This window comes from Lampetra planeri, chromosome 9, assembly GCF_965212315.1.
Source record: "Lampetra planeri chromosome 9, kcLamPlan1.2.h2, whole genome shotgun sequence".
NCBI classification, from domain to species: domain Eukaryota; kingdom Metazoa; phylum Chordata; class Hyperoartia; order Petromyzontiformes; family Petromyzontidae; genus Lampetra; species Lampetra planeri.
The window spans coordinates 13,977,495-14,049,583 of record NC_136115.1 but is presented as its reverse complement, the minus strand read 5'-3'; the positions used below and the strand labels follow the sequence as shown (position 1 = coordinate 14,049,583).

The 72,089-nt window shown below is 48.7% G+C and overlaps 1 protein-coding gene across 8 annotated transcripts; it reads right to left on the bottom strand.

The window, feature by feature from the left end:
- Window positions 1–14,047: 14,047 nt before the first annotated feature.
- On the bottom strand, window positions 14,048–69,375 carry LOC144720725 (uncharacterized). 8 transcript variants are annotated; one of them, XM_078597715.1, is made up of 12 exons: window positions 68,860–69,375; window positions 57,456–57,524; window positions 46,368–46,521; window positions 44,266–46,080; window positions 42,251–42,462; window positions 40,443–40,545; window positions 34,516–34,591; window positions 32,991–33,390; window positions 31,195–31,275; window positions 20,916–20,999; window positions 19,792–19,908; window positions 14,048–18,151 (listed from the first exon to the last, which is right to left on the bottom strand). In XM_078597715.1, the coding sequence occupies exons 4-12, from the start codon at window positions 45,983–45,985 to the stop codon at window positions 17,138–17,140; spliced, it is 3,807 nt and encodes a 1,268-aa protein (XP_078453841.1). In that variant the 5' UTR covers window positions 45,986–46,080; window positions 46,368–46,521; window positions 57,456–57,524; window positions 68,860–69,375; the 3' UTR covers window positions 14,048–17,137. The 8 variants fall into 8 exon arrangements, with proteins under 8 accessions (XP_078453841.1, XP_078453842.1, XP_078453844.1 ...); XM_078597716.1 differs by having other exon boundaries at window positions 68,703–69,368; XM_078597718.1 differs by having other exon boundaries at window positions 68,823–69,368.
- Between the last annotated feature and the right edge of the window lie 2,714 nt (window positions 69,376–72,089).

The following is a 72,089-nucleotide window of genomic DNA, read 5'->3' as shown; positions in this document are numbered from 1 at the left end:
GAGCACGTGACCGGGAATCGAACTCGGGACGTAGTGCAGCGCCCTAACCACGACATCACTGCTCCACCGACACTTAATGTATGATTATAAAATTCCGCTGGTTATACCCAGAGAGGTCTCACCGAGTCTCAAGACTCTTTAACAAGAAGGCCTTGCCAAGTTTTCACAGTAGAGGGGTGATGCTGCTCTATTTGTATCTGCATTGGGTAAGAATCGGGTAATTTGTTAGCATTGGGATAATGTGTACTTCTTGGTTCTTTCGGTAAAGTCACATAAAAATAAAATAAATACAATAATAGAATACGACGTTTCGATTGCAACACAAGCAATCATCATCAGGTACGAATGAATGAGAAGAAGAAAACAAAACCTAGTAAACTTAGAAATATAATGCAATACAACACAGAGAGTCGGCTAACATAACAGTCAACACCCTAACTGGTTGATTACGTTCTTCCAAAGAGTGATACATTTGAGAGAGACAAAACACAGACACGGAGACACACAGACAGACACATAAGCAGAAAGACAACACAGAGACACACAGAGAGAGAGACACACACATAGGCACACAGAGAAACAACGGCTCTGTGTCGAGGCCTTAAATAGAGAAAAAGGGGGGCAGAGTGAGGGGGGGGGGGGTAGAGGAATTAGCATGTCATTGAGAGATTTGGAGCTTTCGTGACTGCAGGAAATACTAGAGAGACAATACAGAGACACGGAGAGAAAAAATTAATTTCGTCAAATTTGGAGTCACGGCACCGTCGGCCAGCGGTGTACGTGGAGCAGCAGGGTGGCTGCAGAGTGTGCGGGGCACACGGGGCAGCAGGGTGGCTGCAGAGAGAGAGAGAGCGGAGGACTCGAACGGCGTGCGGAGGGCACGCGACGGAAGAGGTGCGGGTCCGACCGGGGACATCGCGGGGTGCGAGACAAGAACCCAATAAAGGACACACGGAGACCAACATCGCCTAAGAGTCCTTTATTACAGATGTTTCCGAGGATCCTCTCATTTCCTTGGCACGACGAGCGGGCTTCGGCGGGGCAGGGATGCGTCCGACGAGAGTGCCTCTCCGTCCCTAATGCGCGGGCAGATTGCGTGCTTGCATTAATGGTTTTGCTTTTAGCCGCTCTCCCGCCTCTTATATCGAAATCTCGTTTCTCTCTTTCTCTATCTCTGCTACTGCTGTTGTTGTCTGGCTGCTGCTGCTGCTGCCACCTCGCCCGCGAGAAGGGATGGCAACCGTGGCAACCGCGGGGGTTAAGGGGCCGTCCATAAATGACGTCACGCGATTTCGGACAATTTTTTACCCCCTTGTCACACGGCGTCACAAAAGTCAGACCCCCCCCCTCAAATATGACGTCACAAAGCTCTGCCCCCCCCCCCAAATAAAACATGCTTCAAATCGCTTTAAACTATTGTCATTGTAGTGTGTATTTAATGTGGCGCTGCATTCTGTTGTAGGAAAAACCATTTATTAAAAAGTATATTTAATTAAGTAGAACGTGTTGTCTATATTTATTTAAAGTTGCGCATTTTGATGTGACGTCACATTTCTCAAACCCCCCCTCTCGTCACACATCGTAACAAATGTCTGACTCCCCCCCCCCCGGTAGGTGCGTTACGTCATTTATGGGAGGCCCCTAATGCAAGCTGTGTCACGGCGAGATGGCGCACAATCCCACCAACAAGGGTTGTGACCCTCATCGACGCACGCACACGACGACGTGAGGCGAAATTTAAAAAAATGGCCAAAAAAACACGCGCGCGCAACGCCGTCGAATGAATAGGATACCAAATGCAAAGGTCGTCTCTTTTGTTGCATTAATTATTATATTGTGGGAAGAAATATTTGGCGGGAAATCCCCGTCCCGCCCGGCTGACAAAATAATTATCAGATGCCAAAGGAAATCAGATGCCAAAGGTCAAAGCCGGTGTCTTCGTCGTACCACAGATAAAAAAAGATCCTGGAGTGCAATGAATTCCCCAAGAAGCTCACTAGTAAGGAGAAAGTGGCTTGGAACAGCTTTGTCGCAGTGGTTCGTGGCTTCCTGGGCAATCACAAGGTCGAAAACTATGTGGAGCTGGTTGAGACGGCAAAATGGGCTGTAGGATGTCCCTCAAAGTCCATATCCTTGATGCTCATCTTGATAAATTCAAGGAGAACATGGGAGCGTACTCGGAGGAACAAGGCGAGCACTTCCAGCAGGATATACTGGACTTTGAACGCCGCTACCAAGGACAGTATAACGAGAATATGATGGGAGATGACATTTGGGGGCTGATTCGTGAAAGTGATATACAGTATAATCGTAAATTTACTCACTTCTAAATCTTTTGGAGTAATTTTTGTATTACTTTAGTATAAATAAATGTTAATTTTGATTCATATGTTGTTGTTTTCTGACTTCATGTGAACGAAAAGACACAAATTCGCCCGTTTTCTAATTGAAAATAAATAAATTTCAAAAGATCACTGTTCTGGTCACAAAAGCAAAGTTTGTGGGGAATAATATCCATTTTCTATACTTTTTAGGCATAAGCAATAACGAAATGACACTTACTACCCAGGAACAAAAATTATGTTACATAGTGTAATAAGGCCATCTTACACTTGCTGTTAGGATAGCCCTGGCTATTGTTTATTTATTACCACCCCTGTCTAAACAGCGGACATTCTTGCACACAATGGAATAAAGTGATCCTTTCACGTAACCTTACATAGGGTAAATATGCATTAAACATTGTTATCGCATTCCAATGCTGTAAAATATTGCACGTATATAGATCCATAGACTAATGTTTTGGGAGAACGCTTCCTAAGAACCTAATTAATATTCTGTGTGTAGCCTTTACAATGTTGATCATGTGAGAGCTCCTGAAACGCGTTGTTTATACTGGTTTACGTTGTAATAAATTCCTTAACATTGTTCTGCCGTTAAAGTGTTTTTTTTTAGGATTTGTCTGCAAACGAAAGAACATCATCATATATGTAAATATCACATTATTTATACCGCACTGCGTGAACAAATAACACCATGTAATATCCACGTATAATCATTATCGTATGATAACAACGGCCTTAGTGCGAGGATGATGGCACCTCGGATTAGCACGGTGGGCTACGTGCGATGCGAAACAAGTGCAACGTACAAGGATACAAAGCGAGGAGCAGCCACAGAATGGAACTCAAAGGGGACACGGAGTGATGCAGTCGGTTTGCGTGCTGGTTGTAGGTCGCATTGCCAAATCACAGGATCGTGAGAGGTTGACGGCAGATTGCGGAAACCTTCAACCAGCAGTGCATTGCACATAGCTTCTGATGATGATGAATACAAATTCGTGATTTTCATATAAATTGTTATATATATTACATATGCATAATTTAACACTCTTTGTTAATCCACTTAGGGGTAAAGGCTTCCCCACACCATGCCAGGCATGGGGAGTGGTGTGACCATACTTCACCACGCTGGTCCATGCGGGTTGGTGATGAGGGTGCCCAGGACTGGTCGAGGTATCACTCACACCTGACGTTAGCCATGAGCGGGAATCTAACTTGGGTTATTGGGTTCATAGTGCAACTCACGACCCACCAGGCAAATCACTCCCACCACTTACCAATTAATGTTTAGATTTCATAAATGTGTAATGAGATAGTGACATCTATTGGTTGGAAAAGGGAAGCACGGGTACAGGCACCACTATAAACATTATCCAATCCCCAAGGGAGAGGTATCTGGGTCAAAGGTGAAGGGCGAGGCTGGCCGAGAAACTCCGAGAACCGGCTAGAAAGTTCCACGAGAGGGCGTGGCTGGAGGCGGAGCCTAACCGCACCTGCGGCTATATAACCGGAGGAGAACTCGGGGTCGCTGCTCGCCGTCATCTCTCTCCGTCGTTTGGCCACGTGGCAGATCTCCTGCGGAGTTCCACCGCCCTTACCGGCACCCCGTCAGCCAGCGGCGAGGCTGGGAGTGGACGGGCGGAGCCCCGCCGTGTGATCAACCGTGTGTGTAGTCTGTAACAACGTTAATATCCAAAGTGTGTACTCTGAAGAGGGAGAATATAAAGTTGGCCTGTGCTGTGCCCGCATGTGAAATAAAGAAGAGTACCCTCTACACAACGTGTCGCGGAAGTCGCTCATTACAAATGCATGTGTATTGTCACATATGTTTTACGTCGCCTAAGAATGATGCCTTCATCGAACATGCTTAATTAAAACATCGATTACGGATGACAAAACGACACGCTTGGAAACATTCATTTATATCGCCGATCGATGGGCCGAAAATACTTCTCCATCACTGCGTGTATTTATTCCCTCCCGACCCCCACCGCCTCGCTCCCGATCCATCGCGACACGATCTCAAAATCACCAACAGCCTGTAGCGCCGACGCCGAACGCAGCGGCCGACCGGCCAAGGTTGTTCATTGGCAGCTCGGTAAAGGTCAGAGTCTGTGGTGTGTTTATTTTGTGCCCGCGAAACTTATTAAAGAAAATCAAGCCGCAAAAATAAAATAAAAAAACCCCCAGTCGACGGCGTCGGTGTTACCGTGTGGTTCGCGCTATCGTGGGTCTTCATTTAACCAATTACCGCCCAAAATTAATTTCGCTCACAAATTTACCCCGCGCGTCTCGTAAACTGATATTTGAATGGGCCGTTTGTGATCTTCTTGTATTGGGAATAAGAAGGGGATTTATTTTTTCAACACTGCAATTGCGTGCACTCGCGGAGTTACCCTCTGTAAAGGCATCTTTCTGAGCGCGCGCACTTTTCCACATTCGATTTGTCATTTGCGCAGTTAGTTCGACACGTGTCGACACACACACACACACACAACCCTTTCACAACACCCAATATGTCATTCAACTCTGGCATTTTTTCCTGGGCGATTAACATCATTTGCTTCGTGTCATCGTACGCTTGTTCAATCAACACCCATTGTGCCACCAAAGGAAAAAAAGATCCAACGTTGTTTCCCAGTCATTGAGGCATCGGTGCTTCATTTCCCGTTTACACGTCACGCGTTCGCGCAGATACAAATGGCTGCACAACGTACGAACATCAATAGATTCTCAAAAACTACCCTCAAGGCTTTGATCCTCGTGAAATCGTGAGAGCCACGCTTTAACATCACTAGGTCACACTCAATTCGAGCGCTGACCCAGTGATGTAAGAGGGTAGCTACGTGGTCAATTAAGTGGCACCATCGCATCGTGGGTTCAATCGAGCAGGTGCTGTCTAGTGCACACAGGCGGCCATCGTTGTGTTGAGTTGGTGATCATACTCTTTGGTTTTTTCGGTAAAGTCACGTAGGTAAAAAATAAAATGAATGAAAAAACGCAATGAAATCACGACGTTTCGATTGCAACACGAGCAATCATCATCAGGTGTGTCCACCACAGCAAGAAAATTGTCACACCTGATGATGATTGCTTGTGTTGCAATCGAAACGTCGTGATTTAATTTAGTTTTAATTTTATATCTTTTTGTGTTAGCTATGCTTCTGCACCACTGCCAACTATCCTCACTCGCAGGTAATGTCCACAATCCATCAATCACTGACTCTTACACATTTATTTATTTTCAATCAGCTGCTACGGAATTTGTTTTATTTCCAAGCATAAGATTTCACCGAATGTGCTCTTCTTGGCATGGTTTATGACGACCTTTAAAAAAAGAGCACTCCGAACTAAAAAATAACTCCGAGGTTGCGAATGGGCCCAGCCTCTGAGACACCACTGAGTTGTCGACTTATACTGGTAGGAACGAAGTGGACCAGACCACCAATAGATTAATGTGTCCGTCCGTCCGTCCGTCCGCGTTTGTCCGTCCGTCCGTCCGCGTTTGTCCGTCTGTCCGTCCGCGTTTGTCCGTCCGTCCGTCCGTCCGTCCGCGTTTGTCCGTCCGTCCGTCCGTGTATCAACATCGCCCCCTACTGCAAACACTTGGAATGACCCTGTCTGACAAGATGGCCGCCCGCTCCCCCTGCGATATGTGAATTAAACAAGATGGCCGTCGCTTCCGGCGCATCACGGCAAAACATTAAACTTTGCTTCAAAATTACTTTACTGAAACGCAGCACGTTTATTTAAAAAATTACGTTACTGAAACGCTGCACGCTTTTTAACACAGAGACAAGAAACATTTATTAACACAGAGACGAGATACATTTAATCGCCTTATTTGTGCACGAAAAGCACGGCACGAGGCCTAGTGTGGCAGGCTTCGTGAGGCCTAGTGCGGCAGGCTTATTAACACAGAGATGAAACGCAGCACGTTTATTTAAAAAAAATTACTTTACTGAAACGCAGCACGTTTTTTTAACACAGAGACAAGAAACATTTATTAACACAGACGAGATACATTGAATCGCCTTATTTGTGCACGAAAAGCACGGCACGAGGCCTAGTGCGGCAGGCTTCGTGAGGCCTAGTGCGGCAGGCTTATTAACACAGAGATGAAACGCAGCACGTTTATTTAAAAACAATTATTTTACTGAAACGCAGCACGTTTTTTTAACACAGAGACAAGAAACAATTATTAACACAGAGACGAGATACATTTAATCGCCTTATTTGTGCACGAAAAGCACGGCACGAGGCCTAGTGCGGCAGGCTTCGTGAGGCCTAGTGCGGCAGGCTTATTAACACAGAGATGAAACGCAGCACGTTTATTTAAAAACAATTATTTTACTGAAACGCAGCATGTTTTTATAACACAGAGACAAGAAACATTTATTAACACAGAGACGAGATACATTTAATCGCCTTATTTGTGCACGAAAAGCACGGCACGAGGCCTAGTGCGGCAGGCTTCGTGAGGCCTAGTGCGGCAGGCTTATTAACACAGAGATGAAACGCAGCACGTTTATTTAAAAACAATTATTTTACTGAAACGCAGCACGTTTTTATAACACAGAGACAAGAAACATTTATTAACACAGAGACGAGATACATTTAATCGCCTTATTTGTGCACGAAAAGCACGGCACGAGGCCTAGTGCGGCAGGCTTCGTGAGGCCTAGTGCAGCAGGCTTATTAACACAGAGATGAAACGCAGCACGTTTATTGTTGTTGTTGTGCATATTGGCAGTGGTACCTGACTCGGGTGAATCTGCAGCCCGGCAGCGGCAGAGCAGAGGCAGCGAGAGGCCTCGTCGCTGCTGCTATTCACTCGCTTATAGTTCTACCGTGTTCACTACATCTGTCGTGTTCACTACATCTCTGCCGTGTTCACTATCATCTCTACATCTCTGTCGTGTTCACTATCATCTCTACATCTCTGTCGTGTTCACTACATCTCTGTCGTGTTCACTATCATCTCTACATCTCTGTCGTGTTCACTATATCTCTGTCGTGTTCACTATCATCTCTACATCTCTGTCGTGTTCACTACATCTCTGCCGTGTTCACCAGATCTCTGCCGTGTTCACCACATCTCTGTCGTGTTCACCACATCTCTGCCGTGTTCACCACATCTCTGCCGTGTTCACCACATCTCTGCCGTGTTCACTACATCTGCTGTGTTCACTACATCTCTGCCGTGTTCACTATCATCTCTACATCTCTGTCGTGTTCACTATATCTCTGTCGTGTTCACTATTATCTCTACATCTCTGTCGTGTTCACTACATCTCTGCCGTGTTCACCACATCTCTGCCGTGTTCACCACATCTCTGCCGTGTTCACCACATCTCTGTCGTGTTCACTACATCGTATTCACACGCAAGTATTTCTACTTGTGCTGCAATCTTTGATTATTTAGCTGCTGGCTGCATGTTTGGTGGCGATGCTACCGTTATAGCAGCACCAACTGCGGTTGGTTCTGGGTCCATGGAAACGACGCTTTTCACTGCGAGTTTGTAAAGGGTTCCAGCAGCAAATGCGGTCTCTGTTTCAGCAAGCATCTTTTCAACGTGGGCGTCCAGACAACCATTGGGGTCTTCAAAGTCGTGGTTGTTTTCGGTATCCATGTCGTGCGCGCGAATAAAAACTCGAAGTGCCAAACAAACACTGCTCAATGTAGTACTGTTATATGAATATGCCAAACGCCCGTTTATTCAACTCTATGTAGACGACATAAAATGCACCAAGGTCCCGTTTATTCCCTCTATTTTATTTCACCTTTATACTAGTAAATGCATTCGAGTTTCCCCATCTAAGGTCAATTAATCTCAGATGTGATCGTTTGGAAATGAAAGACTACGAGTCTTTAAATCTCACAGCGTTTCTTCTCAAAACAAACACTTTTAATTAACGTTACACTAGAATACAGTAATTTTTTCTTTAACTCCTCTATACCCGGTCGATATCCCTGTACCGGTATTAAGTATTATTCCTACCAGCCCACCCCGCAGGGTCCTGTTTTTCTCAGTCAATTATCCTTTCAACCGGAGCCGCTATGGGGAGGGCATTGTCCACACCACACCAGAGAGATACATCATCGGCGCTGCCAGAAAGCATCAACGGAAAATTGTTTGTGCTCACGGGAAAGAAGGGCCTTCATTTTCACCCCTCTGTCTCTCTTCTTACAACAAAGTGACCCCCCCCCCTTGGGTTGCAGGTAAACTTCCTGTGAAATACATCGGAAAGCTGTAATCGGGTTTTTTAGGTGGTCAACCCACTCTCAGCCACTCTCGTTCATCGCTAAGTGCACTTTATCTACCTAGGTAAGGGGCGCCATGGTGGTGTGATGTTAACTACCTCGCCTGGTATGCAGGAGGTCGGGGGTTCCATCCCGACCCTGACACCTGCTGCTGTATATTTGGAGTGTGCGTGTCTCGCTCACCCGTAGTCACGCGGATTTGTTTCTCCGGGTGCTCTGGGTTCCCCCGCCACATTAAAAAACATACATTGAGATGAAATAATTTTACTGCTATAAATATCCACATAAGGGGCCGTCCAAAAATGACGTCACGCGATTTTGGACGATTTTTGACCACCCCCCCCCTTCGTCACACGGCTTCACGAAAAGTCAGACCCCCCCTCAAATATGACGTCACAGAGCTCTGCCCCCCCCCCAAATAAATAAAACATGCTTCAAATTGCTTTAAACTATTGTCATTGTAGTGCGTATTTAATGTGGCGATGCATTCTGATGTTGTAGGAGAAAACATTTATTAAAAAGTCTATTTACTTAAATAGAACGTGTTGTCTATATTTATTTAAAGTTGCGCATTTTCATGTGACGTCACATTTCTCAAACCCCCCTCTCGTCACACATCGTCACAAATGTCTGACCCCCCCCCCCCTAGGTGCGTGACGTCATTTATTGACGGCCCCTACGCCACTTTGTTGAGCTACCATCTGTGGCCAGGTCGCTTCTGAACAATAAGTTAATACCTCAATGGGCTTTGCCTGGTAGGATGGGGTTAGATTAGTTATATTTGAATGTTTTTGGGTGATTTTTTTTACCTTTCTTGTACTTTCCACTACTATCGCTTTTATTGTTGTCGTTGTAACGTTCTTACCCGCTCCTCCTGGACATCTGTGAAAAAGAGCTGTGTAGTTAATCGCATTCCTCCAGTGTAAATGTTCCGATTCTGATCTGCCCTCTGCATATACACTCCAACGTGTTTTACAGTTGCATCCCTCTAAAAATATATATTCAGTTCTTGGTTCTTTCGGTAAAGTCACGTAGAAGGAAAATAAAAAAAATTGTAATAAAAAAATATAAAACAATAAAATTCTCACGACGTTTCGACTGCAACACAAATCGTGAGAATTGTATTGTTATATATTTTTATTATTTTATTATTTCCCTTCTACGTGACTTTACGAAAGAACCAAGAATATGAATCCTTGCAGTCACGAAAGCTTTAAATCAAAATATCTTCAATTGTTCAGCTACATTTGTGTCCCTGACTTTCATTTTGTTCCGTGTTCACCTTGAGGCCAACTTTACAGGAGTCTTTGTTTAGTTATTAAATATTTGCCTACATTTTTAATTCATTGGTTATTTATGATGACTGCGTCGCATCAGCAGATCTGAGATTATTCATACGGTGTATGCTTGTACAATGTCTTCTCAAGGCACTTACCTCTAATTCCTCAATCTAATGCTAAAACTTGTTGACATATTTCTTCCCCCCTACATATGCTCAACATTTCTACCTTCATGCGTGTCGCCAGATCATATATTCTCATCGTCTGCTGATGTAGATGCAGTGCAACAACTACAATTTCACATGCAGGTGGTCAAGTCCAGATAACCCCGCCAGCAGGCGTCGTGGAGTAGTGTATCATCGCTGTGATGTCTCCTTCGTATTTGTGGATCGGGCCTTGCGTCGTGATACGTTGTACGGTCGGTTCTGGATGACCACAGTGGCACAACATGACTGGAGAGTTTTTAATCTTCCATTTGTGCATCAGGGTATCCGCATCTGCCACGGTCTGTGCAGTGGATGCGGTTTAGGGTGAACCATGAGCTTCGTGGAAGATCAAACCCATGGGTCGTCTGCGTTAGGGTTTTCACAGCGCGGTGTTTGTCTGTGAGTTCTTTTTGAACTACATTCAGCTCGCCAGGCTTCGTTGGAGTTGAATTCGCATTGCGGTTAATCGCATGGGGCCACAAGGGGCTTTCGTGACTTCAAGCGAGGACGAGGGACGTTGTTGTGGTTTTGGTGAATGGAAAGGGGCGACTGTCTTCCTCGATTCGCACGACTTCCCCGAGGGTTGCAAGCGTTGCGGCGGATGGATGATTTAAATAATTTTACTGCTATAAATATCCACATAAGGGGCCGTCCATAAATGACGTCACGCGATTTTGGACGTTTTTTGACCCCCCCCCCCTCGTCACACGGCGACACAAAAAGTCAGACCCCCCCCCTCAAATATGACGTCACAAAGCTCTGCCCCCCCCCCCCCCCAAATATATATATAGAACATGCTTCAAATCGCTTTAAACTATTGTTATTGTAGTGCGTATTTAATGTGGCGCTGCACTCTGATGTTGTAGGAGAAAACATGTATTAAAAAGTCTATTTAATTAAGTAGAACGTGTTGTCTATATTTATTTAAAGTTGCGCATTTTTCTCACCCCCCCCACCCCCAGCCAGAGTGTTGGGGTCGACTTGAGGTTTCATGTTCAAACGAACGTTTGACTTGTCGAAGCTCCGAAACGTGAACGTTAGCTGCGCGAATCTACGTCCAATGTAACTTTTGAAACGTAAAACTCTACGTGATGATTACCGGAGAGACGAAGACTCCCACTCTGCCATGGGGAACACGCTGCAAGTGCAGGCGGGGGCGGAGGCAGGCTCTGATTTTAGAGTGGCCGCTCAGAAAGATAATGGCCATAGCCTTCAACTCCCAGGCGCAGACATAATTTGCGCCTCTAAATGGACTGTTGACAAGGCCACAACAACGGGCATCTATTCAGCTGGCGCGCACTCTCTTTGTTAGCTTCGCGCTCTTGTTTCGCTCGTCGTGCGCACTTCTAAAATAATTTCATGACGTAAAGAACTCCACTGCCAGTGGTGCACAACGCACGCCTACGAGAGACAACGCACGTCCGACACGAGACACGTGCCTTTTGTGAAGCGCCATTTCCCGAAACGTGAATGAACCCAGCAGTTATCAATGCCATGGGGAGCACCCCGCTCTCGCCCCGCAAAGCCTTTCGGGTTGGGCACATTGGGCACAGGCTGTGCCATGGATACCGTGCAGGAGGAAATGTGAACGTGCCTGGGGTAACATCAGCGCCACCGTGAAAACAATGCCTTACGAACACAAAGCGTGCTCGTACACAAGGTGGAACAAATGCCTTACGAAGACAACATGCACCGATACACGTGAACCAAATGTCTCACTAACACGACACTGACTCGAGCAATGGACATGTGAAGTCTTTGTTCACTGTGGCCTGAGCAACCTTAGTTGTGATTTTGGTGCTGGTTGGGGATGGTGGGGGGGTTGTGTGGGGGGAGGGGCATCATACCCATGTGTTTCCTAAGCACGACTCCGTTGACCTCTTACAACGATTGCAACGACAATGACCGTTGAGGTTCATTGCAAAATCGTCAATGAGAATCGTAGGCATCATTTTTGAAATTCAGAAATGTGTTCGAAAACTATTTTACATAATTACCAGCCGTGTCGTCACGGCGAACGAAAGCGAGAAAATAGATTGCCTGTCCACAAGCCAGATTTCCCAGTACTTCACCCGAAGTGGAAGAACATTTTGAGATGAAGCGATGGATTCTAGTTTTGCCTGCACAGCGACAACCGTGTGCTCCGCCCCCCCCCCCCCCAAGACTGTCTTTTTTGCTCCAAATCACGGAGCATTCAAGTTGGTTTTAGCAGATGTACATTTAGCAAAGTGACTGACACGCAGGGCCAGCTTGTGAAATATAAATTGGACTAAACGGCATAGGTGGGACAAAGTCATTGTTATGCAAGTCCAAGTCGAGTCGCAAGTCATCAAATTCATGACTCGAGTCTGACTCGAGTCCAAGTCACATGACTCGAGTCCACATCTCATAGGTGGGACAAAGTCATTGTTATGCAAGTCCAAGTCGAGTCGCAAGTCATCAAATTCATGACTCGAGTCTGACTCGAGTCCAAGTCACATGACTCGAGTCCACACCTCTGCTAAACGGTGTGTATTTATATATATGTGCGTTCTATTTATAATGGCAGTTCTTGACAGCAAAGGAATTGTGGACAAATTGATCGCGTGCTCTGATCCAGGGCCCGCAAAGACAAAGATCCCCGTATAGCCTTAACAGATTGTTGGGGCAAGCGCAGTAAACGTGCACCCATGGAAGCTGATAGATTACACGAGGGGATGGGTGGCCAGCACCACGCCCGGCCGCCTTTGTCTCCCGAGCGGCGATGATTACACACCGCACCAGGTACTCATTTGAGGCTGAGTCGATCTAGGGGAGGCCCCAGGATCGGGGTTGGCCGTGAGCGGGAATCGAACTCGGCTCGCGCCGGGTTCGTAGCGCAGCGCGCTAACCGCTACACCACCGCTCCCCACCTGCTGGTTAGCAGCACCAGGTTTACGAGCATAACACCGACGAGCAGATGCAATGCCATCGCTGTACCAAGGCATGATGCCGTCCATGACATCACACAAAGTCTCCCGACAATGAGTGCCACATGTTTATAGGACCTCCCCAGCCGCCGCCGCCGCCCCGTGAGTCACCATCTTGTTAAAGCCAATGTCCGCAACAATTCTGCACAGCAGCAAACATGACAAATCATTTTCCTCCGCCGTGTCAGAGGAAGCTGCCGTGGCAGGTGCCGTGCCACTATAACTGCACCCGGAGAGCAATTGAGGGACCTCAAATGCTGTTGCAGCATCAGCCTTGTTTAATGCACAGCGCCTGAGTATTGCTACTATTCATGACTTTGATGATGATGAATCTGCAGTCGTTACAAACATTCTACATTTTATATTATACGGACTGTTAACTGGGCTCCTAACGATTCGCCTCCTCTTGTGGTTCGATCAATTGTGACAATTCAAGGTGCCTTACAAACACGACATACACTTAATTCACGTGGAATGTCCCACCAACCACATTGACTGGAAGAATGGACACGTGACCTCTCAGGTGTGCCGTGGCCCTGGTAACCTTGGAGGGGTCTTAACAAAACTATTTTTTATTTAACCAGGTAATGTCCACTGAGCTATATAGCTCTTTTTCAGAAGTGACCTGGCCACAAATGACAGGTGGCCGATCATGTGGAAATTTATAGCAGCCAAATACTCGAAACTAATCTTTCTAAACGTGGAGGGAAAAACCGGAGGACCCGGAGAAAATCCAGTCGCCCACGGGGAGAGAGAGAACACGCAGATATACAGCAGCAGGCGTCAGGGTCGGGATCGAAACCACGACCTCATGTATACCAGGCGTGGTACTTAACATCTCGCCACTGCATCTTGATTGAGGGGCTGTCATAACGAAGGCTGGGACTCGACGCATTAATGCGTTGGGGTTTTTGTTGTCATAGTGAACATGGGGTAATGCATTTCCATTCTGTACTTTCAAACAATTGCCAACACATACAATGAGCAGAACTGTGTACGAGTGAAATTCAGACTTTGAAAATTTTATTTTTTCACAGGTGAAACTTGAACCATTGAACGTTTTTTTATCCGTACCAACAATCAGCAACACCATCGCATAAAATCAGTTACGAGTGTTTTGAACCTTGTATTGAGGGAATCCCGTAAAAAACATAAAACACCCATCACATACTACTGAAAAAGATTAAAATGTGCAGCTACCCACTAGACACAAAGAAGCACTGCTGGCTCATACAAAGAACGGATAACAGAGAATGGTAGTTTAAAAAACCCTACTCGAGCACAACATAGTTTATCTCCTCCCTTTGTCGACTGTAAGAAGTGCAACCGCTCTCCCATATTGCACAGGCGTACCACAAATAACTATCGTCGCTGCACGTGACTGGCCGTAGGGGGTTATCTGCTCCAGTGTGTGTGTGTGCGCGCATATGTGCGTGTGTGGCGAGCGGTAGTGTATCGGTTGGCGCGCTGCGTTACGAACCCGGCGACCGGAGTTCGATTCTCCCGCTCACGGCCAATGCCAGTGACAATTATCTGAACCGGTGCTGGGCCCCCCCCCCTGGGTCGACTCAGCCTTAAATAAGTACCTGGTCCGATGTGGAGTAAACATCGCCACTGGTTAGACAAAGGCGGCCGGGCGCGGTGCTGGCCAACACGCGCGCGTGCACACACGCTCACATCCCGTGGGGAGCGCGTGGGATGCGATTCCGGTGTCTCATCAGCGTGGAAATCACTGGAGAGAAACTCTGCGCACGCGTGCCCGCAACGCAACACGCGCGTGCACACACACACACAACCAGGCACACAGCGCGTGCGCAACGATTAGAAGAACACTGAAGGTTGGTCACCATCGGGCACACTTGGGAGTTGCTTGGCAACCAAGGGACGTCACAGCACCCCGCTTGAAGATGCCTCCCCGCAAACGCTGTGGTGATAACATCAGGAGCTGGAGGGGGGGGGTCAGGACTGCTGTAAGGAACATCCCTTGCGCGTGGTCACTTTACAAAGGGATGCAAAGTTTCCTCGATTATTATTTTTGTACATTGATGTTTTTGTGTGTTTTTTACACGTGCACAATTGTTAGATTTCGGCAACATATTAAAGCTTCCGTTACATTTCACGCGTTGTGACGAGGCCAGAGGATGCCTCGAATGTACGCGATGTTTGCGTTTCGTGCATCGCGGGCTGGATATCCGTGTTCGCGAGCTGCGTTTTATAATTTGTTCTGGAAAAGCATGCGGCCAGACTACACCCACCCCTCCCATTGTAAATAAATCTATTTGTATTCAAAGAGACAAACGAACCACAACACACCTCATAATATGTTCTTGCCCACAGTACTTCCTCAAGTAATTAAATGCACGGTTTTGCTTGTTCACCTATGGCTTCAAATATGAATAAAATATCGCTGCGTAACAAGCGAAAAACTATTCGCTGCGGAGCGATGCGAGACCCAGGCAGGCCGTATATTCACACACGAGCATCGCGATCCACAATGCGCTTACTGTCCCTCGAAAAACGTACCAACAAAAATTACTCTCAAGTGGACCATATTGTTTTACATATTGAAGCCACCTGTCCCGTACAACCAACTGGAATCGGCGTTTATCATTCGTTGTGGCGTTACGTGCCAACACGCACACGCGCGTGCACGCACGGGTCGAAGATTCGAAAGATTCACACTTCGTGATTGCAGCACGGAAGGCGGAAGGCGTCGCATCTCAAATGTCCAGCGACACAACCGCGCGCCGCCATCCCAGACAGACAAGACGGCCGCTCGGGTGCATCCGACCCGAGCGGCTTCGGCCCAAAAGGGCGGAGAAAAGTGGACCTTACACGAGGCAACGTCGCGCGCAATATATACATGATTAAGTGCAAATAAATAGGCGCCGTTGCACTTGCACACGCAAACACGTGGGGACGTCAAACCCACAGGCGGTGCGGAGCGCGCTCAGGCCGTGGAGGTATGGAGGAGTTCACCACAGCAACAGCATTAACATTCTGCATCTCAACCACAAGCGATGGCGGCCGTGCTGTGCGCACGTTTTCGGGTTGCACAGCGCAACGTTCGGCCCGGCACGTGCTCGGTGGGACCTTGTTCAACTCCTCGGTTCTCAACAAGCTCCCCGGCACATGGAGAATAACTTTGAGAACTGATGGAGCTCCCAAGCACGTGGAGTGAAACGTCGGACATCAAGACGAACAATAAGCAGTGCAGCCTGAGAATACCCCATAGAGCGATGAGTGAAAGGTTCCACGGAATCCCCTCCCACCGGAATCGAGTCCTACTCCCAGCTCCTGCCACTGTCCACCCTGAACCCCCACAATGCTGTTTCTCCATCACCGCCTCCTCTATCCCCCCCCCCTCATGTAAATTGCATTGTGCCCACACAACAAGTAGATACCAAACAAAAACAATCGTTTACAGTCATTAAAAACCCAGTGTAAGAGTGTTTACTTATCCTGTACAATACAATGGAATGTGCAATATTTTGAGATGTACCCTTAAAGAAACGTGGATTTTTTTTTTCTCATATATACATTCGACTCACCCGATGCATTTTAAAGTAATTCCTGTCACTCGCCGTTTTTCCTATACAGTCTTCCAGCACTCGCCCCTGTTTGATAACGCTTGGAAAAGCACAAGTGTTTAAAAGGTCTTCTATTCACGCCATCAAAATGTCCTTGGACATTTGTCTCAAGATATAATATGTACAAAGAGTTTGGGTTTTTTTCGTTCGCGTGCATGCGTGCGTACGTGCGTGTATTGGTTTGTTTTTCGGAACCACAAATCTGCTATTTGGAGAATTCAACTTTCAAACCTCTACTGCGGTCCGTGTGTGTGATTTAATGTCGAGAAATTTACACCTTATGTACACCGCATAAAGCAGGCCACCGCTATGCCTATTGTTATTAATGTGGCACTCATAATCTGTGTTATTGTACTTTATGTATTGTGCATTAAAGTAGATCACTGCCCTTCTTTATGTATCGTATCAACAAAAATCAATATCCCCAATAAACAGCTCCACAGAAAAACAACCTTCATTCCCATGAAGGTAAGGAGAGAGAGATTACAAAAAGGCATCTGGGAGAATTAAACACTGACAACAAAACCGGGCTTGTCTTGAGCGATAAGTTGACAGCAATTTCCTTCTCCAGACACCGCAATACCCGAGCCGTTATCTGCAATCTCGCCTTCGGAGCAGACCCATTCCGCTAAGTGCCCTGGGAGCGGTGATGAGAAGCACCTCAAGTCCCCTCCTCCTCCTCCTCCTCTTGGCATGGGGATCGACGTTAGGTGACCCAGTCCTCGCATCTGGTCGCACGGTCGCTCCGTTTGGCTTTGCCATCCGCTCGTCGGTTCGTCCCACCGCGGGCCAAGAAATCTGTCCTCCGAACCGTCAACCAGTTTGCCATTCCCGGTCGAGGCACGCAGGTCTCCCGCCGGTGCGGGGCTATCGAGGCGGTCGTTACCGGCCGCGCCGGCCGCGAAGTCAGCGCGTTCGCCGTCGCCCACCGGGACCCAGGCGGCGTGCCTCCAGAGGTCGACCGACGCGGCGTCGACGCCGTTCTTCGCCTCCACCGTCCTGGCGACGGGAACAATTCCCGCGCGGAAGCCTTCGACCGCCCCACCTCGTGCGGGGTCGCTCGAGCCAACCGGCCGGCTTGTTTCATCCGGAGGCCGTACCGGCGCCGCTTCGCTCTCGCCCTGCGCGGCGGAAGCCGAGGTGGCGCAAGGTCTGCAGCGAGACTGCGGTTCAAAGAACCGCTCTCGCGGGCTGGCGCATGACCTGCACTCGTCCGAGTCCTTTGCTCTCGCCATTTTGCCGTCGCGATCAATAAGGACGCTGCAGGGACCACAGCGGTAAAGGCCGTCGGATGCGTGCTGCTGCTGCTGCAGCGACCGGGACAATTCTGCAGTCGCGACGAGTTCCGTTTTGACGTGCAGGTCCCCGACACGTCCAGAGGATTCGTCATGGGAAGCTTGAAAACGATCGGCAAATTGGAGGTCTGGCCGAGCTGCCTCACTGGGGCCCGCGGATGGCCGTGTGGCTGCCAAAGTGCCCGCTACGCTGGCCACTGTGTCTGTAGTCGGGCGGCGGCACGTCTGAAATAAAAATAAATCAATACAAAACTTTAACACGGACACTTTTTTTTTTTTGAAAAAAACTGTTTTCTTTCATCGTTAAAAACTAAAATAAATAGACACTGTCTTGGAGGACAGAAGTCGATGTGCAAAAAATTAACTAAAATGTACAGCCAAGTTATACTCCACATGATCTCCTATTTTTATTGAGAAAAAAAAGGATAAAAAAATATATCCGTCGGCAAGGCTCTTAAATTAATAGGAGAAAAAAAACGCCTCAGGTTATCTTAGCAAGTTAAACTTAATAAGAATCCAATTTTATGGCATCAGAAAAAACCGGTCCATTACGCATGATTTCACACTTGTTATCATCGACTCCGCAATCCACGCGGGATAAGGGGGGTACAACACAGGGGACAATGGTGGGGGGTGGTGGGTGTCAGGGGGGTGGTGGCAGGGGGGTGGTGGGGGGTGGTGGGGGATTCACACCGCATAAACCCGCGCGGACATCACGGCAAACTAAGTCGAGGAGTGCAACCGCTTTACCTCGTGCGCTCAGACTGCGCTGAAGAAAATGGCTGGAAGGGGGGTGGGTAAATCGGCAGGATTACACGACAGGAGGAGGAGAAACAAGAGGGGAGAAACAATGAAATGAGAAATAAACCAGCGGCAGCGGCAGCAGCGGTGGCGGTAACGCAACACGGATAACAACAACAAAAAACAGGCGAGACGAGAGGTCCGAACGTTCGTCTTTCTTCTTCACAAATCCCATCGACGACGACACTTAATTAGGAGCGCGTGCGAGCCGCCGGTGGCATCTCATCGCCACGCTGACATGCCTGGCAGCTTTGGTGAAGTCAATCAATTGTGGCAGCTAATTTCACCTCTTGGAATCACTCCAGACCCGACCGTGCCATTTCCTTCCCCTCTCAGGTGAACCCACTGGGCCAACTTGTGGCATCGGTTTTTTTTTTCCACCCCCACCAACCCTCCCATCCCCCTCCCCATTTTATGTTAATCGGCGAGTAGAGGGGGGGGGGAAAACAGAGGTGACGGCTGTAAACATTAAGTACAAAAAAGACCACAGAGGGGGGACAAAGAGCGAGATAGGAAGAGGGGGGGGGGGGGAGTGATGCTGCAGAACCACTCACTCTGCTTGTCTGGACGCGGGCCGCGTGCCGTCCGCACAGGCAAAAAGGATTTGCGTGGCCCCGTGGCCTTCTGACGACGGCACGATTTGATCAAGTCAAAGGAAGCAGGGCAGGAGGAGAAAAAGGAGTTACACAGGAGCAGCAACAGAAGAGACTTGCAAACAACAAGGGACGAGATATTTAAAGTTAAGTCACCTTTAAGGCTCCTCTGAGACGGACAGAGGAAAGAAAAAAGGTTTCGCTCGAAGCACCAAGGTCCAAAATAAACCCTTTATCGTGTGGGCCAAGCTATTAAGATTACGGGGGTCGAGGCTTACTTCCAAGATACCACCGCAAAGAATGTTAACACGGGGCACGACAAACGCTAAGGCGAACTTTCTGCCCTCTGAAACTCAACTCTGCACACGCGAGCAGGTGCCCCCTCCACCCTGAAAGATAAACAAGTGTGGCGGTGTTTTTTTCCTTCGGGTTTTTGGGACACGCGGACGGACGAGAGCGGAGGTTACGCACGTTCGCGGGCTGCGTGGGCTCGGTGGTTTGCGTCCCACGCTCGGCGCGAGGGGGCCGTGACTCGAAGGAGGTCCCCTCCGCGACAGACGCCGATCTTCCGTCCCTCCCTCTCTCCTCCTGCCAGGGGCGACAACAGTCGTGGGCGTGGGACACTTGGAGCAAAGCGGCTGGCATTCGTCAAAAGTGGACAGCAATCGCCGGCAATAGGAGCCGTGCTCGTGATTTATTTTTGTTCCATCCTGTGTGTGATGGCATTCGGTGTCACCTTTGATCGATTCACTTGGACCGTCGAACCGCCGCCGCCGCTCGCAAGCTCCACAAGTAATGGATCCTCATCGGCTATTAAGAGGAGTTCTCGTGACTGCCCTGAGCCCGGCTACGACATCATTGCAGTTTGTCTTCCAAGATGTAATTGTGTCTCTTTTTTATTTTTACATATGTATATACATTAATCTTTGCAAATGTGCCTAAAAGTTTTTGAATGTAATTTTTCAAGTATTTTTATATTAAAGTGTGCGTCATTGACATTATAATTCAAACCCTACGCCGCACTGGCTCGTGGGATGATGGGATGGTGTAGTGGTCTGCATGCTAGCCGCTGGGCTAGTTTGCGCCGAGTTATCTGTTTTATTTTTGCCGCCACCCCGTGGTTTCTGTAATTACCCAAGTGCCTCTGCTTTTAGAGCAGACATCAAACACCTGTGATATAACAGGCAAACTCACGCCACATCATCAATGTAGACCTCATAACAAATTGAGAACCACTCACAACTATGGCTATCTCAAGTGTATTTTTTTTCCAGGTTGCACCACTTGCCCGTCGTCTGACGTTTCGCTCCACTTTTCCGGAAGCTTCTTCAGGAAACTCCGTCCCTCTACTTAGGCTCCTGAAGAAGCTCCCGGCTTGTAAAGTGAAACGTCGGAGGTCGGACTGAACAACAAGCGGCTGAACCTGGAAACGTGTCAGACAACTGTATGTGAAACCCGCTCGTGTTATGTAACTTACAGATATTTTTCTTATGAGATCAACTGCGAAAATGTTTGACGATGCATCTCGGAGGATGCCCACCTGCTGAAGTAGGAACATAAGTTTGAGATGAGTCAAATCGATGCGCGGCACTCACCAGCTCCGCCTGCAATCGCTCAATCATCATCTCCTGATCTCGGACTTTGTCTCGGAGTTGTTCCATCTCCTCCAGTAGCAGCACCTACAGACAGCAGCACGTCGCCATGGACAGCATTAAACCATCATCACGCGAACTTCGGCCATCCTCGCAGCAGCGGCTTTTGGCCAGCCATCGAACAAAGATGGGCATTACATTATGCGCTTTCAGATGCACTTCTGCGGTCATCTGGAATGCTCTTCCTTCTGATATTAGCAAGTCACTGGAGCTATGCATTTTAAAAACCAGATTTCAAACTAATTTCTTTAGAAGTGCTGTTTGTGTTTAGTTTGTTGTCCTTCCCTGCACTCCTGATTAGCACGGTTGGCTACGTACGGTGCGAGAGAAGTTCAACATACATACCTACCACCCTGTCTGTACCACTACAACCATCCTGCAACTTTGTTCACATTGGCAATGTTACCGAAACTCACGCAGTGTGTGCAGTATGCTGTGTGTGAATTGGGATAAACACGTTTAGGCAAAATGCTGCCCGTACTGACACGAAACTTGAACAAACGTACGTCCCGGTTGTATGAACTGTGGAGGAATACGAAGGTTTAAAAAGTATGGGTGTCAACTCTTACACGTGGAGCGAAACGTCGGACGTCGTGCCAAAACAACACACGGTACGACCCAAAATAAAACATCGGATAGCTGTTCAGCACGAACGTGAAAACCCACACGGCCATACCGACTCAGACTCCTTTACAAAAACTCTGGGCCCCACGTATTCAACGGATCAACGACCGCACGTTATTCTGAGGTGCACTCTACAAAGCGGGCACCTCGGCATTTCACGAATTATCCGTTTAGTGGGACAGACTTCTGCTCTCTTTCGTAGACGCAGCCCGTTCACTACGAACCAATCGGCACGGCGAATCCGCCAAAACATCGCAGCAGCTCTTCACAATTCCTGACTCCATGCAAAACCCCGCAGGCTAACCATGACGTGCGCATACAGCCTCAGTTAGTGAAGTCAGTCTTTCAAAGGAGACCATCCTATTTAAAAGATTTTTTTTATTTTACCTGATAAGACCCGGAGATTTCCCCGTATAAGTGCCGTTAGTGAGCGCCTATGAAGGCAGGCACGACACACGAGGAGTTGGATGGACAAAACCACGCCCGGCCACCTTTGTCTCCCCAGTGCTGATGTTTACACACAGCAACAGGCACTCATTTAAGGCTAAACCGACCTACGGGAGGCCCAGGACCAAATCAGATATTTGTCACCGATGTTGGCCATGAGAGCGGGAATCGAACTCGGGTCGGCGCTCCCATACGTACACAGGCACGCACGCACTCGCGGGCAACCCAAGTCCCTGACCACTCTGCATGCAGGGCACAATTTCTGATACGCTCCAAACAACCAGCCACAATTACTGCGTACTGTGTAAACAAGCCCCTGACCTGCGCATCAGCAAAACAAAATTGATGTTTCACAGACGGCTGTAGAGGACATGTCGGAGTCACTTAGATAAAATAATTGGCAAAACCAGGAGCCCAAATTTTCCATGAATTGGAGGCAGCTGATCTGCCATGGGCATCCGTTGGCTGCTGTTCAACTCACAAAAATATCCCCCCACCCCCTCGCTGCCCCCCCCAACCCCTCGCTGTCCCCCGAGCCGCCCTAATCCCCCCCCCCAGCCAGCCTCCTCCTGCAAATAGGCTGGAGCCAGAATAATTTTCCAAATGGGTAGCCACCAAGATTCTAGGTTCAACGGCGATATTCAAGATAATTGTCTCAATTTTATTCATGCACGCTTGTTGCGTTTGCGTAAGCATTCGTCAAAATATCAAAAGCCTTCATATTGGCTGAGCAAACCTCCGTGAAAGTCTACATGAGATTTGATTCACCAGATAGAACCCATCCGCGTTGCAAGTAGCAATCGTTAAGAACCATATTCAGCCGTGCGGCTGCACCGCCTGCACACTCGACGACGGCATCGCCACTGCGCGGTCCCGCAAACCACACCAAGCCACCAATCCCCTTCACAGCCGCGCGCAGCACGAAAGCGCAAAGCGCAGCCTCTTTTGTTCGGCCGAGATCAGAACGTTTGGCCGGCGACTCGCAAGGCGCAACCACCCAACGGGTGACGCCCTGTCGAGCGAAGGGGACGGACACAGGGCCGCGACAGGCGGCGGCACCTTTGCCTGCGCCAAGCTCGGAGCGGACGGACATCCCCTTTCGCACGGCGGCCGGGCGCGCGAGGGTTGGCAGGGCAAAGCGGCGACCGTGTCACGAGGGTCCCGCTAATGGGGCAGCCCGTCGCAGAGCGGAGGCGGAGCGAGAATTTATAATTGCGGAACTATCGATTCCTCGCATTGGGGCGGAGGCGCCGGCCAGTCGGCCAGTCGAGCGACCGCCTGCGGCAAGGCGTATTAGCGCTCTGCGCTGCTGCGGTTGGGTTGACCGTCTCAACGGAGCACGATTCTGCTGGCCCACCTCGAGCAACACAGCGGAGCCAGTTCGTGAAGCCGGTTCGTGGAGGATGGTCGAAGTGGGCGGACGGAGGCATGCCAATTGTTTTATGTGCCGCGCCGGGAGATCGAATCGGACCAGCGACTTCCGCATTGCACCATCCAGTGTGGTAACCATTACACCATGGAGCCAATGGAGGTTCATGTAAAAGAGCTGAAGGTAAAAAAGGTAAAAGAAAAGGTAAAAAAAATGGTAAAGGTTCCACTCTGCAATTGCTCGCTCATGTCACCGCTGGCAGAAATGGCGTCCACTAGAGGGAGCTCTAGAGGGTATCTGTGCCTCCTCTTCTACGCTGACCAAGGGGTGCCCACTACCTCACCTGGTATACAGGAGGTCGTGTGTTCGATCCCGAACCCTGGTGCCTGGAATACATTTTGAGTTTGCTTGTCTCTCTCCCCGTGGTTGCATGGATTTTTCTCCCGGTCCTCCGGTTTTTCCCTCCACATTTAGCATCGACATGCGTTTACGAGCATTTGGCTGCCATAAATTTCCACGTGATGATAAGCCACTTTTTCTTGGTTCTTTCGGTAAAGTCACGTAGAAGGGAAGTAATAAAATAATAAAAATAAAACATAATAAAATATTTTACTTCCCTTCTACGTGACTTTACCGAAAGAACCAAGAAGATGAATCCCTGCAGTCACGAAAGCTTTAAATTGAAATATAAGCCACTTTGTTGAGCTAAGTGGCCAGATCACTTCTTCATGCTGCTGCGTGGACAGAGGGGGGGGGGAAGGGGACATTGAAGAAACATGCACGGCCTTGTTTCAACTGCCATGCCGGGAGGGGGAGGGGTGGGAATTGAACCGTCGAGTTGTGGATCGCACGTCCTGTGCGCACTAACCATTACACCGCAAGCTAATGGAGGCGCCGCAAGACGTCGGTCGATCGATGGTGTCCCCTTCGACCGATCTCGCACGCCAGTTAAGCTCGTTTTTGCGAGATAATGGAGGTGACGCGAGATGGCACACGCGCGGCTTCGCGAGGAGATCGTGCTCGCAGCTCGGTCTACATATAAACCCTCATTAGAGTACGGCTGCCCCCAAGCGTGAACATGATGTCCGGTGTTTCGTTCCACTCCGGAGCTTCTTCATCACCGCGGGACAAAAGCTCGCCGGCACAGCCGCGAAAACCTACGCAGTTTGTATTGCAACGCACCTGTGATTGGCTGTTTGAGGGCAATAGATGTGGGGTTGGGGGATCACACAGATCACATTGTGCATGACTGATTCGCAATGCGCTGCGATGCAAGGTGGCGACTAAGTGGGTGAGAAAAGCTAAACGCTAAAAGGTGCACATTCACAACGAGTACACATTTCCTTAGATTTAAAGTGGTGGGAAACCATGGATAAGCAGGAAGGCAACCAGTACCGGCGTCAATAATTGCCCATGCTCTGTGGCCCTAACCGGGTATTTGGCCCACTCCATTCATTACTAATTTTACACGCGTGTGAAAAACGGAGTACCGGAGAAAGGAGAAAAAAAACCCATGCATGCAAAGGTGGGTGGGGGGGGGCAACACTCAATCCCCGTACAATGTGGAACTTCGTTCATACCGTATGTAGCCAACCACGCTAATCGAAGGTGCGGGGGAAGAACAAACAAAACACAGAGAGCAGTTTTAAAGACATCAGTTTTCTATCAGTCAACAGGGCAAGATCGATCGACTTTGTACGTCACCTCCATTAGCTACAAATAGAAACAGATGGAGGTGAATCCACTCACTGTTCTGCCATCTACTGGCGAGCCAGGTTTATGGATCCTCGACACTTAATGGAGAGGGAGTTTCACGACATCAGTGAGCTCCACCAGCGCTCACCACCGCAGCGCTGGATTTACACAGCAGTGAGTAGCCGCGGCCGCCCGGGCTATCGGACTATTTTAAACGTATATTCATGAGTGCCTATTTCTCTGGTAAATATTCAATCAGGAATTAGCCAAACATCACACACAGGACCGGCCTGGAAAAAACCCTCGAAACTCCCAGCGGCGTTTCTTGACGAGCGTAGAATTTCCGTAAATTATTCAATTTACCTATGCTTCAACGGGAAAAGTATGTTTCCCATAATTGCTTCCTTTCCCCCCAGGTCTCCCTTGGAAGAGGCGGCTAGCCTCGACGGGCGCTTGAATGAAGCATCGGAGAGCGACACGGACGTTGACGATGTGAACGCAGGGCAGCGACAGCGCTCAAGAACGACCGCAACCCTCCCTCCAAATCGAATGCCAACAAACAAGAGAGTCGTGCTCGACGCAAACAAACCGCTTCGACGGGAGCGTTGCAACTCGTTTCTATTTTAGGAGTCCGTGCACGAAAGAATAAAGTGTTCGCAGCATCGTTCCATTGTGTCATGATGAATAAGCGCTGTCAGTGCGGCGATAATGTATCGTGTGCCACTAATGCGCCATCTCCGGTTTGTGTCACCGCAAACGCCCATCGGCACAACCGCTCGCACTCTCAACAACAACCGGCAGCAGCAGCCGGCGCCCTGAATTTTAAAAAACGCCAACTGTGAACGTCTTTGCCGATGGGCGTTTTTTTTCTTCTTCTTCCAAAATCGTCTCTAATTTAGACATTTTTGTTGTGTATGCAATAACGTGTTTGTGTAGACTTCATTGGAAGTTCTCTTCCGTAAATTTATTTTCCACGAACAAAGCAGAAGCATTGAGCAGCAGAATATTAACGATGATGGCGACGAGAATGGTGATATTATACTGTAAGCACATGCGTGTGTGTCTGTAACTTCTAAAATAGCACCCTCCCCTCCTGTTTCGTGAACCCTCTTGAACTTGCGAGCGAAAGGAGAGCGCATGGCGGACCCGGCTCCTCACGAGCGGCGGCTAATTATCCAGCGCGAGCGGGCACACGGAGCCAGCAGCCGCCCCCCACCCCCCGTAACAGAATGAGACGTCCGCCCGTAGTCCGTCCCACCACGAGTAATTTAGTTCCCCCCCCAACCAGCGCAAATAAATAAATAAACGTGCGGAAATGACTTCCTGAGATGAAGTGTCAGTCACGTTCCGCGAAAAGGCAGCTGGCGCCTTTCAACACACGGGGAGAGAGGGAACGGATGGAGGGGAGAGAAGCGACCGAAGCCTCTTTCTCTGGGAGGTCCGTGACGCTCCCGAGATTCGTGAGCAGGGGGAGGGGGGAGAGGGGAGGGGGGGTGTGGAGGCGGGGGGGCTCGCACATGTGAGCACAGTAGACGTGAACTTAAGTTTGAAACGGACAGGCAATTTTACAGCCGAATTACATTATTTAATTGCTTGAACCGACCACGGCCTTCAGATGCGTTTAACGTGTTTAACAGACATTACGGAAAGAGAGAAATATAAAAAAATGTTAAACTGGTATGCGAGAAAATGTGAATTATGGAGGGGGGGGAGGGTTTCCACGAATGTAACGACCAAAGTGATCAAACCGGTCATTTTGATTTGCATAAATATCTCTGTTGAAAAGGCCAAGAATGTAGTAAATATAAATAAATGGCATTTAAAAAAAACGGTTTACTTGTGCGTCACAGCGGAATATTGAATTGGGTTTATTGAGCGTTCAGTCAATATATCAGAGCGTGGGACAGCTCATCACAGAATCTTAAAGTGAGCAGCGTATTTTATCCAAATGACGCAGCACTGTCAACAAACGGTTGACAATAATTCTTACAAAACCAGACAGTGGTATCATAGCCGAAAACAAAAGTGCCGGCATCATTTGTAGGCTTTCACCATTGGACACAGTAATGTGGTGAAGAGCACTCGCACGCATTACCGCATATCTGTGCGGAACTCGCGCTCCGCGTCAATGGAGGGGCAGCTGCACGCACGAGTCTACTTTCTAAGAGTTCCATGTGTGTCCGGCAAGCACCACCCAGCTGATGATTTCAGAGGAGGGAGGGAGCGGAGGAAATGTTTTTGCACCGTAATACAAAGTCACTGATTTTGGTTCACAAGACCGATGGCGCACATGTGACTTTCGCGCCGAACGTTCAACGTCGCTTAAATGAAACGTGCACTGCCGACAGCTCTCGGACGTGTTCCCAAGTAGTTGGGCGCGAGGTTCCGACGTTTTACTCCACGTGCTGGGAGCGTCTTTTTGGAACCGAACTGCCAAACGCGAGATTAATGCGAAACCAAACAAAAGCGTTGGGGCCCCACAGAACATCAGCCTGCAGGTGTCACCGCTGAAGTGCGTTGGCATTAAACGGAACGACCGCTGAACCCTAATAACGATGCCTGTGGGGAAATAATTAAATAAACACTTCTCCAGTCACCTTTTGGCTCTGCCTGACATGCTAACAACACATCCGAGGTCCACCCCGACCCGCAAGCAGAGGCTGCAACAACAATAAAGCAGGTGCGCACTTCCAGCAAAAAAAAAAACCCACTGCACTGCAATCTAATTGTGAACAGATTGCGTCAACGTGAAGCTGGGGGACCGCCGACCGGCCACTAATTTGCTCGCGCTCGCCACGACCGTGCCCTGGCTTACCCCCCTTACTCGGCCACTCTGTGACCGGCGATTTCCGTGCACGCGTGCGTAGCGAGGCCAACGTGCCCGGCACAGGGCCCCGGTGTGTCACGGTGCTCTCGTGCCGACAAGAACCCTGGCGCTTAACGAGGGCAAAGCCGGCGCAGGGCAGCGAGGTCTGCCTGCCGAGGAAAGGATTAATTTCTCGCTCGGTGTTTTACGCATCACCAACGAACGTATTCCGGGAGGTGCCACGTGATTTATTAGCCATAGCCATGGCGACCACATCAGAGATTGGTGCCAGATTTGAGCATATTGCCAGAAGACAGAGGAAAGTGGAAACAAATGATGGCATTTGCAGTGGACACCTACTACGGGCTCTCTGCCCATGGATCGTGATGATGATGATGGCGAGAGTTATACTGGATGATGTGGTGTGCCAGGCACGGAAATATTTCCAGGATCAACAAAACACGGAAAGATCCGGCTGCAATTAAGCCCTGCTGCCCGCATGCACAAGTGACACTTCGCAAAACCGCTAAGTGCATCGCTTGCTTAACCAATCGTGATTCACCGTCACAGGGATCCGATTCAGGTAGTTTATTCACTATACCCGGAGCGTGTTGCAGGAAAATATGTATCGAGCTCGTACGGAAGTTTTGATCAACGTGTTTCCAACAATAATCTATCTCCTCAAGGTGGCTTATTGTTCGTCACGTTTTCAGTATATTAACCCGATTAAATTGGAGTGGTTGAATTAAAGTCACTTGCATGAGAACGATTTACTTTCTTTCACTTAATAATGGCTATTACAGTACTGTATCATGAAACTAACGTTGTACAAATTACCCATTAAAGATGTTGCTCCTTTGCACACAAGCAAGTTTTGTCACACTATATTGACGCTGAATATAACTGCATTGGGTCGCATCATGACATTATATATTTAATATAATATATATTTAATAGAATGCTACGTAAGTGAAGCATGGTCAAGATAACCCCCGTAACCAACAGCATGGCGAGGTCTTCAACCAGCGGACGACTGACAAAAGGGTCACTACGCGTGCGCACAATGCCGTTGGTAAAAATTGCTGTAACGTCTCTATATCACGGAGAATGACAGTCACCGGAAGGTGGACGGAGATCGGTTTTGAGAGACACACCCCAGGGTTAACGGCTTTGCTGATCTTCCCCTCGCAGCGCCACCGGTCGTCAGGAAGAACGGGCGTTGGTGGGAGGGGGGGGGGGCGGAAGGGCTGGCGCCTCGCTTGCGCACTCTGCTCGCACGGCAGCTCCGCTCAGCAAGCAGCTGATGCCGCCCCCTCGTGTTTTCATTTTCCCGCCAGCACCGAGTACAATGAATATACCCACAAATAATTTTTTGCTGCCAAGAAAAATTGGTGAAACCTAAAGATTTAAATATCGTCTCGCCCGCCAGAGGTTACATAATCTATGCTCTATTGAAAATTTAAAATAAACAAAGAAATTTAAAATCTGCACAATATTAAGTCGAATATGCTTAACAGAGTTACTGAATTACATAACCGTGGCGGGCGGCCTTTTTCTCTTTCCGCCCACAAATGGAGATGCAATATTGATTTAATCAGTCACACACAGCCTTCGTAATAATATTTTCATGAAATTACGGCATAATGGTTGTAAATGAGTCGAGCGAAAAAGAGCGCAGTCAAATGTGAAACATTAATAGGAGCCCTAATGGGCACACGTGGCGTTCGCTGGGATTTAATGGCAACTCAAGACGCGCGCATTCAGCATTCGAGGGCCCAGATAGAGACGAAAAGATGCGGTGCTCTTTTCAATTCCCAAGCACTGTGACCAATTGGAAATGTCAAAATGCATTGTCCATTAAGGATTCTTCACGATCCTCCTCTCCGCACAGCCCGAGTGAAGCATGACGTCATCTCGCAAATGCACATCCATTCTCGACGCCCCAATGTCAGAGTCCCGCAGTCCCCTCTCGCTGCACGGAAATAATTTGTCCGGGAGGGAAAGCTCTCCGTCTGTTAAATACTGCATCATGCCAAGCTCCCGTCTCGTTTTTTTTTGGTAGCGAGAATTAATTTTAAAAATGGAAATCACTGTCAGTTCCCTGCTCGTGAAATGAAGCCACTAAAACATGTGTGACGGCCGGCGTTTTAATGCATTATCGGACAGATTGAGGTGCCTTCATGTTTCTTTTTTATCAAAAGGATAAAAAAAAACACGTATTCAGACGCAAAATGTTACATCGCAGCAAACGCGCGTAAAAGGTAATATTTGTTTGCGTATTCTGCAGGGCGATCCATTCCGAGATACCCCAACTGACTTTTGATCTAATGATCCCTTCTTGCCTACCTCAGGCGATTGAATAATGCGAAAGCGATGGCTCCATACATGATAGAACAGAGTGCTTCAATGGCTTAATACATTGCATCGATACCAAGCTCCAGAACGGTCACGGCTACACCGCTTCTCGGTGGCTGCCCCAACAGTCTGGAACCGCCGCCCCTCTGCACATTCGCAGCATCACCTCCATCGTCTCCTTCAAGAGACACTTAAAAATTCACCTCCACAACCTCGCTTTCAAAGAACAAAACGCAAATTTGCGCGCGTTACAAATTGCATTATTATCGGTGGGAGATATGTGGTGGCTTCGAAATAATATCTCCCGATCATTTTATTGGGGGTGCCTCTGAACGGGTGGCCCTGTACTAGGGTGTACCACGTATTGAAGGCCGTAACGCTCGGTGCTCTGGGGTTTTAATTCTCCGCTTGCTCGCGCTTCTCAGTAAGATGAGGAGACAAAACTAAACAAGAAAGCAAGAGGAGCGCGCATGGGGACGATTCTTACGGGAACTCCACAGGCAACAAAGAGCTCACGGAAACAACCAGAGAATGCAAAAAGTAAACGGCAATAATTGCAGCCCTCCCCCGCCCACTGAACGAAGTTAACGCCACGCAAGACAAACGATCGCGCGTGTGCGATACCGGGAGAGAGCAGCGACGGCGGCGACTTCAAGTGCAATGACGGGACGACATTGTGTCACCGATGTTAAATTAGAGCCCACTGTACACGTGTCATTTTACATCAATAACGCCGCATTCACCCCCCTCTCTTATCCGTTACCGCACAGCTACAGCGCAGCTACAGCGCAGCACACGGGAATCTACGTCTCCCATCCACCCATCTCATCAGCGAGGTGCATGTATATAGCATCCCCCACCAACACCCTGCCACATCACCATCACCGCCCCCCCACTGCTCCCAGTGTGTGAAACGTCAACCCTACCTGATCAATGCAGTCGGCCTCCTCCTTCCCGCCGGGGAACGCCGGCGGCGGAGTGGCAGGCGAGGGGCTCACGTCCGAGTCCTGGGGAAGGGTGACGGGCGGAAGCGAGTCATCGATTCAGGACCCCCATTGAGCACCGCGTTCAAACGGGTGAACGTGCACGCGGACGATGCGTTGGCTCTGGCTGTCGATCGCCAAGCATGTATGTATGTTGAACTTCTTTCGCACCGTATGTAGCCAACAATGCTAATCGGGGGTACACGGAGCACATCCAGCTTGGTTGTTGCCCGGCAGATGCGGCGTCTCCCCCGATTGCTTTGTTTTTATTTCAAGAGCCCAAGCGGGGCGAGTGACCTTGTAAGTTTACGCGCACGTGTAAAGTAAGCAACAGTGATAATTCACAACTGCCTTATGTCGACCCACCACTGGATGAGTTCTTCACCAAGCTGTGTGGGTGATGGACAGTGCGGAGCATTGAAATAAAAAGTAAACGTGACTGTGTATCGAGTTTGGTCCTGGCCTCCTGTCACTTAACCAACCGACAATTATCAGCGGGATGATATTTCGATTATTAAAAAAAAACACCTGTGGCATGGGAGGCCTTCATCCATTGATGGACTGGGAATGATTGGTGGTGCAGTGGTAATGCTTGCGTCTCACAGCAAGGAGGGACTGGGTTCGGTTCCCCACTCTGTGTGGACTTTGTATGTTCTCCCCCTATTCTGCATGGGTTCCCAACGAACGAGACTCTCAGTTGCCTCCCATAGCTAAAAAAAAATTCACACGTTGTAAGTGGAATTGGGCAAATATCCCAATGCTCAAATATTACCTGCAAATTTACTCAACTGGGATTGGCACACAGCGGCATCCTCATCCTCACCGCCAGCCTACGGCAAACACTCGGCAGTAACTTCCTAAAATGAGTGAGGCTTTCCTGGGTAAACAAGCGCAAGTAAATAACAAAAATATATTTTTTTTTTCTGAAGAAATGCCTGCAATGCCGCGAATGTTCTGCTCAGAGCACAGTGGGTGCTTTGCGATGGCCAATTTCTGGCTTGCGCGTGCACGCACATGGCATGACAATACCGCTCAGCGGCCAGCACGCAGCCGGGGCCTGCCTGGCAAAGATCGTTTCACCTTCATCTCTGGGCCGCCTCCATCCATCCCCCACCCCCCGTGTTACATGAGACGACGGTCAGAGCAGAATAAGATGTCAAGCTGTGTGGAGAGGCCAACCGAGATCAGTAGAGATATATAAATAATAAGACATATCTCTCCGCTGCGGAAGAACAAAACGCCAACTGAAAAATAAACCGCAGCATCAGTATTAAATTGTAAAAAAAAAAGATATCCAACCTTGGCCGGGTTTCACACAATGTTCCACAGAGATGTCTGGGCATATATTAGGGGATGTGTGAACTACTTATGGAGAAAAATATAATCAAGTCACATTTTTTTCTTAAAAAAAAGCAATATTGGATGAACGATCGTGGTAGCAATGTGTTCTGCATGGACGTCACTAAGCGTGACGTCCATGCCAGCTTAAGTGTACTTTGGGGCCAGGTGAAGTGTCGAAGGCTCGCTGGGCAGGTGTATGCATGTTGAACTTCTTTCGCACCGTACTGTTCTTTATATATCATAATCATAATAATTTGCTACCCTTGGTCAATAAACTGCTAGTTGAAGGCCTCCTCAAGCCGTCTGGGTTGTAGCGGTGTGGGTGGTCGCGGGACAGACCCAGGTGCTATGGGTTTAACGCAACGCCAACACGGCAGCACCAGCGAAACAAACATCACCTCATGTAGCACTCTCCGCAAGCGGAACAGCATCGTCTTGAGCGCCGTGCATTCGGTCATTATGTGCCTGTAGGTGGTGCCGCGCTGCTCGGGGCTGCAGAGGCCCTCCTCCGACGACCAGGGCAGCTCGAGGGGGGAGCGGGGGTGACGGCTAGCCGCTCGCGACGGGGGGCTCCCTCCAAGGGGGGGCAGGGAGCAGCCGTGGTGGCGCACGCTGGGGGAGCTCGGCGGGGGAGCGCCGTTCCCGCGGTCTTTTGAGGGGACCGGCGACGGCGATGGAAGAAGGGAGGCGGGGTGGCTTGCGTGGGCCGAACTCGTACGCTGATGCGGAGGCCCTGCGGGGTCCGGCTGCTCCGCTCTCTCCGGCTGCGAGCACTCAGAGCGCGTCCGGGTGCGGCCCCTGCGTGGAACGGTTACGACGGGAGGAGGGAGGAGGTATTAAAAGGAACGAGGAGGGCACCGCACAGCTCTTCGAAGGCCGTGGGCGCTCGCATCCCCGCCAGCGCCGACCTCTCATCCGGCGTGCAAGCCGATGCCTTTGCTCACTCGCTCGCATGGCAGCAGTGGCTCTTTTATCTCATCAGTCAAATGCATCGGTCGCAACCAAGTGAATGAAATATGGCCGAGGTTTGTTTTCAGTCTCCAGAAAGATAAAGATCTTCTACGAAGCTTCTGCCAGCTGCCAGAGTGCTGTTAGTGAGCACCTTCTCAGGCTGGCGCAGCACATAAAGCGGGTGATGTGGCGACCGCCACGCCTGGCTGGCTTTGTCTCCCCCAGTGCCAATGTTTACGAACCACACCAGGTTGAGTTTAATGTTGAGTTGACCGAGGGGGAGAGCCTAGGAAAAGGTTCAGATATCACTAGCCACTGATGTTAACCGTGGCTGGTAATCAAACTCCGGTTGACGGGTTGATAGCGCAGAGCGCAACCGCTGCGTTATCGCGCCCCACATACATACAGACACAAAGATAAAGATCCCCCGTTTAGCCTTTAACAGATTGTTAGGGCAAGTGCTGTTAGCGAGCACGTATTGAGGGCAGCACTGTGCCCAAGAGGGTGAGTTGGCCAGCACAATGCCCAGCCACCTTTGTCTCCCCATTGCTGATGTTTACACACCGCACCAGGTACGCTTTTAAGGATGAGTCGAACTAGGGGAGGCCCAGGACCGGTTCAAATATTCACCACTATTATTGGTTACGAGCGGAAACTGAACTCGGGTCGCGAGGTTCAAAGCACAACGCACTAGCCACTGCGCGACCACTCTCACATAAAAGACAGACGCACACGCGCATTCACACATGCACGCACACACGCAATACAATATCCCATCAATACAGGCATGTCTACAGTGATCAACGTGATGAATGAGCGTGTTAATTTAAATTAGGCAAATATGGAAAACATTTCCACAGGCTTCTTCATTGTCATAAGCGAGAATATTAAGTGGCATATTAATATATGCATATGAAAGGATTGAGCAAAAAAATATTACAGATGGTAATTCGCTGTAATTAAGTCGGAAACCTTTGTGCGTTCTCTGTCCAGCGCTGGAGATTCAGTTGCCGCATGTCCCCAGGGCTTTGCAGCGGCTCAATGCCACCTGGAAACAATGGCACAGCCACGGCGAGCATGAGGCATAATGGAAAAATTACAATTCACGTGATTTTGCAAGATCTAACCGGGAACAATTCTTCACTGTTTAATAACACCCAGCGTCCGTTGCGTACGACGACGTTTGTTTTTTTCCCCCCAATTCATTCCGCGCGAGCTACTGGTGCCTGCATCGTGAGGTGACGAATTCAACGGGAAAGCTCACAGAGCAACGCGGCGGCCCCACGTGTCGGAGAAGAATGGCATTTGGGGGGAGGACTTCCTCCCGAAAAAATCCTACAGGTGGCCGCTTTATCCTCTAAGGGGGCGCACTTTCCCCCACGCACTCTGCAAGATATTGAGCGCCACGGTGGCGAGATGTTAACTAACTCGGCCGAGATAGGAAACATCTCTGATGCCTATGTATTTGGAGTTTGCGGTGTCTCTCTCCCCGTGGTTGCGTAGATTTTTCTCCGGGTACTCCGGTTTTTCCCTCGACATTTGGAATCGACATCATGCGTTCAGAAGTATTTGGCTGCCTATGCATTTCCATGCGATAAGCCACTTCGTTGAGCTATCATATGTGGCCAGGTCACTTCTGCAAGAGAGCTATATGACTCGGTGAGCTTCACCTGGTAAAATAAAAATCGCAGTTAGTTTAGTTTGTCGCAAGACAGCTTTGAACCGATAATTTTTATTTTACTTCAGCTCAATCAAATGTAAAAAAACAAATGTAATGACGATCTTAATTTGGGAGCTTTCGTGACTGCAGGAATTATTCGTTGGTTCTTTTCGGTTAAGTCACGTCTAAAAATAAAATAATAAATCAAAATAAAACAACACATTACGACGTTTCGATTGCAACACAAGCAATCATCATCAGGCATAAAAGAAAATAGCAACAAAAATCTAACTAGAAAACTATAGACCGACATACACGCAGACAGACATCACAACGGCACACATAGAGAGGAGTATACAGGCACACGAAAATTAAATAACCTAGTAAAATATTGAAATGTGATGTAATACAACACAGAGAGTCGGTTAACACACAATTAACGCATGGCCTGGTTGACTACGTGTTTCAAAATTTGCTAAGTTAGAATTTTAAGTGTGAGCAACAAATATCTAACTAGAAAACTATAGACAGACATACAAGCAGACAGACATCACAACGGCACACAGAGAGAGGACACAAATCGGCTGTGTGAGCAACAAACATCTAACTAGAAAACTATAGACAGACATGCAAGCAGACAGACATCACAACGGCACACAGAGAGAGGACACAAATCGGCACAAAGAGATGGTCGTTTCTGTGACGATCCCTTAAATATAGAGAGGAGGGGGAGGGGACGGGGGGAGGGAGATGGCGGGGAGATCAATGAGTTCACGCCAACGTACTACCATTGTAAGACTCTCTGTGTTGTATTACATCACATTTCGATAATTTACTAGGTTATTTAATTTTCGTGTGCTTGTCTCCTAATTTTCAGGCTTGCCTCCCGTGCCGCGTTTGTCCTAATTTTCAGGTTTGCCTCCCGTGCCGCGTCTATCATCTCACTTACAATGGTAGTACGTTGGCGTGAACTCTCCCTCTCCCTCCCCCCGTCCCCTCCCCCTCCTCTCTATATTTAAGGGACCGTCACAGAAACGACCATCTCTTTGTGCCGATTTGTGTCCTTTCTCTGTGTGCCGTTGTGATGTCTGTCTGCTTGTATGTCTGTCTATAGTTTTCTAGTTAGATGTTTGTTGCTCACACAGCCGATTTGTGTCCTCTCTCTGTGTGCCGTTGTGATGTCTGTCTGCTTGTATGTCTGTCTATAGTTTTCTAGTTAGATATTTGTTGCTCACACTTAAAATTCTAACTTAGCAAATTTTGAAACACGTAGTCAACCAGGCCATGCGTTAATTGTGTGTTAACCGACTCTCTGTGTTGTATTACATCACATTTCAATATTTTACTAGGTTATTTAATTTTCGTGTGCCTGTATACTCCTCTCTATGTGTGCCGTTGTGATGTCTGTCTGCTTGTATGTCAGTCTATAGTTTTCTAGTTAGATTTTTGTTGCTATTTTCTTTTATGCCTGATGATGATTGCTTGTGTTGCAATTGAAACGTCGTAATGTGTTGTTTTATTTTGATTTATTATTTTATTTTTAGACGTGACTTAACCGAAAAAAACCAAAGAAGAAATGTAATGACGGTTTATCATGCTGTCCATTGCTAAACAGACAGGTGTAGCCCATTGGCTCATCACATCTAATACCATTTGAGGAATTATTCAGGGTCTTCAAAACAAGGATAAGGTAGAGGGTGTTCCAGATGTCCACCTTGAAGTCACCACTGGCACCGCGAAATATACAGTTATCCTAGACGGGATAACTATGGACACCATCCAAGAAGTGAAACCAGCCTCTTGGTTCAAGCTAAGAGGAGGTATTTTTGAAATGTTTACTCAGCGATGGTAGTGCCTTCATTTTAGTCTGATGGCCTCAATGGTATGGGTAGGCTCTCATCCAGAAGTGGATTGAGACAAGTAAATGATTGTTATTAATTATTCAAATTAATCCCTTGCAATGCGAATCGGAACAACACAATTACATTCAAAACCTTTGTTAATTTCACACCCTGAGTCTTCATCCAGATAACATTAAATAGAACGAGGATAATAGTTTTTATGTAAATTTAATTGTGATTTATTGTCACATGACTAAGAGGCATCCCTGGGCCCATCAGCCGAGCTCCGTTTGATATAACCATTTCACCTGAGGGGATATTTAATTTTCTTAACCGTCGCTATTAATAAAGAGACTATGGACAATTATAGAAAAATAATTAAGAGCGAGTGCCAGCCTAATCATTTGCTGTAGGACCCGAGGAAACATCACTGTGGGGTATCTGCCAGCTCCATAGCTGCTGCTACTACTGCCGCTGCTCGAAACAAAAGAGGAAAAAGGTGGGAAAAATCTTCCACCTGTTCCAAAAATAAATGTTGTCTCTTCGCTCTTGGGATGAAGAGTCCTGTGAAATAAGCTTGGGCCTGAAACACAGCAACGCCTGCTGCCTATCTCTCCTATTCCAAAACACAACTGTGCGGCATGAACAGAAAAATATGTAAATAATAGGCGACATTTCAGGCAATGGCCCATTCTTCCTCTCCACCGTGGAGGAGGTAGTGGGTTCAATTCCAACCCTTACGTCTGCTGTATATTTGAATTTTCTCTCTCCGTGGTCGCGTGGATTTTTCTCCGGGTGCTCCGGTTTTTCCCTCCACATTCATAATCAACAGAACACATTTAAGAGTATTTCGCTGCTATAAATTTCCACATAAGCCACTCTTTTTGAGCTATCATTTGTGGCCAGGTTTGCTTCTGAAAAAAGAGCGACATAAGCTCAGTAGTAGGCCTTACCCGGTAAAATAAAATAAAAATTGCGAGTTATTAGCCGTGAAAAGCTCTTCAAATGAGCATGGTGGCACGGTGGTGAGTGCAGAGAGGAACCGCCAGGGAGAAGACTGGGCCACGTGCCCCACCACGCGGGGCCACCACGCAGCAATCTGTTGACCTTCTTGTTGTAAAACAAATCAGTGTTAATCTGCCCCAACGCCGATCTGACAGGGAAGTTCGTAGCAGCATTCCTTCATGGGATTTGGGACGGTAAATCAATTCAATTAATCAAAGGATTGAATTCTGTAAATCAATATCATTGATGAATTAACCTTCCATTTGAATTAACTCTTTCATCCATCTGTTACCCTGAGAATGCACTAACACAATGCAAGTATGACAGCAATTTTGTGGACTTGATTTTTCATGACGCAGTTACTAGAAGCATCTCCATTGGCAAACAAATTTGGACCACACGAAATTAAGTGGCCACGGTGGGGGATAAATTCATATGCACGTGCTTTGTGGGGCTTCTTAAATTATCTCCGATTCTGTAAACGAGCAGAGCACCTGCCAAACCCTGAGAGCCCGAGAGAACAAAAAATAAAATACTATGCCTCCCCATCTAATAGCGATCCGAAATTATCAACCTTTTGGGGACTTTTCATTCCATTTTCAAAGTGGCTGGAAATCCAATACGCTTGTTGGCAATTTTGTCCAATTATGCTGCTGTGCCCTAAACCAAAGTAGCTGAAACAGAGGGCCTGCATTATTGGATTCATGCAAATATCATCGGCAGAGGCGAATCAATGGCCGGGATACGCCCCCTGCTCATGACCCAACTCGCCTGCCAAACACCCCGTTCCCCGTGCATCAATTAAGCCCATTGGTCACTAATTGAAAACAAATCCCCACGAGCATTCTCCACAATTAAAATAGGTATTGACAAAACGGTCCGATTCGGACGAAGGCTGACAATCCATCAGTCCCAACCTGCCGTCTCCAATTCGGTGGACAGATAACGATGGAATTGGGGTGCAAGTAGGGAGGGTGGGGGGGGGGGGCGTGTTTGTGTGTAGGCTATCTTTGAACACGGGGAGGAGGAGAAAAATAGCAAGGACATCGCTAGCTTGTACCGTGGCGCGAGGGGTAAAAAGGGACCCATTACTCAAATTAACACGGTGCTCTGAGAATGCAGTGTTGGGAGGAGGAGGAGGAGAGAGAGTACGCCACGACAGGAACACCGAGACGGGATTCCCTGTGATCCTGAGATTGAGCCCCAGGGCTGACAAGCGATGTAGGAGCAGTCCAGGTCCTATGTTCTGGAGATTTCATACGCGCAGTGAATTTTACGGGTCTTAATTCAATCACCTCTGCACGTCAAAAAAAAAAGCGTTCAACGGCAGCACTTTTGCCATTCGGGGTGAAGAGAATAAGGGAGGCGGTGCGTAGAACAGCACTGTGTGGGCTGAAAGGGCGCCAAACTCGTGGTTCCTGTGAGGAGCACATCAACTACGGTGCATCGTGCTTCCTTCTTCCAGTCGCTGTTGTCCTTCCCCCGCACCTCTGATTAGCACGGTTGGCTAAGTACGGTTGCGAAAAAAGTTCAACGTACATACGTACATCAAGTGACAGGGCCGAGCAGTAGCGCGTTCGCCACTTGGTGGAGAAGTTCACACTTCGAATCCAGCGGCCACCCTGCTTATTACTACCGGTTTAATGACCATCTTACTATGAGTGTAAAGACCATATTACTAGGGATCTAATCACCATATTACTACGGGTGGAATGTCCATATTACTACTCGTCACCTGTTTCACTGTGGAAGTTCATGATCCCATGATGCATTGCGTGCCAGGGGTCAGCGTCCACATTTGCCAAATTGAAGAAAATTACGACGCAAATTAATTGATTGGGATCTCACATAGCAGCGATTTATTGCCCCCCGCCTACTGGCAGACTAATTCCCCAGGTCACTCTTGCAAGTAAGACTCTATCCTGGTCTCTGCGTTCTCACCTTGTTAAACAAATGACAAATGGTAACTTCCATAATGGGCACTTTTCCCAACGGCCTTTTGAGTAGGCTAAGATGTGTTCGAGAGTGACGTTGAAAAATATGGGAGTGGCATTTTCAGACATGGTGATGCGTGGTTGCAATCCAACACTGCATAGGTTGGGTTGGTGGCTCACGGAAAAAGGACTCTGTGCGTGGCACACGGATCTGCTGTGCTACATGAGGTTGCCTGCACAAGGGGATGGAGCAATCTGATTATCGACCTTTACATACAGATTTCTCAGGGTAAAAATGTTTCCTCCCACGTATATAAAAAAAAAAATATGAAAAATAAGAAATGTTCTAAATATCCTGTGCAGGTCCTGCTACAAAGAAAGTGTATTGAGACTCGGTGCGGATTGTGCACTGCTAAATTGGTGTCTCTCGCTCGCCCACAAACTCACTCACTCCCTCACCTGTGAGCAAGCTCAACCCATTCAGCGATAGTTCAAGGTGCTCCGAGTCAAGCATGAGGTCATCCTCATCGAGCTCCAGAGAGCCCAGACTGTGCAGCATGTCCTGTACACACATAAGAGGGTGGGAGTGGACGGCAAGACGCGCGCACTGAAGCGTTGGAAGCGCTGGCACCACGTAAAGAACAAAGACCGTTCACACCCGATAAGAGGAACCCTCCCTCGACTCCGTATTCTACGCAAAATGTCCAAGGCGTCGTAGAAATCGAACTGGAAACGTTTTCGCACTTTTTTCCGGAAAAAAAATATATTTTAATGCCGCACTTTTTTTTTTACTTATTTTCAGCTGCACTAACTGGGGATGCATTCTGCAAACGGCGCGCAGGCCACAAGACACGAGTGGCTGACTGGCCGCTGGACCGCGAGGAGGAAGGGGTGGGGGGGGGGGGGACGATGGGGGGAAGGGAACACTTGATCCTGCTGATGGACAGGGATGTGAATTAAATGGCAATAAATTGCCTGCGCAGAGTGCACAGCCGTGCTGCTATGAAAAAAAGGGGGACATCATCAAAGGTTATATTTTCTTTTAACATATTTTAAGTAGAGCAATAGAAGTTCACGTCAGTCACGAAACCAGAAAGTATATATATATTTTTAAACGCCTGGCGAAGACGGCGCAGAGGCTTTTAGCGTGGCCACGCGTGGAGGGGGAGGAGAGAGAAAGGGAACGACGTTGCTCCCAGCTGCGCGTGATGCACAACGCGACTGGGCCCACGGGGTTAGAAGGCCGCCACCGCCACCCGGTGGGCAGAAGTGGCAGCACAGCTCCCCGAACCCAGGCACAGGATTTCGCACTTGAGCATCAGATTCAGAATATTGATTTGTACTGGAGGAATCCGATGTCCAGTAGCTTTCACAGATGTCCAGTAGACCTCCAACTGCTGGACTACGACTACCGTCTGTAACTCAGTTATCTAGCGGTGCTTGCTGCTGCGTTGCAAGCGATGCACGAGCACAATTAACAAGAAATAAACCCCACATTTGTCAATAACACTGCGGCATTAAAAAAATGTAATAGGCGACGTTTCAGGCAATGGAACTTCTTCACAGCGCATTGATATACTATGAAGACGACCACTGCCCACAAAGCATTGTGATTTGATGAAGGACCATCATTGTTATATATTTAGCCTTTTCACGCAAAGTTATTGACGAACGCGTTGAGGTTTTTTTTGCATTTGCCTAATCATTTACACCTCTTTGGTCTGCCAAGTGAGACGTATTTGGAGGCGAAAGATGGCATGCAGGTGGCACGTGATGTATAAACACAAGGCTCGAAGCCGTGCCTCTTGAATCCACCTTCCGCTTGTCATTGCACGGTTACGTTGTGGGCAACAGAGTGCGGCGCATCAAGATGCACTGTTCCACTGAGTCTACCCTCCCAGGCCTCACGGCACTGGCCAGGATGTTGATAAGCGGTGAGTTGACTCCCATGACCGAAGGCGGCGCGTGAGGGAGGCCTTCGCCGAGGGCTGCAAGTTACCGTCACAATTCAAATAAAATGCAATGGCGATGCGAGTGGGCACATCACAATTACCCAATAAACGTCGTTGAATTTCACACGGTGACACTTTATCCAGAAGACAAAACGAAAACGTGACTCTTAAAAAATTAAAAGGCACCGCCGGTGCGGTCTGCCCCTCCTCCGCCTTTCGCCCGCGTCTGAACTCATCGGCGTTCTGGAGCCAGCTCGGCACGGGAGCCGGGCAAACGAGCGACGGCGACGCCGCGCGCACGCGGGCGAGACCCACCATGCTGTTGACTCCAGAGGAGGCGAAGCTCTCGCCGCGGTCCCTCCGGTCCTCGTCGTGATGCCGGTGCCGCGACGCCGGCACCGGCATCGCCGCCGCAGTAACCGCCACGCCGCCACCACCGCCGTCGTTGTCGTCTTTCAGCGCTCCGTCTCCCTCCGAGCCCTCGGACAGCCGCCGCAAGAACTCCCCGGCCTGCGCCCTGCCGCCCGCTGCAGGGTCACGCGCCAATCGCACGACGAAAACAAGCGTCAGGTTTAGGAGACCTCGGCAGATTTTTTTTTCAGGAGATGTTTGGGACGGAGGGGTGGCCGGTGGAGATGCAAAGAGGGAAGTACGAGGTGACGGTTAAATTTTCGCTCGCGCTGCTCGACTTCGGATTTCCCTCCAGCGCTCTTTGAACCTCGCTCAATTCAAGAAACGTGTTAACTCTATTTTACAGCTTCAATCATGCTGTTTGCTGCTTGCCGCTCGGCGTTGTGGGAATTCGGAACCTGTGCTCAGCGACTGTATTTAAAAAAATAATAACAATAATCGACTGCCCCAAGCACATTCAGCTCGCCTTGCCGTCAATTTCCTTCTCCACTCCCCAAACCCTCAATGCCGAAGCAGCCAATCAGACAGCCTGACACTGTCCTGCGAGAGCGACACGCAGTTAATGGCCAAGAGTGTGGCTCCCCTCAGGGGAGAGGGGGAGGGTCAATAGCAGTGTTGGGAGTGGGCAGAGCAAAAGGAATGGATCCGCAGGCAATGTTCAACACAACTCTAATAGGCTCTGTCTACCTCGTGTTTGAGTTGTGAGGCCACTATACGCGGTGGGGGCAGCCGTAACGCATTGTGTCGACTGGGTCCCCCCCTACCACCCCAGCGGGACGATGAGAGCTCAGAGCGTAACCGCGTGGGATTGTCACGCTCCGTGCGCGGGGCCCATTATTGGTTTACGCCGCGTCACAAGGCCCTGTCGACGCACAACATGCAACCGTGCACGGTAGCCTGTTTGCGGGCCGATAGCCGAGTTGACCAGGGTACCGCGCTGGCCAGATGTTAACTACTTCGCCTGGTATACAGGAGGTCGTGGGTTCGATCCCAACCCTGATGCCTGTATATTTGGAGTCTGCATGTTCTCTCCGTGGTCGTGTGGATCTTTCTCTGGGTCGTAAGGGTTTTCCCTCCACATATATAAGCATACATTTACAGTATTTGGCTGCTATTAATTTCCACATGATAAGCCACTTATCATGTGATCTATAAACATTGTGGTGGAGGGGAATACAAATGTAAGCGATTTTTGCTTTGAAAAATCGGTACGCAGTAAGATGGTTTGATCATTGGCAGCTTGTCATGCAAAACAGGGTTAGGCAAGTAGGCAGGAGTGCGCACAAACTTCCGCTCGCCCGAGTTTCCCCGAACGGATCAATCGCGGCAGCGCAGAAGGACGGACGAGGCTCCCCGCTAATGCGGGCTCCGCTCACAGCCGGGTGGAGGAGCGTGCGACCGCGGCTTTGACGGCTCGAAAGTCGAGACCCTGCGTCAGCGATTGGCGTTTTGTGTTTCAGTCCTGTATCGAGTAACGTACAACTCGATTGGCCATGTGAGCACCAACGCACTGTCTGGCCTGCCGAGCCACCGTACACACACTGGAGTGATTTGTACACACCGACAGTTTACCAGCTCAATGAACCACTTGAAGTCAGTGGTGCCTAGGTCAAATGGTCGCACGCTTTGGTTTTGTATTTGTTTTATATATGAGCAGATCAACTGCGCAGGCTACTAACCCTCCCTCCATTTCACTACAATGAGTGTCACAACAGCTGGCACACAACCAGTCCTACACACCTGTTGTGACAGGCATCCTACTGACAACCGCAGAACCACTGTTATTACATCAATTGTGTGGGTTAGGAAAAGCAACGCCCTCCTCTTACATCCGTACGGTATAATATTCGGGTCAACGAGGCCTCTGGTGAACTGTTACGGTCACAAGTTGCACGGTAGCGACGGCGGAATGTGTTTACCCTTGAGCGGAAGAGCTCTGTGCGGAAAGCTGGCGTCTCCGCCAGGGTCCGCGCCGGGTCCCCCCGCCGCCCCGTGCGCCTCGTCCCAGCACGCGGCCGCCACCGCCACCTCCTCGATGTGCAGCTCCTGGGCCTGGCGCCGCCGCGCCGCCGTCACGCCGCCGGCCCGCACCACGCTCTCGTTCACGCTCCACGCCAAGCTCTCGGGGCCGCTCTCCGTGCCCCGGGGGTCGACCCCCCGGGTGACGGCGACGTCCCCGGAGGGGGCCGGCGCGTACGCCGCTGTCGGACCAACGCCGACACCGCAAAGGTTCGTCGCGGGGTGATGCGCCAAGCCGCCCTGGTAAAAAAAGCGCGATCCGCCCACAGCACGCCCGTCGCCGCCGGGCGCCGCGGCTTCCCTCTCCGCGGAGCGAGTCTCGGCGACGAGAGGAAGGCCGGGCCGCGACGGGTCCGCCCTCGCCGGTGTCCTTCGCGGGGATGCCGGGCTGACGGTACCGAGGTGTGGCGCAGACGTTCCCGGGGAGGCGCAGTGACGGCCGTTGTGCCCGTCAGTCGGCGCTGTCGCGGGCTTCTCGAGGCAGCCCCGCTCGTCGTCATCGTCCACTCGGTCAGCGCCGGCGTGCGCGTTGGCGTTTTTTATTGCTGATTGATCGGCGGCGTTCGGCCCGTCCGCTTGGTGGAGCCGACGTGGACTCTTCCCGTCGCCGGCTCGGGGGGCCGAATCGCCGTCTACATCGGCTTGGTTTCTCTCCCAGACGTGGCTGGAGGTGCTCTGCGTCTTCACGATGATGTTCTGGAAAACGGAGCTCTCCCGCGACCCTGTCAGGCTCCACACCTCGCACACGTTGTCTGCCGACGCCGTCTTCACGAACCTCAGCGGCCTCTCCGCGGCCGCCTCAAGAAAGTCCACGCCTGGCGACCGCTCCTCCTCCTCCCCTTCTACCGGCGCCGCAACCGCCGGCGCAGCCTCCCTCTCCTGGAGCTCCCGAGGATCCGTCTCCTCGGTCAGCTCCAGCAGGGGAAGCGCCACGGCGGCGTTGCGGTAGCCGGTCATCACTGCCTTGTCGAACTCTCCCGAGTTGCGGTTGGGCCGGATGCAGCTGCGGAACACGCCGCGTGTCGCCGACGTGAGCAGCGACTCGCGAGCGAACGAGTCGGAGAGCGACCGCTTCACCTTCTTGCTGCTGCGCTCGCCGCCCGTCGGGAAGCGGAAGCCTCGGGAGAACCTCGAGCCCGAGGCCGCGTCATCCCTGCTGTCCACGCTGCTGCTGCAGCGGCTCGACTTGGACTCAAGGGTGGCCGAGTTGAACCCATCACGGGGCGACTCGCAGAAGCTGAACTCCCGCTCGCCGCTGCCCATCGAGTCGCGGTTGGCCGCATCGCCTCCCATCGGCCGCATCGGCACCATCGTGGGCGTCGCTACCAATGCCGCCGCCGTCGGGGACGACGGCGTCTTCTTCTTGCTGCTCCGGAGCGCAAACGACGGGCGCCGGAACAAGCTAAAGCGCTTGCCCGCCGAGTCGCCTGTCCCGGCGCTGCTGGTGATGCTGCCGCTGCCGTTGCTGCTGGTCTTCCCCGACGCGGAGCTCGTGCCCGAGTCGACGTACAGCGGGCTGCTGCCGCTGCTCGCGGCCGGCCGTGCCGGAGAGCGGCGCGTCAGCCGCGGCAGACGAGAGGCCAGTGTACTTTTCTTGTGGTCGTTCACTTGACCCTCCATCGTTAGTCGCAGAGTTCGCGTTGGGGGCCTGGCGGCGATGGGATTTTTTTTTTTATAATACTATGATGCGTCTTGTTCAGCAGCTCCGCTTCCACCTGCAGGATAAACAATAACAATGGCCGCTTTTAATTAATTACGTTTGGAAGAACAGCAGCACAAGCAATGGCAACAATAATTTAAATTGTATCTTAAATATGATAATGCAGGAAAAAAGAACAAAATCGAGTTGTCCGGGGAACAGCTCCGATAGGACTCTCAAAAGCAAAACATTTGGTCGTTTGTCCCGCGACCAATAACGTCGCGTGCATCAAACACACGAAAAAAAAACGAAGTCACTTAGGGGATTAGAGAGACTCAGGGGATCCACATTCGCGGCACTCACCTGAGCTCTCTTACGAGCCGCCCGTCGCACATTACGGAATTAGGCCATGGCTCCCGCGCAGCGCTTACTCCGGGTCGCGCATCATCTCCACGCGAACCACGTTTACGACGTCAAGGCAACCGCACGTCAGCACATCGCGCTCCGGTCGGTCACTCTACGAAAGAAGAAGGGGGGGTGGGCGACGTCAATGAGCCAGTGTCAGGACATATTAGCTCGGCGGATTGCGCCGCGTCGCAGCCAGAGCACGTCAAAAAGCCCCGGTAACGTTCCGGCGGCGAGGATCCTTTTCCTCTGCCTCGGATTATTTACTTACAAAAATTTACTGCAATAGTGGGGCGTGCATTCATGACGCAACAAGCAGGCCTTGCTGGTGTGAATACAGGAATGAGAGCGGCTGCGGGGGCGAAGATATTCATCCGTGAAATAAATACGGGGGGCGTCCATCGCCGTCTTTTTCCCCATGACAATACGAGCGACGAGCGGGCGAGTCCGCGCGTCAATACCCCCCCCCCCACCCGTGACGGACATGCAAACGCGCGGCAACACGGCACGGCAAGGACCGTGGCACTTTCACCCCGTAAGCCTTTGTTTTTAATTCCAAGCCTCTTCGGAGAGAGAATGGGCCCTGGATAATGCAAATCCTTCAATAAGCAGGAATACATTTTGGCACTTATGCCGTGGACGCAAACACAAATGCCGAAACGACAACTTAAGGAGACAAAAGGGTTATTCCAAAGGCTTATTCCGCACTATATTACAGACTCTTAATTTCCTACTCGTGCGGGCTTTTGAGAACAGAGCCATGCTTAGCTGGCCACATTTAGCCTTGTGAGATGTATGGCTGCTTTACGATGGGCAAGTTGTCATGATATGCTGATCCACAGTAGGGAGCCAATGCAGGACTCAGCGGTGCGGTGTCCGTCAGTTCCAGGGATCTCAGTTAGCGATTCAACTATGTATGTATGTATGGAACAATGTCACCATCACCGATGTGGAGCAGGGGATTCGACCCTCTCCCCTCCCACAATTCCTCGCTCCGTTTGTCTCTTTCCCTGTCTCTCCTCACGTCCCTATCCTCGTATGCCAGTGTGTCTCTCCCTGTCTCTACTCATGTTGCTCTCTCTGCCTTCGCACGTCTCTCTTTACAAGTGTCTTTCTCTCCTCGTATTTCTGGCGCAAAAGAGAACATTTGCTCCGACAATTCTGACCGTGACTTTTAAAATTTGGCGCTATACTCCCACTAATTGTGCACATTAATTATTTAATATGGTTCTACAGATCCATGAATGTGCTCGTATTGATTTCCCACCAGCTGGTTAACAAAAACAAAGACCCCCTGTGTAGCCTGAACAGACTGTTGGGGAAAGTGCTGTTAGCGAACACCTATGAAAGCCGGAACGGTACGCATGAGTTTGGGTGGACAGCACTACGCCCGACTGCCTTTGTCTCCCCCAGTGGCGATGTTTATACACTGCACCAGTTACCCAGGACCGGTTCAAATAATCGTCAAAGGTGGTGGCCGTGAGCCGGAATCGAACCCGAGTTGTCGGGTTCGTAGCGCAGCGTGCTAACCGCTACACCACCGCTCCCCACCTGCTGGTTAGCAGCACCAGGTTCAGGAGCATAACACCGATGAGCAGATGCAATTCCATTGCTGTACCAAGGCATGATGTAGTCCATAAGCCCACATCATATATATATAATTATCACTTGCCGGTATCACCTGGGGAGGGGGCATAACTTTATTAGTTCCAATTTCCTTATTTAGCCAACAACAGTGAATTGAGTGATAATTAACCAAGTGAAACGTGCGTTATCAAATAATTCACTCTCGTTAGCGGTGCAAATACATCGGTATGACTCAAGTTGTGCTACCTTAGGTGGTACCAGCTTCTGCTCTGGCCCATGTGATGAGTTTGCAATTGTGGCGCGTTTGCAATAAACGTTTAAATGACCGATATGGCTCCAGGATTATATTCCACACTGGCAGTCAGTAATCATCAGTATAATCATGAAGTGGATCTTCACTTAAGCACAGTACGAAATCCAATTAGGACTGTGTTTCAGATGCAGATGATTTGTTTAACTTCCTTAATACCGGGTGATGATGCTGAAAGTTTTCGCGTTTGTGCCAAACCACTCGCCGCCGCATCCATTAATGAGCCACTTTTGATAAAACCATAATTAATTATCTCCAAAACAATACCTACCATAAATTATAGTTTCCTGATCCGTGGAGCTGCCCAAATGCAAAAACGCTTTGCCAGACGAGGCGGGGTACCAAATTATTAAAACGTGTGTGGATTACTCTCTCACCAAATTGTTAAACGTGTGGATTGCTCTCACACACACCGGTCGTGCCAGTGAAGCCGTAATACATTGGCACGTTTGTTCATCACGTGACAACTTTCTTAATTGGCCGTGTCGAATGTGTATGCATGCATGTTGAAATTATTTCTCACCGTACTAATCGTAGGTACGGGGATGAGTGATGGTGTTAATGCCGATGATTGTGATGAGACTGATGTTGATGGCGGTATAGGTGGCAGCAGCGATTGTAATATGGGTGATGATAGTGGTGAGGTGCGAGTGGTGGTGATGATGGCAGTAATGGGCTAAGTAAATGGTGCTTATCATTTACCTGACAATGCAAATGCCTTTGACGCTGATGAAGGTGGCAACCCAGAGGTTACATTCACACACTTTAACAGCTTTACTCTTAGAGTTTTAAATTTTTTTTTAATTAAAACCTTAAGGCAGCAATTGTGTACTTATGAACATGTAATTCACAGCGAGTAATTTTATTTTGTTATTTATTTATACGCTAAGGTTTACGACACAGTTTACTTACGCATCATACACATACAGCGACCTACCGCGTCACACACACAGGGAACCACCACCGCCCATAAGCACAGCGAACTGCCACATCACACACACAGTGAACCGTCTGGGAATCTTAAACGTGAGAACCCATGTGACCTCGGTGGTGGTGGTGATGATGGTGATGACAAGAATGACGTCTTACGAAGACGCAGCATGAAAACGCACGCCCTTCATATCACCCGGTAGCGGCCGCATTACCGCTCTCGACCGTAAAAATAATCAACGCCAAAATCGCCAGCTCTCTCATTGAATTGAGCCGCTATGCTCACGTTTTCTAGAAGTTGGCACAAAATCACCCGGCACGCGCCCCATCTCATCAGAGGCTGCAAGCCAAGCAAGAGCTTGAGCCTGCATATTGAGTGTTGGATGGGGCGACCACCACGGATGGTACCAGTAAGAGCACTACAGCAAAATCCATTGATGGACTGAAATCCTACGCTCCAAACGTCTGTCTATGCTCCTCGCCTACACAAAGCCCTGGCTGACCAGCGTGGTAAAGTATGGTCCAATAACTTCGACGTCCCACGCAGCGTGGTGAGGCCCTCAACCAGCAGTGGCTTGACAAAGGGCTATGCGTGCGTGCATCTAGTACGAGTGTGGGTCCCCGTCAACGTTTGTGGCCTTGGGGTAGCATTAAGAAATGTGGGAGGGTGCATTCTATTTATGTACTGACTGCTGTTATACAATGAGCCACGTAATTAATTGTAAACACGCTGCACAGCGGCCAAACAGGTCGGTCCGCACCTGTCAAGAGCAGTCTCACAGGTGTGCCCCTGGAGATTTCACGACATCTGTGAGAGCCAACAAAATGGAACCAATCGGGCCAGTCACTTAACTAGGCCGCACAACACAACACAGGGCTGACCCTTGGTATCTTCGAGGAATAGAATGTACAGGAGGCTACAGCGAACCTCCTCCCCCACAACCTCCAGTGCTAACGATTTAGAGGCGGCACCGCTGGAATGCCGTGTTCAAGTCCAGGCATTAGCCTGTGATTAAACTGGGTTCTCAAGTGCAGCGAGTTGTGAGTCTCAACATGGCCACCAATGACCCCCCTCCCCGGCCCCCATCACATTCAATTTGGTTTTGAACTTAATTTGGCTAAATTACAACTCTAATGGGACTCATTTCTTTGTTGTGATAACTTTTGTTGTTGTTTCTGATTTTTGTTTTGGTGCCATTTCCTAATTTGTTTATTCATTTTTCATTTTACTTGGTCGTAGCGTTTTAATTTGCTCAGTATGCACGTGTGCGCACTTTTGGCTTCTTTCGCGCCGTATGTAGCCAACCACGTATATAAAATTTGGTCCTTATATCGTTGCGGGATGCTGTTGGCATGAATGATGCTATACAGAATTAAAGTATTATTAATTAAAATGATCGGTTTAACTGTCATGCGACGAACATTACTCTTGGTGGGAAAGTGCTGCCACCTACTGCGTGGACCCGAGGTCAGTGGAAGGAATCTCAAGAGGCAGCTCTGCGAGATCCACTTCCGCGGGCCCGTCGCAATGCCCTGCGAGAGTAGCAGATGGATTATTTGTCTAAAAGATGCGACGCCTATAGAATGATCTGGGGGGAAAAAATAATAATTTTTTTGGACGGACAAGCTGGTGCCTGAGCTCCCCAGACCTACCCCTGCTGTCTGCATCCTCTGCTTGCCCCGAGGGGGGAGCTCGCTTGCTCATCTCATTTACAGATAACATCAGATGCATTTAACATTCCTTTCACAAAATGCCTTATATAGTATAACAGGAGCAGTGAGCCCATGTTTACTCCCCTCTCTCACTTCAATTACCCTACATATAATTAAATACAAATAATAATTATTGGTGTTTTGGTTATTATTATTGCTGCTGCTGCAACTAGTCAAACAGAATGCATTACGAGGTCAACAAATACCATGAATGTTGACAATAAAACATTGCAAATAAAACTTTCAATTTTTCATTAAATGTCAAACATAAGGTCAACGTGGCCTCTCTTAGTCTGGGAGGTGCAAGTGCCCGCATGTTCAGGGCATGCACCTGTTGTTCACCGAGCTGCACACATATCATCCCTCTCATCATCATGAGCCATGGTCCGTCCACTGCTGTGGATGAAGGCCTCCCCAGGCCACCGCCACCTCCCACCGTAATCATCCTCGTGAGCCTCTTAATTCCTGCTTGACCCTCGGGGCTGCGGTGCAAGCGCCGTGTGGCTGCTCAAATGGAGAGGCTTTTGCCAACGGCTTCATTGTGGCTCAAGGGGTTGGGCGAGTGCCTCCTAATCCAACTCCTTGAGTCCAGAGCTTCGCAAACTCCAGTCCTCGCGACCCACCACAGTCCAGCTTTCGAAGATAACCCATTGACCTCTGTCCACTCGGAAGCTTAGTGGCTGCAAGCAGCACATGCCGGATGATTGTGAAATACGTTCCACGTGACTTTGCAGAGCACCAATTCGTTTTTAATAAGCGCTCTCTCGCCGTTCGCTATTTAGTGACGGTGATGTCACCAAGGCGGTTGTGCCAGGCTAGGTGCACGTTGAGGCCACGGGGGGGTGACTGAGATGACTGGCAGATGCACCACCCGTGCTCCCCACGATGCCAACTGTTGGCACGTGGGACAAAGATGCTGTTAGCAAGCACCTATGAAAGCCATCACAGCACACGAGGAGGTGGGTGGCCTACACCACGCCAGACCGACTTTGTCTCCCTAGTGACGATGATTACACACCACACTAGGTACTCATATGAGGCCGAGTCAACCTCGGGGAGGCCCAGGACCGTTTCAGATAATCGTCACTGGTGTTGGCCATGAGCAGGAATCGAACTCCAGTCGCCGGGTTCGTAGCGCAGCATGCTAATCCCTACACTGCTGCTCCCCCCACACGTGGGACAAACATGTACCGTACACACGTACACAAGATGTCTACATTATTACGGGTCGACACACTCTCAGAGAGAGGATGAGCACAGAGACATCACATCGACTGTTACAGGACGTTTTTGGGGACCTGCGTAAGGCACGCTGCTGGACGTGCCAATGCCAGCGTGGTTTATACTAGCGAGGGAGTGTCAGGGGAGAGGAGACAGCACGCCCAGGAGGGCATCCACCGCGTAGAGACGGAGTGAGTAAACCATACTCTTTGGTTCTTTCGGTAAAGTCACGTAGGTAGAAAAATAAAATAAAACAAAAAATTACAAAATTATCCAGCAGTTCCACTGCTGGATAATGTTTTCCGCCTGAGGACGACCGCTGGTGTTGCGATCGAAACGTCGTTAAATATTATTTCTTTTCTTATTTTATTTCTACCTACGTGACTTTACCGAAAGAACCAAAGAGCATGGATCCCTGCAGTCACGAAAGCTTCAAATCAAGATTGAGTCAAGCATCTCGTGCGCAGGAGCTCTGTGGATGGCTGCGTCGCGAGGAACACACCATGACAGTAAACCATTCCCATTCGCGGGGGGGGGGGGGGGGATACGTTCCTTGAGGACGGAGCGAATAGTCAATCGGCGAATATTAATACTCAAAGCTCATGAGGAGAATCGCGTTTGGGGTCATACAGATTTATTATGTTTAAGCATATAAACTGTATGTATATAATAGTAGGTTTTTACCCTTTTAACTGGTACAAAACTGACACCTTTATTCAAGGCATCATGTTTGCAATGACCACAACACAAGTAGTCAAAAAAGCAAACAAAAAGAAGCAACTCTGATAAAGATGATAATATGCACTGTCCTTGAAGTTGATTGGCCCACACCCGAGACGGCTTTCTTTAGAGCCTAGTCCCCATTGGTGTAGGGCCAGATGACACCAGAAGGCGTACAACTCAAACACAGTGCAATATCAGAGTATTGAGAGCTCGGGGTAAGCATTTACACTATGAGATCTCTTTTACCAGTGGCAAAATATAATAGTAGGTTTTTACCCTTGATGCCTTGTATAAGGGTGTAAGTTTTTGTACCAGTTGAAAGGGTAAAAACCTATTACTATATTTTGCCACTGGTAAAGTTGGTCTCATAGTGTAAATGCTTACCCCGAGCTCTCAATACTCTGATATTGCACTGTGTTTGAGTTGTACGCCTTCTGGTGTCATCTGGCCCTACACCAATGGGGACTAGGCTCTAAAGAAAGCCGTCTCGGGTGTGGGCCAATCAACTTCAAGGACAGTGCATATTATCATCTTTATCAGAGTTGCTTCTTTTTGTTTGCTTTTTTGACTACTTGTGTTGTGGTCATTGCAAACATGATGCCTTGAATAAAGGTGTCAGTTTTGTACCAGTTAAAAGGGTAAAAACCTACTATTATATTTTGCCACTGGTAAAAGAGATCTCATAGTGTAAATGCTTACCCCGAGCTCTCAATACTCTGATATTGCACTGTGTTTGAGTTGTACGCCTTCTGGTGTCATCTGGCCCTACACCAATGGGGACTAGGCTCTAAAGAAAGCCGTCTCGGGTGTGGGCCAATCAACTTCAAGGACAGTGCATATTATCATCTTTATCAGAGTTGCTTCTTTTTGTTTGCTTTTTTGACTACTTGTGTTGTGGTCATTGCAAACATGATGCCTTGAATAAAGGTGTCAGTTTTGTACCAGTTAAAAGGGTAAAAACCTACTATTATATTTTGCCACTGGTAAAAGAGATCTCATAGTGTAAATGCTTACCCCGAGCTCTCAATACTCTGATATTGCACTGTGTTTGAGTTGTACGCCTTCTGGTGTCATCTGGCCCTACACCAATGGGGACTAGGCTCTAAAGAAAGCCGTCTCGGGTGTGGGCCAATCAACTTCAAGGACAGTGCATATTATCATCTTTATCAGAGTTGCTTCTTTTTGTTTGCTTTTTTGACTACTTGTGTTGTGGTCATTGCAAACATGATGCCTTGAATAAAGGTGTCAGTTTTGTACCAGTTAAAAGGGTAAAAACCTACTATTATATTTTGCCACTGGTAAAAGAGATCTCATAGTGTAAATGCTTACCCCGAGCTCTCAATACTCTGATATTGCACTGTGTTTGAGTTGTACGCCTTCTGGTGTCATCTGGCCCTACACCAATGGGGACTAGGCTCTAAAGAAAGCCGTCTCGGGTGTGGGCCAATCAACTTCAAGGACAGTGCATATTATCATCTTTATCAGAGTTGCTTCTTTTTGTTTGCTTTTTTGACTACTTGTGTTGTGGTCATTGCAAACATGATGCCTTGAATAAAGGTGTCAGTTTTGTACCAGTTAAAAGGGTAAAAACCTACTATTATATTTTGCCACTGGTAAAAGAGATCTCATAGTGTAAATGCTTACCCCGAGCTCTCAATACTCTGATATTGCACTGTGTTTGAGTTGTACGCCTTCTGGTGTCATCTGGCCCTACACCAATGGGGACTAGGCTCTAAAGAAAGCCGTCTCGGGTGTGGGCCAATCAACTTCAAGGACAGTGCATATTATCATCTTTATCAGAGTTGCTTCTTTTTGTTTGCTTTTTTGACTACTTGTGTTGTGGTCATTGCAAACATGATGCCTTGAATAAAGGTGTCAGTTTTGTACCAGTTAAAAGGGTAAAAACCTACTATTATATTTTGCCACTGGTAAAAGAGATCTCATAGTGTAAATGCTTACCCCGAGCTCTCAATACTCTGATATTGCACTGTGTTTGAGTTGTACGCCTTCTGGTGTCATCTGGCCCTACACCAATGGGGACTAGGCTCTAAAGAAAGCCGTCTCGGGTGTGGGCCAATCAACTTCAAGGACAGTGCATATTATCATCTTTATCAGAGTTGCTTCTTTTTGTTTGCTTTTTTGACTACTTGTGTTGTGGTCATTGCAAACATGATGCCTTGAATAAAGGTGTCAGTTTTGTACCAGTTAAAAGGGTAAAAACCTACTATTATATTTTGCCACTGGTAAAAGAGATCTCATAGTGTATGTATATATTAATCAATACATATGTTGTATAGTACTGTTATTTTACTTACCTTCATAAGGATGTCATAAACATATTCAAAAGTGAAAATGTCAATTAATAGATAAATAAATATTACATGGTGTTATTTAAACTTATCTGTAATAATGCAACTCTTTCTTCTTGCTTGGGGGCTATGGGTAACGGTAACACAGTACACCATTCCAGAAAATGTATAATTAAAGTTAATTTGTCGCAAATACGCAAAACCTTGATTGTAAAACCCACGAACGTTAAGGGTTTATGTATCGCATTTTGTTCTTTTCTGGTGTAAGATGATGGTGTTGCCAAGAGAACTATCCATCAACATGTATAAAGTTTCATATTTTACTTCCGATTGTTTGGTTCCGGAAACCAAACGGGCATGGAGAGAAGGTCAAGGTTTTCCCTTCGCTTTATGCCGATTTGGTTTGTACGATTTCACGCTATATATGCGGCCTAACTATTTATACCCAAAATTCGCTATATGCGGTTTGAATTCACTCTACATGTGGCTATGCGGTCGGACTTGGGACAACGTTGTGTGTATACTCTGCGTACTGTGTGTGTACTGTGTGTGTACTGTGTGTGTACTGTGTGTATACTCTGTGTACTGTGTGTGTACTGTGTGTACACTCTGTGTACTGTGTGTGTACTGTGTGTGTACTGTGTGTACTGTGTGTATATTCTGTGTACTGTGTGTGTACTATGTGTGTACTATGTGTGTACTGTGTATGTACACTCTGTGTACTGTGTGTGCTGTACGCGCTTATCGGTAGGCAGCTGTCTCCTCGTGCAATTTAGCTTTGTCGCACCCATTTTTTCGGAAAACATCTACTACTACTACCGTGTAGAGTGAGGAGAAACCTGTATATTAAAGTTTTACGAAAATTGTAATGGCAGTAAGTGTTGCTATTAATGCGACGCGATTACCCCACGCACTTTGTTGGCAAGATTACGGCCGGACGCCACATCTCCGTTGAACACAAACTAGAGCCACCTTGCAGCTCAAGGCGATTTCCCTAGGGCAGCGGTTTCCCAACCTGGGGTCCCGCAGACCCCTGGTGGAACTAGTCATCCCTCACCAGGGAAATGTACAATTTCAATTAACTACTCGTAGCATGTGGTGGTTCGCAAAAATTTGGGAGGTTGAAAAGGGGTCCGCACACTAAAAACAACTCTATTATTTTTAATCTCTAGCAGGTAAGGCCCACTGAGCTATTTAGCTCTTTTTCAGAAGCGACCTGGCCACAAATGATAGCTCAACAAAGTGGCTGATACGTGGAAATTCATAGCAGCCAAATACACAATGTTTCTAAACGTGGAGGGAAAAACTGGACGACCGGGAGAAAAATCCACGCGACCACGGGGAGAGAGACATGCAAACTCCAAATATACAAGTGTTAGGGTCGAAATTGAACCCACGATCTCCTGCATACCAGGTGAGGTAATTAACATCTCGCCAGCACGGCGCCCTTCTCGCCATCGTGAAAAGGTTGGGAACGACCTCTCCACGGCACTGTAAATAACTAAGCACATGCAGTGGTGGGTGAGCATTTCCGCGTTGTTTCGTTTCCAACGACATGAACTCGACGGTGATGTCAGTTCGATAGCCAATAACCACTGGCACTAGCGGCGAGTGACATCCCAACTGGTCCTTGATGTCCCCCCACTTCCACGGCACATGATTCGCCATGCTGGTCCAACAACCCCCATCACCCACACAGCGTGGGGAGGCCTTCACCCAGCAGTGGGTTTACAAAACGCTGCAAATTATTTTAGTTTGTAATAATTATCATTTCATGTTCATTGCGCACACGCACACACGCATTTGCTGCATGTGCAGCACATAGCATGATCACACAAACACCGCAAACACGATCGATACATGCAGCCCTCAAAATGGTAGGTTGAACAAAATCTAAACCTTGACTTAAAGCTTTCGTGACTGCAGGAATTCATACTCTTTGGGTCTTTCGGTAAAGTCACGTGACTTTACCGAAAGACCCAAAGAGTAAAAATCAAAACTTCAACATACTGGGAACAACCACCAACTCTCAAACTCTGTCGTGAAGATTTTAAATTACCCAAAGCGCGCAGAGCGCTAGAAAAAGTGAAGGACAGACTTTAATGCACTTAGCTAAATGGCAACCCCCTCACCCCGGCCGCCTTGCACACGAGCCACTGCAATAACCTTGCCTACCCCACAGGACGGCTTGGCCACCGCAGTGTGCCCCTACTGTGGCCGCTTTGGGGAATGTCCCACGCACGTGCTATTTACCGCTCGCAGCTGGGCAACAACTTCTCCAGCGAGACTACAGCTGCTGCTGCTGCTGCTTGTTCACGAAGCCTGGAACAAAGACAAACACACAAACACGAGCGTTCTGTTAACTTAGCCACAAGTATCAGCACGGCATAGCTCTTCCGTGTACCCAAAGCGACACTGGGCATACGCAGCAAATGGCCACTTCTGTGACATCAGCCTCGCTGAAAAGCACAGGTTAGGTTAATAATACACTTGACTTTTAAACCCCAATCATAAGAGACAGATAACGGCACTCCTTATCTATAGCTAGGCAGTCAATCAATAATCAGCTCCCCAAACGTTCCGTCAACACTGCTTACCGCAAAATGTATTTTGAACTTGCGGAGAGTTCTTATTTTATTTCATCCTTCCACCGCTGCGCTGCAATTCCAAAAAAATAAAGAAGCAAAAAATCGCTCTCCTGGGCACGTACGATGCAGCACTTATTACCGACCTGCGGAGTGTTTGCGCCGCCGTGGCAAGTTTGCGGTGGAGCGGGCGAGGCGCGCAACACGGATTGAGATGCGTCCCGTCCGCTCGCTCGAGTTCCCTTGCCGGCTCTCGGGTTAACGAGCACTCACGTCGCACGCTAACACGCCCCCGCCCCTCCCCTCTTGAGAGACATACACGCGGCTGCGCTAGCTCCACTCGCTCGCAGATGAGAGGGGCACGGCTCGGGGATGGGACGGCGGTCGTTCTATTCCGTGCCCCCCATTGCGCAGGAAGTGTGTAATTATGGCACGTCTCTTTTGGTAAACATTTGGCCCGAGGACGGTGTGGCGCGTCTTGCAGTGTCGTGTCACGAAAGCCAGCGGTCTGGCCACCGATTGTGACAATGTTCGCAGCATACCGAGGCAGGATAACACTTTTATTTATTTTTTGGGAGCGATTTGAGATGTTACAAAACTTGTTTAACAAGCGTGGTGCCCCCCACCCCCCGCTCCGATTTGGAAATTTTAACAATTGTAATTTACGTTTCGTGACACACTTGGTGAGCAGCAGAGGGCAGTGCAGTAAAATCCATTGCTGTGATAAACTTCTATGCTCCCACCTCTACATCCGCCACCTTGTTCACCCAGCAATTGCTAGACGTGGTGCAGTACAATCCAATAACACCCACGAGCCCGCACGGTGTGTGGAGGTGATCATCCAGCAGTAGATTCAAAGAAGGGCTGCTTGTACATGTACAAGAGGCACGAGTGTGTATGCCTCTAGGATTTCCCGATTACCTGCACTTTGCCTGTTACAGTGCACAGAAATGGTATTAAGTGACAAAAACAGAGCAAACAAACAGGTGCCTCATCATATCATACACCCAGTCTGGTTGTACTACTGATTACGTTACGTAACACAAACAGGGCTTAGTAATAAACATTTTAATACCCTTTCCGCAAAACAGAAGACAATGCTGAGAAGCATTATTCTACGTCAATCAGCATGCAGGGATGTACATCACACTCCAGTTTTGCTTTAACGTCTTAATCCAAACTTCCGTACAATTGAAATCGTTCATTTTATCAGCAAAAGAAGCCACGCCGGGTCTCTCTGGTCTCGCTTTCAGTTCACGAAAAGTGCTTAGGCATGTGGGTGGGAAACTGGCATGGGGGGGCGGGGACACTCAAACCAACTCCCCACGCCCTGCTTACTACTGCCCAGGTATTACAAACACACTCCCCACGCCCTGCTTACTACTGCCCAGGTATTACAAACACACTCCCCACGCCCTGCTTACTACTGCCCAGGTATTACAAACACACTCCCCACGCCCTGCTTACTACTGCCCAGGTATTACAAACACACTCCCCACGCCCTGCTTACTACTGCCCAGGTATTACAAACACACTCCCCACGCCCTGCTTACTACTGCCCAGGTATTACAAACACGCACCCCACGCCCTGCTTACTACTGCCCAGGTATTACAAACACGCACCCCCACGCCCTGCTTACTACTGCCCAGGTATTACAAACACGCACCCCCACGCCCTCCTTACTACTGCCCAGGTATTACAAACACGCACCCCCACACCCTGCTTACTACTGCCCAGGTATTACAAACACGCACCCCCACACCCTGCTTACTACTGCCCAGGTATTACAAACACGCACCCCACGCCCTGCTTACTACTGCCCAGGTATTACAAACACGCACCCCCACGCCCTGCTTACTACGGCCGATGTAGCAACAGCAGCGCTGTGCTAGTTCGTAAATTCGCAGAGCCCTCACATAATAAAAGCACTGATAATTGCGCACACTTGAGCCAACTTACACACGGAGCTTCGGTTCACATTTTCCCAGGCTTCGAGGGGTCCTTTACCATTGTTCACCACCCGTGACTTTTCAAGAGCCTAAGCACCTACCCTGGCCCATCAATGGATTCATTCCGATCAATACCATTATGGGAGGCTTTCAGCAACGCATGCAGGCGGGGATGCCCGAGGCCCTTCACGCATGTACCACCTTGTCTCTCTCTCAACGAGGGCGCCCTTCAATCAAACCACTTAAATCCAGTTTTGTGCATCTTCTTGTGTCTCTGCCTCTGTGTGCAAGTACATGGCCTTAGGAGATCATCCTGCCCCTGACAATCGTACAGTAACGTACTCTATACTGTACAGGAAACATTTGTCTTTGTTTTTTGGTGGTGCAGTGGTTTGCACACTGCACGATGAACCCTGTGACCCGCGTTAATTTCCTGACCACGGCTAACATCGGTAAAATTTGGTATTACAACTTGTCCTAAAGCGTGGAATCAAATTCGGGTCGCCGGGTTCGTAGCGCAGTGTGCTAACCACCATCAAAATACCCACACGTGCACACGTAAAGGACCAGCTCTTCTAACCCGCAATGCCGGTAAGCTGGCTGCCACTTCACCCACAATGACTAATTCATGCGCGCCAATGCATCAGCATTTACGGGCGCATTGTAAAGTCCGGCCCGGGAGCATCGTCAGTGGATCTGGAGCCACCGTCGCTGTTTGCGGGCACCTGCCAGGCTCGGGCGGCACACCCTGCGCTATTTCAAGTGTCGGCAAAAACACGCAAATCGCTGCCACGCCTTAGTTGCGGAGAGCCTCACCGATCACCATCATTCAGGGTAGCCGAGCAAAACAGAACGGCACATTTTAGAAAACAAAGTATAGTTAGTGCACTGCGTTCCTGAGCTTTCATGATAATAATCATTATATTAAGTCAGGCGGGTCAAGAGAGACTGCGATTCTGACTTCCTGGATTATTACTGTGACCTACTGGATCCTGTCCTGACGAGGCTTGACACAGTTTCAGACTCTAGATCGTATCTAATTGCGTAATTTGGTTGTGAGAATTGTTCGTCAACTTAGCGGTGAGCTATGTGAAACAATAATAATTACCGGAGCTCTAAAACGCTTGTACATCGCGTAACGATTTACTCTATTTGACTGTGTTGGGTGGTGGAGGGTTCTTAAAGACAAGGATTTGGTCAGATCGTGACATGGCCTAACCCAAAAAAATCTATTATTACTCATAATATTAGCTGTGAAAACCTGCGTGTAAAAACTTTTTCAGGAGGGTTATACTAGATTTTCTAAATCGGGGGGCGATTGCGATTATTGCGATACTTTCCTATTAATTAAAATGCAAATAATCTTTCAAATTTGGCAAATTTGGACCATGACATCGTGCAGGGATCTTGAAAAGTCCAAAGTAAAGCGTGTGGCGCGTTGTACTTTTGTTTTTTGGGTGAATACACAAGCAGCAATGATGAGGGGAGCGGCCATAGGCTCAACAAAGGCGGACGTGTATTTATCCACGGGCTATTCCATGAAGCACCATTCAACATTTTGCACGATCACCTTCTACTACCAACACAGCGAAAGTGACATGCTCTTCACGCTCACCCAGCCCGTTAAAGTACAACCAACAATGGCAATAAAACTGTTCAATTTGCGCTGATTAACATGCTGACAGTAACAGCGACATCTCAGAAAATAAGTCTCATATCGAAAGGTAAACACTAAGCATGCAAGGATATCTCAACCCCAGTATCATAAGCGATTTTATGAATTGTTAAGATTCATGGTTACAATTGAATTCAGTTAATGATTGGTCTCGTTTTATCCATCTCGTTTGTTATTGTTTGCACAGTCCTATTTGCTCCATTCACCAAAAATTGTATTTGCACAAAACGAAAATGAATAAATTATCACGCACAACATCTCGATTTTATCCATAACTACATGCATGCTTGTGGTCTTCTGGATTAAGCTGCGTGCTGAGAATATCTTTTCAACTCCTGAAGATGCCCGCAGTAATTGTTGTGTGGCAAAAGGTTGAGAGAAAAAATTATCGACACAGGGCGCCAACCCGGACGAGCACGATTGAATTACGGGCTGCACAAAAACCCTCCGTGCCGAATCGATGCATCGTTACATGCCGAGCAAGTACGTCTCTTGCAATTCCAGAACTTGCTACCAATCCTTGGACTCCCTTGCACAAGGATATCGATGTCAATATTGTACACACCAGGTATATCGCATTTATATTACCTGTAATGTATTTTATAAATATGTCATTTTATTTATAAAGGAATATTCAGGACAAAGGCCTCACCGAGAAGTTAATAGGATCATAATAGGTAATTTAAATTGAATAGCTACACATTTTAACTATTTAACTAAAATTCCACCCAAAAATGTTGCCTTTGTTTACAATGTAGTTATTTCTTAACATCAAGCTCAATGTTTTCTTTCTACTGATGCAGGACTACTTTTATCGAACTTTAATTTGCAATTCATGTTTTGCAATTCACATCACATAGTGCATTCTCATTGCCAGGTATTCCTAAAGGATGCATTTAGTGTTTCTGAGAGACCTCTTCTGTGTTATTCGTATCCACAGATAAAATAAATAATGGGATGAAATTGCCATCACTTCCAGGTCACTCCTCTTATCTGTAAAAAAACATTTGAATTGAAAAAAAACATCTACCCTAGGTTAAATGCATTTTTGGGGATCAATTGGGGCCACAAGTAGGATTTAAAGGAAATAGGGTCCTCAGATAAGAGCAGTTTGATTACATGGTATTTTGGAAATGTAGCCTGAATTATGTGATCCTTTGCTCAGGAGCCCTAGAGTTTGTGTAGGTGACCGTAGCGAACATGAAATCCATCATGAACACCGATGTGCAAATATAACTATGGCAGCTGCCAATGGTAACTACTGTCCACTCGAACTCATAGAAAGGATACATTCTCATCATCTGACTATTTCTGCACAATCAAGGACAAAGATCCCCACAGAGCCTAATAGACTATTGAGCCAAGTGATTCGAGTGAGCACATTAACAGCCGACGCAACACACGCAAGGGGAAGGTGTGGTCAGAAGAAGACCCGGCCACCTTTGTCTCCGCAATGCTGATGTATTACACACCGCAGTAGGTACTCATTTAAAGCAGTCAATTTAAGGGAGGACTAACGACATAATGGAATAACGCAACGGTTGTACAATATGCAACGATCATGAATGTATAAATGTGTCTGGGTCCAATGAACTTGATACAGGAATTGCAGCAAGTCAGATTATCGGAATCAAAATAAACTACAGACTATTCCTGATGTATCACTTTAATCCACGCATGTAGTGCAACGTAGCTGAAAACTATTTACAGCCTCAGCATGATATCTGCACGAGTCACACTATCATCTATGGTAATTTGGCGGCATGTGTAACATGTGCACAACCATATCTTCGACGGGAAAGCCTGTCGACTGAAACTCTCCACCTGCATTCATACCAACTATTCAAATTACAGCCACTTACATTCGTTTCATCCACAGTGCGGGAAGTGGAAAAACTGTGATGGCAGCCCAATAGAAGAGGACGGGGGGAAAATAGATTATCACATGGCCATCTCTAAGCACATGCGGTATTGGATAAATGAAACATGCCTACAGACGGCATTCAACGATATGTGCTTATAGAATTGGTGAGTGGAAATTGGAAAGCCTGGACAAGACGTAGAAGGGTTGTTATGGTTTGGGGCACCGGGCTCAGATGCCCGCAGGGGAAATGATCGCCTGGCCTCCCAAGGTTAGAAGGCAGCGAGATTTCCTGCAGCTTCACCCGACCCCTTGGAGACATTACGTCAAGATAGAAATTTTACCAATATCCTCCTTTATTTATTCACGTGAGGGCCTGGTGAAATGTATGATCTCTTCTGTAAAGGAGACCTTGGTAGCCAGTAGATTACACATGCAAAGTGATCTGTGTGTAAAGCACTGTACAGGCGCCGTACAGAATTGGACTTTGAGATATGGCTACGACACAGCATGGCTAACGCCTGATAATTACGATGGAGAATTAGGGCCACAAATGACACCGCCTGCAGCACGCCCGTGACAAAACCAAATCCGTCAAAGGCATCTCCTCCACTGCAGTTGAGAACCGCGGTCCTGGGCTGTGCTGCAAGCTTCCATTAGCCAGGCCATGTCGACATTGCCCACGGGGTGACCATGTGGTGAGTGTGCCTCGCTTTGAAAGCGTAAAAGCCCCCCCCCCCCCCCCATTGCAGTAATTCGTTCTGACTCTGCATTTAATAGAGGCCCTTTCACACGTACACACACACACGATTCACACTCAACAAAAGTGAGGCCTTATCTCGTTCTTTTCACTCCGTCGGAAACGTCGACACCGCTGGGATCTCTGTCGGGATTGAATGTATACGTGATCCATCACAGATTTATTATGCAGGGCTGGCTTCAAGGTGATACAGCAGATGTTGCCTTTCTGGCTGTTAAAAGGTGCAGTGTCAACGAATGAACAAAAAATATTGCCGCCTGCCATCCAATAGTTGATGATGGTGATTGCAGCTGTATATGTGGCCGTGTATTGTGTACAAGGTCACATATACGGAGGGAGTGGTGGTGTAGCGGTTAGCGCACTGCGCTACGAATCCGACGACCACAGTTCAATTCACGGCCAACACCAGTGACGATTATCTGTACCGGTCCTGGGCCTCCCCTAGTACCTGGTGTGGTGTGTAAACATCGCGACTAAGGAGACAAAGGCGGCTGGGTGTGACACTGGCCACCCACCCCCTCGTGTGCCGTGCCGGCATTAATAGGTGCTCGCTGACAGAACTTGCCTCAACAGTCTGTTAGGCTATATGGGGGATCTTTGTGTATAGTCTATACACACACGGCCCTTGCGTAAATGCACTGCTGGATGAGGGCCTCCCCAAGCTGTGAGGGTCATGGGGATTACCTGACCGTACTTCACCACGCCGGCCAGCCCAGGTTGGTAATGGCAGGGAACATGGACATGGGGGCATAGTTCAGTAAAACAATGCATTCTGCCGCACTGCCCTCTGCTTCTCACAACATACACCGCACAGCAGCCAATGTTACCATCCACAAGCGCTATCCAGGCTGGTACCTGCTTAGCTTCCGAGATTCGACCAGGTCGGGCCCGTCCCAGGCGATGCGGCAAGAGGTGTGACCGCCACGGCAAGTAGTAAGACGAGGGGTGCAGCAATTGAACCTTTGGAATGTGTGGCATCCCAAGGCTCTTTAGTTGCGTGCTAACCTACATTCTCTGGAGGGGCTTTTTTTGTTGACCAAAATGCAGCGGTGACAAGGCAACACGTGATTCAATCTGACTTCCTGCATTAGGGCACGAGAGGAATTCAGACATTCAAACCAACGTCAGGACATGGACACGCAAGGCATGACCGCCACTCCACTGTTAGCATGAGTCACCCATGCCTCCTCACCCCTGCAAATGCTAGGAATAAGAATGTTATTTCCCCACAAGCCAAGAGAAAGAGCCTTGACGTAATCGCTCATAGTCCAACGTCATATATTTGTGATACGCACTGTCTGTGGCAGTGGTTCTTAATCTTTACTACTGCAGCCTGGCACCCAATTTGGTTCTCAATTGTAACAATTATATATGTTAACAAATACATAGGTTTGATGACACAATGTAGTTTGTACTTAGGTGTCCGTGCTTGATTGTTTTTTCGATGATTTACCTTCTAAAAAAAATCTGCTCATGTCAAGAACCACCGTGTCTATTGGGTGCTTCTGAGCACGCCGGTTCGATCTCCAGGAGCGGAAGTTAAAACAATGGATACGTTTCCTCAATCCACCCACCTCTCTTCATCCAGCAGCGGTGAAAGGGTTACTCTACAGAAAGTCGTTTTGGGCAAATCGCGTCTAGTAGGGTAAAACGTGGGCCCCAGGACGACCCAGTACGTGGCTACTGGGTTGTGGGTCATGGGTCATCATGGTGGTGAGATGTTAACTACCTCGCCCGGCATACAGGCCATGGGTTTGATCCAGACCCAGACGTCTGTTGTATATTTGGAGTTTTCGGGGGTGTCTGTGTCTCCCCATGGTCCCGTGGAATTTTTTGTCCAGGTCCTCTGGTTTATTTAGAATCAACATCACGCGTTTAGAGTATTTTGTTACTGCTATAAATGTCCACACGATCAGCGCACTTTGTTGAACGATCATGCGACAGCCAGGTCGCTTCTACACGCGATCTGCCCAGTGGGGCCTAAAACCAATCAAATAAACAACATAGTTTAGTTGTCATACCTATAATCCTTGCCAGCAAATATACTATTGCCTACAAAACTGTCTATTATTGTTATTATCATCTGTACAATATATATTTTTAAAAATATACTGTGCTCAACGTAAGCGTGCAAAGAAGTGTGGAAGAAGATGCAAGTTTGGAATGACATTGAGAGGGGCCCCATGACCCTCTGGATTCCAGAGGGTCGTGGGGGTGCAGGTGAACGACCAACGTCGTGCACAGGGTCGTGGGGGGTGGCAGGTGAACGACCAACATCATCCACAGGGTCGTGGGGTAGCAGGTGAACGACCAACGTCGTGCACAGGGTCGTGGGGGTGGCAGGTGAACGACCAACGTCGTGCACAGGGTCGTGGGGGTGGCAGGTGAACGACCAACATCATCCACAGGGTCGTGGGGTGGCAGGTGAACGACCAACATCGTGCACAGGGTCGTGGGGGTGGCAGGTGAACGACCAACGTCGTGCACAGGGTCGTGGGGGTGGCAGGTGAACGACCAACATCATCCACAGGGTCGTGGGGTGGCAGGTGAACGACCAACATCGTGAACAGGGTCGTGGGGATGCAGGTGAACGACCAATGTCGTCCACAGGGTCGTGGGGATGCAGGTGAACGACCAACGTCGTCCACGGGGTCGTGGGGGTGGCAGGTGAACGACCAACATCATCCACAGGGTCGTGGGGGTGGCAGGTGAACGACCAACGTCGTGCACAGGGTCGTGGGGTGGCAGGTGAACGACCAACATCATCCACAGGGTCGTGGGGTGGCAGGTGAACGACCAACATCGTGCACAGGGTCGTGGGGGTGGCAGGTGAACGATCAACGTCATCCACAGGGTCGTGGGGGTGGCAGGTGAACGACCAACATCATCCACAGGGTCGTGGGGGTGGCAGGTGAACGACCAACATCATCCACAGGGTCGTGGGGTGGCAGGTGAACGACCAACATCGTGCACAGGGTCGTGGGGGTGGCAGGTGAACGACCAACGTCGTGCACAGGGTCGTGGGGTGGCAGGTGAACGACCAACATCATCCACAGGGTCGTGGGGGTGGCAGGTGAACGACCAACATCATCCACAGGGTCGTGGGGGTGGCAGGTGAACGACCAACATCATCCACAGGGTCGTGGGGGTGGCAGGTGAACGACCAACATCGTCCAAGACCGCTGAGAAGAGTCGGTGGCACTTCGGGGCCAAGTCACCGTCCACGGCTCAGACTCAACGACGTCCGACGAGGGAGATGGAGCGATGGAATCAGTTCCAGATTGTTTACCTTCTGAATATCGTCGCCTTCATCCCAGCAGTGGATTGACCATGGCTGCTGATGATGATGATGACGATGTTACTACATATGAGCATCAGTCCATATTCGACGATTGCCAATTACTAAGAGACATCTCAGAGCACTAACAATGCAGTGGCACTGTGATTGTCTTAATCATAGTACATTATTAGCGAAGCTTATTCACATTATCCGTGTTAGACGTTGTAAGCAGCAACACAGTAACGCGTACACAACACTACACCCTACACAAACATAACGTGTGTACAACAATATGTACACACAGTACACACACACGAGGACTATTGCATATCCGATTGGAGGCAATTCACAACAGCGACATTGCAATCTGTGCCAAGCATCAAATGTTACACAACAACCTTACAATTCTCACATCCTAACTTGTGATATCAGCTATGTACGCTGGTACAGTACACACTATAAGTCCATACACTATAGTATATCATACGGTGGTACAGTACACACTGTAAGTCTATACACTATAGTATATCATACGGTGGTACAGTACACACTGTACGTCTATACATTACAGTATATCATACGCTGGTACAGTACACACTGTAAGTCTATACATTACAGTATATCATACGGTGGTACAGTACACACTGTAAGTCTATACATTACAGTATATCATACGCTGGTACAGTACACACTATAAGTCTATACATTACAGTATATCATACGCTGGTACAGTACACACTGTAAGTCCATACATACCACATCACACACACGCACTGTAGTCGTAATATCGCCATCAGCCTGTCACGGCGGTAGAAGTGGCAGGCAAGATCCTCCATCCACTGCTGGATGGAGGCCCTCCGCGAGCCATCAACCCTCTCACCACTTGTGACCACCAACACCAACAACAACCATAACCACCACCAAACACCACCACCAACAACAACCACCACCAAACACAACCAACACCACCACCACCAACAACCACCAACAACAACCACAACCACCACCAAACACCACCACCAACAACAACCACCACCACCAAACACAACCAACACCACCACCACCAACAACCACCAACACCAACAATCACCACCACCACCACCAACAACAACAACCACCAAACACCACCACCAACAACAACACCACCACCAACAACAACAACCACCAACCACCACCACCAAACACCACCAACAACAACACCACCAACAACAACCACCACCAACAACCACCACCAACAACAACCACCACCACCAAACACCAACACCACCACCAACAACAACCACCAACACCACCACCAACAACCACCACTAAACACCACCACCAACAACACCACCACCAAACACTACGGGACTAGCGCAGACGAACACGCGCCACACACTCAACATTTACCCCTTTTCACGCGATAATCAGCCGTGTCCCAGCCACGTAGAATGGCAGGGACCATCGCTCCGTGTGTGGTGGTGGTGGTGGCCGTCGTCAACACCACGAACAACAACAGCAGCAGCTGACCGGCAAGTTGGTCACCTTCCCACGGAGAGGCCCTCACCTTGAAGACGGCGGTGGTCGGCGTCGCACGGGGAGGGGGGGCACCTTCTTGTATCACGATTTTATTTATTTCATTTATCAATTCTCTCTCTTTCACATCCGTGTGGCTTGGTTCGGTGGGGGGTGGCCGGTACAGTGTAAGCTCACAACAAGCCTGCACACACACACTGCCACCACCACCACCATCATCGCCACCTTCAAAGATAAAGATCTCCCGCTATCGCCTTTAACAATTGGGGCAAAGTGCTGTCGGAGAGCGCCTTCGTCTCCCCCAGTGGCGCTGTGTCACTACACGCCGCTACACCAGGTTACTCATTTGAGGCTGAGTCGATCTAGTGGAGGCCCAGGGCCCGGTTCGATAATCGTCGCCGGCGTTGGACGTGAGCCGGAATCGAAATCGGGTGGCCGGGTTCGTAGCGCGGCGCGCTGACCGCTTCAATTCTACCTCCACAACCACCACCACCTCCTCCACCTCCACCACCACCTCCACCACCACCAGCAGCGACACGAATCATCCTCCGAGCTCGGCACTGGCGACCATTCCCTTGCGTGGACGCCAGGTGGCAGCGCAGGACCACCAGTGGGTTGGTCCGCTCTCTATAAAACTATAAACATTGCTTTTTTACCCCATTGGAACCTCATTTGCCAGTAGCAAAATATGATCATTGTTTTTTTTCCCTTTTATCTGGCAACAAAACTGACACCTTTTTTTACAAGGAGTCATGTTTGCATTGACCACAATACCTGCAGTCGGAATGCAAACAAAAAACACAACTCTGATAATGTATGCACTGTCCTTGAAATTGATTGGTCCACACCCGAGACAGCTTTCCTTAGAGCCTAGTCTCACATGGTGTTGGACCAGGTGACGCCAAAAGGCGCACAACTTCCGACTGCAGGTATTGTGGTCTATGCAAACATGACTCCTTGTAAAAAAAAGGTGTCAGTTTTGTTGCCAGATAACGGTAAAAAAAAACAATTATTAACATTGTTTGTTTAGTTTAGTACTGAGCTACACGTAGCGCTTTTTCAAAAGCAATCGCAAATGATAGCTCAGCGAAGTGGCTTATCAAGTGGAAATGTGCAGCAGTAGCTGATGTTGATTGTAAATGTGGAGGGGGAAAACCGGAGGGCCCAGAGAAAAATCCACGCAAAAACGGGGAGAGAGACCCCGCAAACTCCAAATATACAGCAGCAGGTGTCAGGGGTCGAACCCACGGACCTCCTGCACACCAGGCGAGGTAGTTAACATCTCCTAGCCACCGTGGCGCCCTCGAGATGCTGCTCGAGGCGACGATAGCAGCAGCTGTTGCAGCAATAGCTGCAACCGTGTTCACAGGGGCTATAGAATACAGCGGGAAACCCAAATAACAACGAAATATATTTTTGTTTCGACGGTAAACTGGGCTTCCATGGTAAACTGGACTTTCATGGTAAACTGGACTCCCATGGTAAACTGGACTTCCGCGGTAAACTTGACTCCCATGGTTAACTAGACTCCCATGGTACACTGGACTACCATGATAAACTGGACTCCCATGGTAAACTGGACTTCCATGGTACATTGGACTCCCAAGGTCACAGGTCGGCAAACCAAGACATTTTTAAATCCTTTATATTAAGTTCGCTTGCTTGCTTGCGTGCTTGCTTGCTTGCGTGCTTGCTTGCTTGCGTGCTTGCTTGCGTGCTTGCTTGCTTGCGACCGTGCAAATCTTTCGGTCGTTTTTTAACCCACTTCCCGTGATCCAATCGAGCTGACATTTTCCACACAGACTCGTTGTGCGAGACAATTAATGTTCGTGAAAAAAAATTCCCAAACTTTTACACTTTTTAGGCAAAAAAAAAATATTTTACATATTCAAATAGAACTCATTCATGGCTTTGGCTGAACGTCACAGTGTAAGAGCCCAGAGCGTAACCCCTCCACAGGCCGTGGCGGAGTAGCGCAGTTGGTAGCACCCTCGCTTCCCATGCCAAAGGTCGCGGGATCGATCCCCGCGTCCTCCACAGGCGAATATATTTTTAAATCCTTTATATTAAGTTTGCTTGCTTGCTTAGGACCGTGCAAATCTTTCGCTCGTTTTTTAACACTGTTTAGGGAAAACAAATTAAATATTTAATTACCAATTGCTTAATGGTGGCAGACAATCATCTGACCCATAGGTGGCAGCCATCTCAAGCCAGAGGACGAGAGGACTCTAGCCGCCACGCATATAAAGGATTTATAGTGAAAAACTTTGTTTTTACGGGTTTACTTGTTTTCTGAAATCGGTAACCCCCTCAATATTTCAAGAGTCGCAATGCAGTCCCTAAAGAGCCGCATGCGGCTCCGGAGCCGCGGGTTGCCGACCCTTGGGCTAGAAGCCCACATATCGAGGTCTTGCTGGTCACTACGAGTCGAGCTTCAGGAGTTTAGAGTTCGTGTGGTGTTGCTATTCTTCTTCCTCTGTTGGAGGAGCGCAGATTACTGTCGGTTTACTGTGCGCTCCATAGCTTGGGTTGCATGGCCACAATCGCACAACCCGTGGCTTGCAATTAATGTACAGGACTATGTATGGGTCTCGATGTCTCTATGAGTACAATATGTATCTGCATGAGTCTCTATATCTATCTATGTAATTGCGTATGGCAATGTGTTCAGGAACTAAAGTCCAAAGTCGAAGTGTGCTGGCCACGACGATAGGGCTTCGGGAGAGAGTTCGTGTCGTTTTATTACTCTCTATGGTTCATAGTTTGGGTTGCATTGGCCACGGCTGGCGTCTTGTGCTGTGGATTACACTGAAAACTATGAAACTTTAATTTTTAGTTTACCAGGTAGTGCCCACTGAGCTATATAGTTATTTTTTTAGAAGCGATCTGGCCACAAATTATAGCTCAACGAAATTAGCTTGTCCTGTGGACTTTTATCACAGCCAAATACTCTAGACCAGGGGTGGGGAACCTTTTATTCTGCCAAGGGCCATTTGGATATTTATAACATCATTCGCGGACCATACAAAATTATCAACTTAAAAATTTGCCTGTTATATTTGGTCAAACATTTAATTAACTCACGCCTAATGCGATGGCTGTAACTGCTTCTCTTTGGCGAGGCGTGTGATGTTAGCTGGTATTGATGATATTGCTACTCGCAACTGCTTTTCCAGGTTTGCTCCTAGATTTATTGAATTTCGAGTCCCGCCTGCGGTTGCCTTGGCAGGGCCACACCAAATGATTTTGCGGGCCTCATAC

Excerpts from the sequence above, each read along its gene's own strand:
- LOC144720725 (XM_078597715.1), bottom strand. The coding sequence starts at position 45,985 with ATGGAGGGTCAAGTGAACGACCACAAGAAAAGTACACTGGCCTCTCGT. Across the intron at positions 21,000-31,194 it reads AGGCCGACTGCATTGATCAG|GTGCTGCTACTGGAGGAGAT; the intron begins GTAGGGTTGACG and ends TGCTGTCTGTAG. Across the intron at positions 19,909-20,915 it reads AGCGATTGCAGGCGGAGCTG|GAGGAGAGAGGGAGGGACGG; the intron begins GTGAGTGCCGCG and ends CGCCCCTGGCAG.